Genomic DNA, 55033 nt, shown 5'->3' with positions numbered 1-55033 from the left:
GGCAGTAGCAACAGGCGTCTCAAGCTACAAAAAACCAAACCTGCAAGAAACCAACTGAAAATAACCAGAGTTTGTTGAACGTCTCCAGGTGTTAAAGAACTGGAGATTAGTTTTTTCTTCAATAGAAAAATATTTCTTGCAATCCTATTACAAAATGATAGGCTTTGAATTCTCCTCCATTATCCGATTGTAAGCATTGAATTCGACAATTGAATTAATTCTCTACTAAAATTTTAAATTTAACAAAAGAGGCCAATGATTGATCCTTAGTATGTAGAGGATAAATCCAGGAGAACCGAGAGAAGTCATTAATGAATAAAAGATAGTATCTTGCATCGATCCTTAGTATGTAGAGGATAAATCCAGGAGGACTTTTTGCATATTGACAAGCACAACATAAATTTTGTTTGGAATATTGAAAGGAGACATTACAAAACTTGAAGCATGTTTAAGAATACTATCAGCTAGATGGCCAAGGCGAGCATGCCATAGTTCGCTGCTGAGATGTGAAGGTTTGATTGTTGTCTTGACATGGCTGGAAAACGGGAACTTAGTGGTGTGTTGACATGACTGGAACAAGATAGAATTCTTGTAGGGAATCTGTATAATCCTTGTTCAGCCTAACCCCTTGGAGTAAGATTTTCTTTGTGGCCTGATCTTTGGCAAGAAAGAAACGAGGATGAAACTCAAAGAAGAAAGTATGGTTATCATGGCAGAATTTTGAGACACTGATCAAATTGGTTGCAAGATTAGGAACATGAAAGACTCTTCGTAATTAAAATGTTTTGGGAGAAGAGTGGAAGAACTTTGTACCAGTATGGAGAATTGGTAGTTGCTTACCACTCCTAATGGTCGCCTTATCACTCCCCTTGTATGGCTGGACATCTGAGAGTGCAGCAATATCTTGAGACAGGTGATCTGTTGCCCGGCATCAAAAAACCATGATTCATCATTCATGGTGGAAGGAAAGGCTAACATCCCTTGCTTGGGGTTGTTCCGATGAGTTTTGTTAATTGAAGTGAAATTTGATGGAGGATTATATCCTTGAAAGTTAATGTCGGATCGGTGATAACAGCTAATGACTGTGTGCCCAAATTTTCCCCATAATTGGCATTATGGTCGGTTAGCACTATTGTTGTGCGGGCCTGTACTTTGGGCACTGTTGGGGACTCTTCGTGAGTTATATCTGTTGTGGGCAGAGGCATATCCGATTGTGATGCTTCTTCTTATGATTTCTATGTTGTGGATGTTGCATTGCAATGTTGGCAGAGACAACACCATCTTCTGTTACTGAATTTTGTAGATTCAGCCGTTCATGAGTTAACAAAATGCTGTGGACAGTGTGGAGAAACTTCATCTTCACGAGTGGTAAGTGAAGCAACTAAAGAATTATAGTCTGCTCAAAGACCTCCAAAGAGCTGCAATATTTGATCTCTATCATTTACGGTTCTCCAATGGCAGCTAGGTTATCGACTAAATTCTTTAATTTGAGAATATGCTCCAGCATTGAAAGATATCCCTTTCTTGTTGTCTGAAATTCCAATCGCAACCGCATAACCCGGGCCTTTGACGAAGCTGAGAATAAAAAACTATAAAATCCTTTTTTTAAATAAAAATTGCAAAATTACTTTTTCAATTACAGATGTAAAATCATTTCCTAAATATAATTCTATTTTTAATAAAATTGGACTGGGAATAATTTCTTAAATATAGAAGTTGTAAAAATATTTTTTTTTACTAAAATTGGGTTGAAAATAAATTTGTAATTTTTTTAGAAAAAGCAAATAAAAATTAAAAAGAATTTTTCTTATAAATTAGATAAAATTTAAACATTCTTTTTTTTGAAAAAAAAAATGTATTCAATAAATTCTTTTAATAAAAACAAGCAAAAGTTATTTTGGAAATAAATTTGAATGTAAATAAAAATCAAATCTTTTGTGAACAAATTGAATTTTTGTGAATAAATAAATTTGATATCATTAACTTGAAATTGGTTTTAATGTGAATCAAATTCTTTTGAAATTTCTTAGAAATCTGGCAATATTTAGAAATAATCAAATTATTTATTTAAATAGTTTAATAAATTAATTTATGTATTTCCTTTACCAATGTTGTATATTATTGTATTTTATTTTCCTTCTTGTATTGTTGTATATAAATTTATCATACTTTTATTGATATCTGTGATTAATTAATCAATTGTTATAATTATCTCCACTTGTTTAGTAAAATATATTTTAGGGTTTAAAGATATGTTATTCTAAAATACATTTATAATAAGTAACTCAACCCTTGGATTTAGATTAATTTTTCACATACTTATTTTCTCTTTCCCTCATCAGTGGAGTAGAAAAGAGAAAGGAAAAAAATAGGAAAAAAATAATAATAAGGAAAAAAAATACAAATATACCCCACCACCCATCCAAAGAAAAAATAAAAGAGGAAAATAGGAAAAAAAAAAAAAAAAAACCTTCTTTAAGTATTGTATGCGTCACAAAAGGAATCCCTTGCGAGTTAATAAAGGTCGCTAGACAACAATCGCTCGAAGATAGCCTCTCCATTACAACCACAAAAAGGCCTTATCACCATCAATCCAATTATTGTTGTATATAAGTTTATCATACTTTTTTGGTATTCGTGATTAATTAATCAATTGTTGTAATTCTCTTTGCTACTTATTTAACAAAGATTTTTTTAGGATTGAACGATGTGTTCTGCTGAAGTACATTTCTAATAAGTAACTTAACCCTTGAATTTAGATTCATTTTTCACATAATTTTTTTTTCTTTCAGAAAAAAATAAAAGGAAAAAGAAAGAAAAAAAGGGGGAGAGGGGTACTACTTATTTAACAAAGATTTTTTTAGGGGTTGAACGATGTATTATTCGGAAGTACATTTCTAATAAGTAACTCAATCCTTGAATTTAAATTGATTTTCCACATAAATTTTTTTTCTTTCAGAAAAGAAAAAAAAAAAAGTGGGGGGAGGGGGGGAGGAGGGGATGGTTGGGAAATTAATCTACCCCACCACCCATCCAAAGAAAAAGAAAAAGAGGAAAGGAGGCCAAATAAATAAATAAATTCTTTAGATATCGTGTGCGTCATAAAAAGAATGCCTTACAACCATGGTGTGAATTAATAAAGGCCACTGGACAACAACTGTTAGACAACAACCTCTCTGTTGCAACCTTAAAAAGACCTTATCACCATTAATCCAATTGCCAAGTTAAGACTTTTGACCTTTTTTATTTCAATCTTTTTTTTTTGGTCTGTCCGTATAACTAATTTCGGATTCGATATCTAGAAACTTACTTACTTTTAAAATTTATTAAAGTCACTTATTTAATACAATAAAATAATTTTTTTTACATAATCATTGAAATAAAGCTCAACATTTAAATTTGAAAACCATACTCTCTTTTCAAACACAAAAGCATCTATGCAAAACAATCACAAATATAATATTTATACCATGATTTTTCTTTTCCTTTTTCCATTAATCTCATATTAAAAAAAAAAACTCAAAAATAAATAATACTAGAAAAACTTACAAAAAATGCAAAAATTGATTAAAAAAAAAGGAAGATTCTTACAATATTCTCTAAATTAAATAAATGAATTTGAAATTCCTCCCTATCCTTTTTCCTTTATCTTCCAAAACTATATGTAACTGCTTTCTAGGGGGGGTCTGGGGTAGACAGAAAAGAGAAAGCAAAAGAGAGCCCATCCAAAGAAAAAGCAAAAGAGGAAAATGGGCAAGGTACATGTGCTCCACGAGAGGAATAAATTGCAGTGATAGTGCTAGTTCATCTTGAAGAATATATTTTAGGGTTTATTTTTGGAAAATGATGAACTTAGATGGCTGATAATGATGTAGATTAAAGTATTTTTTCTTTAACAATAAATTTGTTCCTGCATGCAGCTGTGTGCAAACTAATTTTGTTAACTTTGTATATGTTAATGAATTCTTTAACTTGCACGTGTTCATAAAGGTATTTTTCGTATAATAATTACAAAAAATAATATTGTATCTCTTACTTTGTATATAATTAGCAAAAATAAATTTGTATTTATATTTTTTAACAACAAAATAAATTATAGCTACCAAATAATATAATGTTTTTATTTTTTGGTCGAACCATTAAAATTCTTTGATCATGCAAAAGATTGCCAAAAATTGAATACCTGACGAAATATTTTTTGTACTGTTTATGCAAGTTTTTGTTCAAATTAAAAATTAGCAGCCCTAACATTTTGGCCTGCGGCCTATAAATAATAGAACTTCTCCAATGGTTGAGCTGAGAGCCACTACTTCTTTCCCGTTTCTCACAGTGGAAGCAATTCTGAATTGCGAAATAATATTGGGAGTGGCTTCCCTCGGCCTCCTCATCGGAGCAAAATATAGAACGGATACTTGTCAAACAACAATGTCCGATTCCACTACTTCCAAACTTAACTTGAGTACAGAGTCCATTCAGGTTGCAGCTGAAGATGCTCGGGAAGCCCAGATCACCAAGCAGGCTGTAGCTGAAGATGCTCGGGAAGCCCAGATCACCAACCAGGCTGCAGCTGAAGATGGTAGCACATTCATGGATCCTATATTGTACGTGGCTGCAGCAGATGGTGACATCCATGTACTTGAGCAATATGGCATTCATGTCCAACTAACCCCAAAAAAGAATACAGTTCTCCATGTTGCAGCCCAATTCGGTCAAGCGGACTGCGTTAACTGGATCCTTCAGTTGCCTTCTCCTTCATCACTATTGCAAATGCCCAATGAGAAAGGTGACACTCCACTTCACCTTGCAGCCAGGGAAGGGCATTTGACAGTGGTGAAAAATCTGATTGACGCTGCCAAACAACTTCAAGAAGGAGACACAGAGAGAGGGGGTACAATAGTTTGTAAGGCCATGCTGAGGATGACAAATGAGGACAACGACACAGCCTTGCACGAGGCAGTGAGATATCATCACCCTGAGGTGGTGAAGTTATTGATTCAAGAAGACCCCGAGTTCCCCTATGGTGCTAATGCTGAAGGCAACACTCCCCTTTACATCGCTACTGATTGGGGATTCGGAGACTTGGTGCAGATGATCCTAGACAATTGCTCTTCACCAGCTCATAGTGGCATCAACGGTCGAACGGCTTTGCATGCTTCGGTAATTCTCAATCACCAAGGTACCACCATTTTTTTCTTTTCTTTTGTTGCAAGAGGAAGCTCTTTAAATTTATTTTCTTTATTTTCTTAAACCTTTTTATGTCTCTTTTTGTTCCTTATTTTATCAGCAATGACAAAGAAGATACTGGAATGGAAGCCTGCTTTAACTAAAGAATTAGATAAAAATGGGTGGTCCCCCCTTCACTTTGCTGCATATGTGGGTTGTCATCCAACAATAGTGGCGCAATTGCTAGAGAAATCTGACAGGTACGTGGCCTACCTAGGCGTCAAAGACCATGGAAACAGGACAGCTCTTCATATTGCAGCGAGCCGAGGCCATGTGGACATAGTGAAGCTGCTGGTGTCACGCTTTCCAGATTGTTGCGAGAAAGTTGATGATAAGGGCAATAATGTTCTTCACTTGATAATGCCAAAGAATGGAATATTTGCAACTTCGGGTTTGTCAAATATTCGCTGGTTGAGGGTGAGAGGACTCTTGAATGAGAAGAATGTTGAAGGAAAGACACCACTCTATCTGTTTCGCATGTCTATCAGATCGGAGACGATGTTAACGTGGATATTGGACACCTTAGTAAGATTGGTAAGGCCATCAAAAATTTCAATTTCCTATGTATCTGTTACTCCTTTGACCCCCAATTTATTTTACTACCTTTTTTTATCTTTCTTTTTTTTTTTTTTTGTTGTCTTTTTTTGCATCATAGATGATAGTGAGAAAAAAAAACGAAAGAAATGACAGACTTTTAATCTTAAAAAATATTGTTTTCCTTCTTTTACAAAAAGTGAGGATGATTATTTCATCCCTCTGAATCGAATATCTATCCATGCTCTCTTTAAATTTTTTACAGTTTCAGAGACTGGATCAGAGAGTTAGTAGACCCTCGGGTTCGCTAAAGATCAAGGAAGACAGCGATAGTAGCAATAGCAGCGATAGCAGCAATAGCAGCGATAGCAGCACTAGCAGAAATAGCAGCGAAAGCAAAGAAAGAAATGAAATGAAGAAAACAATGAAAAGCCATATGTTAGTGGCGACACTCATAGCAACCGTAACCTTCGCGGCAGGTTTCACACTGCCTGGTGGTTACATTCAGAACGAGAGCAATGACCAGGGCATGGCTGTCTTATCGCTCCCTACCAATGGCACCAAGGGCAAGGACCAATACATGGCATCTGCAGTAAGGGAAAATTTCATACTTTTTGTCATGGCAGATAGCACAGCCATGGTACTGTCTATGTGTGCTATTGGTATTTATATCCTTGCCGCAGTCCCTACGAATCACAAGAACACCCTCGTGGCATTCTTATATTACGGCTATATGCTAACCATGGCTGCGATGCTTTTAATGGTGTCTGCATTTGTTGGGGGCCTGCAAGCTGTGCTTTATTCGTCTGAATTGTTTGTTGGTATTACCACTTTCAGCCTTTATGTCTTCTTTTTGTTTTTGGCTCCATGTTTGCTTAAATTGCTAAGAGGCCCAGGGTTTTTTTTGTACCACCGATTGCAGAGGAGCCAAACATAGCCTAAATATTTCAATAAATTATAATTATATATAATTGTGTGTGGGTGTGTGTTACTTATACTAAATTCGATATGTGCACAGTTGGTTATGATTGAGTGAAATTTTTAAGCTAGTGCCTAGAGGCCTAAACAATATGCACCAATTTAAAGCCAAATTTATTCCAAGGACAAGGTAGGAAGGCTAGAGTCCATTTAGTAACTATTTTTAAAAATAGTTTCTAAGAACAATTTTAAAAGTTGTTATATGATACTTTATAAAATAAAAATATGTTTGGGAATTAGAATATTTTTAATCTAATTTTTATGTTTTTAATATGTTTCAAAATTAACTTTTATATATATATATAGTGATTTTTTTAATCATTTTCCTCATTTATATAATTATTTTTTGAAATAATCCTTAAAAAAAAAAAAAAAAAAGTGAAAACAACTAAAAGATATTTTCTAAAAATATTATATTTTTCTATTTTAAAAATAAAAACTATTTTCCACTTTTTAATTGTTAAACATATTTTCCATTTTTTTTCATTTAAGAGAATATAATATGTTTTAAAAACAATTACCAAATAAAGTTTTACAATTTCTTTTCAGTACTTTTTTAAAACAATGTTCATTAAACAGTTTTTGAAAATAAATTTCATAAACAGTTATCTTATGTTTTTTAGAACTTGCTTATTTATTTATTTATTTTATGTTTTAAAATATTTCTTAAAATAACTTTCATCTATAATATTTTATTTTCAGTTATTCTTCATATTTGTATAATTATTTTTAAAATAGCTCTAAAAGACAAGTAAAAATAACTATAAAAAAATTAACAATGTTCTAAAAAACTACCCTATTTTTTATAATAAGTTTTCAAAAAATTGTTATTTTTTATAATTATAAATTACAATTTAAGTTTTTTTTTAATATAGATATTTCTGGGGTAAATTTGAATTTCTTTATAAATATTGAAATATAATATGTTTTAAATAATGCAATACAATAAACAAAATTTTTATTTGGACATACATTTTCAAAATTGATATTTCTTATCATAGTACATTATATTTCAAAATTTTATCAAAGCACATCATATTATTGCCCAACTGCCACAAATTTTATCCGCATAAACTCTTTTATTAAATAAAACAATTTTAATATATGTATTATTATTTGTTTTATTATTTGATAGAGTTTTCCAATATTTTTGTAAGTTTTGACCAATTCTTATTTCATCAATTTTATTTTATTTTTTAAAGAATTTTCATATGATATTTCTTATGCACCTATAGAAAACAATTACCTATATTCAATTAATATCTTTTAGTTGTTTTTTATACAAAGAAAATATCTTTTAGTTGTTTTCTATACAAAGAAAACATGGCCAAGTGGTGCTCTGTGATGCTTGCTCAGTTGAGGTTTAGTGTTCAAATGCTTGCGGTGGATCCTACAAAGTAAATAGGGGAAAGGCTGGGCTGGAATTGAGAACCTGTCCGGGCTTATTGGGCATTTACTTGGGCCCCTTTGAAAGAGAGGAGGGGAAGGCTGGGCTGGAACTGAGCCATGCGGTTCATGAAGACCCGCCCGGTTCAATCGGTTCACCCTGTTTGTGGCCAGTTCAACCACCCAGAAGGAGAGGACCAAACCGGACCAGTCAAAGGTCGGCGGTTGGACCTGTCAAAGAACTTCGGTACAGGCCCTGGTAGACCTGAAATCTCACTTTGCAAAATTTGGTAAAAAAAGTAATTGTTTTTCAACGTAATGGTTGAATTTAGATTAGAATAAGATAATAACAATTTCATTAATTAAATAATTTTATATATATATATATATATATATGGATGGGGAAAGTAATTTGGCTATGCCTTACGACTAATTTTTTTTAACATAATTTATAATACAATTGTAATGTTATTAGATAATGAACCTATAAGATATATGGTCTTATTTTATAACCGTTTTAAAAAATTGTTTTTTTTTTTTTTTTCATTTTAAACCAAAAAAAGGGAGGAAAGTACATTTAATAACTAGAAAATTATTTTCTTATTTTTTGTTTTCTATTTTCTATTTTTAAAAATAAAAAAAATGATATTTTTAAATGACATTTTTAATTGTTTTCACTTATTTTTTTATGAATGTTTTAAAAAATAATTATATAAATAAATAGAATGATTAAAAATAAAGCATTAAATATAAAAAATTATTTTTTAAATATATTTAAAAACATTAAAAATAGGTTAAAAATATTTTAAACTTTCAAACAAATTTTTATTCTATAAGATATTGGACAACAATTTTCAAAAACTATTTAAAAAAATAATTTTTTAAAATTATTTTCAAAAACCGTTATAACTTATATTCTAGCCCTTTCCCAAGTTTCATACCCTTATTCTTAATTATCACCTAAATTTATTTGATGTACATTTTATTGTAGATTACTTTAAGAGATGGACATTTATGATTCCATACCTATATTTAAATTTAAAATTGGAAAAAAAAAAAAAGAATAAGAACATAAACATGAATGAAGAAAACATAAATGGAAAGAAACCAACCGTTTCAACATTTCAGTTTGCAAAATTAACACGCAAAACTCACCATTGAAGAAATCATAAAAAATATAACATATATTAATTATAAAAATTAATATTGTATTTATTATTTTTAATACAATTAGCAAAAATAAATTTGTATTTATAATTTTTAAGAACAATGAAGCTACCAAAATATATTTAATTTTTATAAAATAAAAGACATAATTAGAATAATGCTTATATATTTTTTTGGGTAAAATTCAACGAACTTCTTTGATCATACAAGGGATTCTTAAGAATTGAATATGTGACCAAATATTTCTTTGCACTGTTTATGCATATGGATCCATCCAATGAGATGGGAAATTGTCATCAGCCTAACGTTTTGGCCAGGCTATAAGAAGTATCAACCCATCCTTGGCGCAAAATACAGAACAGAGACTGCTCATCAAACAACAATGGCCGATTCCACTACTTCCAGCCTTAACTTGAGCAGAGAGTCCAATCAGGTTGGAGCTGAAGATGCTAGGGAAATCCAGATCACCAACCAGGCTGCAGCTGAAGATGGTAGCCTGACCCACATCACATTCATGGATCCTACAGTGTACGTGGCTATAGTAGACGGTGACACCCATGTTCTTGAGCAATATGATATTCATGTCCAACTAACCCCAAAAAAGAACACAGTAGGCCATGTTGCAGCCCAATTTGGTCAAACGGACTGCGTCCACTGGATTCAATTGCGTTCTCCTTCATCACTATTGCAACAGCCCAATTAGGAAATATATTTTCTAAAATTTTTAGAAAAAAATATTTTCTAATCCTAGGTTTATTTTTTATTTGTAAAAATAGGAAGAAAAATATTTGATAGTATAACAAAAAGAAAAAAAAACAATTTTTTTGGATAATTGTGCAATTTTTACATTTACTCGTGAGTATAACTTTTTATTTTAAATTTAATTTATATAAATTATTATTATTATTTTTTTTTTTAAAAAAAGAGAAATCTTTATTTCTCTAATCTTTACAAGCTATCCTTATCCATGCAAGAAAGAAAAAGAAAATCCTATTTAAATAAACAAACTATGAACTTAGATTTGAAGCAGTTACACACACTTTTACCAAAACAATTATGTTGCTTTGTTGTACCTCCATCTACTCCTTTGAACCCCTACCATAAAGTTAGTAAGATTTGAACATAGATACATCTACTATTTTTACTGAATCTTGTTTTGCTTTTGTTTTTTAAAATAAGAATTTTTTTTTTGTAATTATAACACAATTACTAAAAAGATTTTAATGATTTTTTATTGGGTTTGACGAATTTTCCAATGTTTGCACAAGAGACGATGATGTCGATTTTATAAAAGGGAATAAGATTTGAGTAAATTCTGTGTTTTAAAATTATGTTATATATATATAGGTATCTTTGACTATATATATAGGACATATAGATACAAAATATCTTTGAATGTAAACCTTAGTTAAAAGGCACTACTTATCTTCAAAAAAATAATTGTTTTGTTATGATATACTTCTACTTCCTGTTTTAATTCAAATGACACAATTTGGAGGATATTAATACTTACATCTTGATAAAGGTGGTAAGGTATTAAGATATTTCTACTATTTGGATATGCTACATACTTGGTCTTTATCAACATTAATATTTGAGATTGATTTATATTTGAAATTGCACTTACCAGTTAATTAGGTCCACTAAGGAATGTGAACCTAAGTTGAAAGGTATTACTTATCTCTAGAAAAACAATTGTTCTGTTATGATATGTTTTCACCTTTTGTTTTAATTTGAATGATAACGCTTGAAAGATATTAATACATACATCTTGATAGAGGTGGCAGGGCCTTAAGATACTTCTACCATTTTGATATGGTAGATACTCGATCTTTATCAACACTAATATTTGAGATTGATTTATGTTAGAAATTTCACTTACCAATTAGTTGGGTCCACCAAGAAAAGTGAACCTAAGTTGAAAGGGACTACTCATCTCTAGAAAAATAATTGTTTTGTTATAATATAATTTCATCTCTTGTTTTAATTGGAATGACAAAGTTTGGAGGATATTGACACATGCATCTTGATAAAGGTGGTAGAACCTTAAGATACTTCTATCATTTTGATATGGAATATATATGGTCTTTATCAAAATTAATATTTGAGATTGGTTTATTTTTAGAATTTCACTTACTAGATAGTTGGGTCTATTAAGGAATGTAAACCTAAATGGAAAGGGACGACTTATCTCCATAAAAAAAACATTTGTTTTATTTTGATATACTTCTATCTATTTTAATTTGCAAAGCTTGGAGGATATTAACACATACTCTTGATGGAGGTGGTAGAACATTAAGATACTTCTACTATTTTGATATGATAGATACTCGGTCTTTATCAACATTAATATTTGAGATTGATTTATGTTTGAAATTCCACTTACTAACTAGTTGGACCCACTAAGGAATGTGAACCTAAGTTGAAAGAGACTACTTATCTCTGAAAAAACAATTGTTCTATTATGATGTACTTCCACCTCTTTTTTTAATTCAAATGACAAAACTTTGAGGACATTAACACATACATCTTGATAGAAGCGGTAGGGCTTTAAGATACTTCTACCATTTTGATATGGTAGATACTTGGTCTTTATTGACATTAATATTTTAGATTAATTTATGTTTGGAACTCCACTTATTAGCTAGTTGGGTTCAATAAGGAATGTGAACTTAAGTTGAAAGAGAACTCTTTTCCAAAAAAATAATTGTTTTGTTATAATATACTTTCACATCTTGTTTTAATTTGAATGACAACACTTGGAGGATATTAACACATACATCTTGATAAAGGTGGTAGGGGCTTTAAGATACTTCTACCATTTTGATATGGTAGATATTTGGTCTTTATCAACATTAATATTTGAGATTGATTTTTATTTGAAATTCCACTTACTAGTTAGCTGGTCCACTAAGGAATGGATGAAAATAAAGTTAATTAGCTAATTGAAATATGAGAGAAAAATGGACCAATTACGACTTAAGAAATGAATTATAATCAGTGGTATGAACCAAATAAGCCTATCAAATAAAAAGGAGGAAGAAAACACTAAAAGAGAAAAAGAGGAAGAAATATGTATTTATAATTTCCTTGATACTAGATTTTTACCAAAAATGGGAAGAAATATGTATCCATAATTCTATTTTTACTATTTTTAAAAGTACGTAAATAAAATTTTAATTACATTTTTTAATTTTTAAAAATATTAATATATTTCTTAGTTAAATCTAATTTTATTTTAAAAAAAATAAAATAAAAATTGATAATTATATAATATTAAAAAGTAAAAAATTAATGATTTAATTTTTTTTTAATGGGTTTTGACCACTTTGTAATCTTTACATGAAAGATACCAAGTTTCTTGATTTGGTTATAAAAAATAATAAATATGCATGAATTGTGAGTTTTAAAATTACTTCAAATAATAAATATGCATGAATTTATTTCCCAACAAATTGATATTTAAAGCATCAAAAAAAGAAAAAAAAGAAAAAAAAGAAAAAAAAAAAAAAGGTGGCAAGTGGGATGTATTTGGTCCTCTGGATTCTTTAGGTGCATTCTCCTTCATCACTATTGTAACAACCCAATTAGAAACTATATTTTCTAAAATTTTTGGAAAATATAATTTGTAATCCTAAGTTTATTTTCTCTTTTTTAAAAACAGGAAAAAAGATATTTGATAAAAAAAAAAACATTTTTCTGGATAAATTTTCAATTTTCACATTTAAGGTATCAATATTGTTGAATTTGACAAAAGGAATAAAATAATGGGTGACTTGTGAGTATATATAACCTTTTATTTTAAATCCAACATATATTAAAAAAAAAAACTTTATTTTCCTAAATCTTTACAAGCTATTCTTATCCATGATATATATATATATAAAAGAAAATCCTATTTAGACAGGGAACTTTGAAAATATGGATATAACTTTGAAAGAGCCATGCACTTCTACCAAAACAATTATGTTGCTCTACTATACTTTTATCTACTCCTTTTAACTCTTATGATGAAGTTAATAGGGTTTGAACATAGATATATCTATCACTTTCGTTGAAATGATCGTGTATTGATCTTCATTAGGATTTTTACATTAATTTCACTTTTATTTCATAGATTCCTCATACATAATAACATGTTTTGTACCCTATATCAAAATATGGAGAGTAATTATTGGAAGTTGGCATAGGGCTAGTTTAAAGGGGACACATGCATATATAGTAGAATATGTAAGCTAAAAGCATAAAATTATTTTTAACAATTACTCGATTGATTAATTTCACATATATATTTTTTATTTTATTTCTTGAATAGAGTTAAAAGACTGTTTGGGGGTGTCAGTAATTTGAAGAAAATTTTAGAGTTTCAAAAATGAAAAAAATAATTCACCTTAACATTGTAAGGTTTTCTATCAAGGAAGACTCAAATTTTGCCTATGAAGGGGAATTAATATAAAAGACAACACTCCTCTAAAATCATACCAGAATATACATCATCTCAAAGTGTCTTATGAATCTTATGGTGCATCCAATAATTAATCAACTGCAACAAAGTATTTGAGAGACTTGTTCTTTAATACAAATCTTGAGTTGGACATGGACACGGGTGAATAGAAATAGTTAGTAATGACTTCAAGATACATTTCTAATAAAATAATATCGTCTTGGAATGTTTTGTGGGGGGCTACGCACAAAACTAGAATATATTTCGACTGTGGTGATATCCTTAGGTTGCATCTAGACATATTTTTGTTTTTTATTATTTTTAAAAGTAAAAAATACAAATAATGTTTTAATTATATATATTTCAAAAAATTTAAAATATTAAATATCTTTAAAAAAAAGAAAATCCTTTTTCACTTTTTTTTTTTTCAAAAATAGAAAAAAAATATTTTGTAATTAATTATATCACAATTAGTAGAATAGGTTTCCATGATTTTTCCAATGTTTGCAGAAGAGATATTGATGTTTTGATTAGATAAAAAAAAAAGGAGAGTAAATTTTGAGTTTTAAAATTACATTAAATAAATTTAAGAATGAAAAAAAAATTGATACCTTTACTTTTGAAATTTTTACTACATAGATATATATATATATATATATATATATATATATATATATATATATATATATATTACTAACAAAATATATAACAATCAAAATTGTAGATAAAATATCTTTGAATATGACATAAGTATACAAAATATATATGATTGTGAATGTAAGTTGAAAGGGACTATAGAAAAACAATTGTTGTGTTATGATATTCTTCCACTTATTGTTTTAATTCGTATGATAAAAGCTTGAAGGATATTAATATATACATCTTGACAAAGGTGGTAGGGTCTTAAGATACTTCTACTACTTTGATATGATATATTCCTAGTCTTTATCAACATTAATATTTGATATTGATTTATATTTGAAATGCCACAGGTTGAGTCCTTATGACGAAAATCAAGTTAATTAGTTAATCCAAATATGAGAGAAAAGTGGACCATTTACTATGTAAGAAATAAATAATAATTAATGAAATCCATTGAATAGACCAATCAAATAGAAAAGAGGAAAATACAAAAAACGAAAATGATGAGAAGAAATATGTATTCATATATCAGTTTATACTATTTTTAAAAGTAGAATATATAAATAAAATTTTAATTACATTTTTTAACTTAAAGAAATATTTAATATCTTCCTTAATTCTAGTTTTATTTTTGTTTTAAAAATATAAAAATAGAAAAATATATTGATGATTATAAATAATAAAAAGAAAAAAATTTAATGATTTTTCATTATTAGTTTTGACCACTTTCTAATCTTTATATGTGAGACATCAAGTTTCTTGATTTCTTTTGTATCTATCAATTAACTAAATAAATGTTAAAGTCTCTCTTATTGTTTATTAGAGATCATAGGCAAACATGTTTAGAGGTGTCTAAGGGTTATTCTCATACCTTCCACATAGGTAATTTGACCCCTAAATTCGGGGTCCATTCTTAGTTCATAGACGTCTAAGAAAGAAGTGCAATTAAAATTTGCAAAATCTCAAAATCAAACTGTGGATATTTTAACCAACCCTCTCAAGTTTGAAGATTTTTTAGGGCTGAGGATGTTACTTGCGGTCACAAATCAAGTTTAAGGGGCTTGTTGGAAAGTAAACTTGAATTAGCTAGAAACTTTCTAAATATTAAAATTAAATTTAGTTTCCTAAAAAGTTAGAGGAGAATATTATATTTTGAGTAGTTTTTCTAGTTAGTAGTTTCTATTTTTGAGTTGTAAAGTCTAGGAGGTTTCTATATGTTAGAATTATGAGTTTCTATTAGTGTGAGTAGTTATAAATAGGAGATTACGTAATGTGTGATAAAAAGAGAGAGTGATTGAAGATAATAAATTTTTAATCTTCCCAAATTTATCTTCCTTTGTAATTGTGTGTTTTTCTTGCTATCAACCCATTACTCCAACCAAATTGGTATTAATGCTTTCGCATATCTAAAATGGTGACTTGGTGCAAAAGATCATAGATGAGTCTCACACTTTACCAACTCACAATGGCATTATGAGCAGAACGACTTTGCATGCTGTTGCTATTCGAAATAACAAAGGTAGTGTGATGATTCCTTGAACCAAGATTCCTATGTGGTTAATTCACTAGTCATGTAATCTGTTATATAGATAATGATCACCATTTATGTGTGTGTGGGTGTGTGTACGCCAGGTTCATGACTTGGTATGTATTGTCACCCCATTGCATTATGAGCTTAAGTTTTTGGGTAAAAACCATAGCTTATATATAATGATGTCAAACCTTGATTTAGTAACGAGATTTCATGATCTTTACCAAAAGGGAGAAATAAATACATAAAGGAAGAAATATGTATTCATATATATATATATATATATATATATATATATATATATATATATATATATATATATATTTGACACAGGTGATCTTTACCAAAAATATTTTTGGTGATATCCTTCGAGGAAGACATATTCAAAACATTTTTCTTCACCAAGGAATAGATGGAAATAAAGTTAATTAGCTAGTCTGAATATGAGAGAAAAATGAACCAATTACTACTTAAAAAATAAATAATAATTAGTAATGGACTAATTCAGAGCATTTTTTGGTGACATCCTTGGAGGAGGACATATTCAAAGCATTTTTCTTCACTAAGAAATGGATGGAAATCAAGTTAATTAGCTAGTTGGAATACGAGAGAAAAATAGACTAATTATGACTTAAAAAACAAATAATAGTTAGTGGTGTCTTCCAAATATGCCAATCAAATATAAAATTAAGAGGAAGAAAATACGAAACCAGGGAAATTAAGATTCGAATCAGGTTGGAGCTGAAGATGCTAGGGAAATCGAGATCACCAACCTGGCTGCAGCTGAAGATGGTAGCCTGACCAAGATCACAATCATGGATCCTAAATTGTACGTGGCTGCAGCAGATGGTGACACCCATGTCCTTAACGCTCGTAAAGATGACATTCAAGTCAAACTAACCCCAAAGAAGAACACAGTCCTCCATGTTGCAGCCCAGTTCGGTCAAGCGGAATGCGTTAAGTGGATCCTTGGGTTGGGTTCTCCATCATCACTATTGCAACAGCCCAATGAGAAAGGTGACACACCACTTCACCTTGCAGCCAGGGAAGGGCACTCGACAGTGGTGAAAAATCTGATTGACGCTGCCAAAAAACTAGGAGAAGGAGACACAGAAAGAGGGGCTTTAGCAGATTGTACGGTAATGCTGAGGATGATAAATAACCACAAAGACACAGCCTTGCACGAGGCAGTGAGAAATCATCACCCTGAGGTGGTGAAGTTACTGATTCAGGAAGATCCCGACTTTGCCTATGGTGCTAATGCTGAAGGCAATACTCCTCTTTACATCGCTGTTGAGTGGGGATTCGGAGACTTGGTGCAGATGATCCTAGACTAGTGCTCTTCACCAGCTCATAGTGGCATCAAGGGTCGAACGGCTTTGCATGCTGCAGTAATTCTCAATGACAAAGGTACGTAGTGGAGGATGCACCATTTTTATTTAATGCTCGAATCACATTACAAGAGGAGACTTAATTTATTTTCTTAATTTTCTTAAATCATTTTTTTTTTCTCTCATTTGTTGATTTTATCAGCAATGACAAAGAAGATACTGGAATGGAAACCTGCTTTAACTAAAGAATTGGATAAAAATGGGTGGTCTCCCCTTCACTTTGCTGCATATGTGGGTTGTCATCCAAAAATGGTGAGGCAATTGCTAGAGGAATGTGACAGCAGAGTTGTCCACCTAGGCGTCAAAGACCATGGAAACAAGACAGTTCTTCACATTGCAGCAAGCCGAGGCCATGCAGGCGTAGTGAAAGAGCTGGCGTCACACTTTCCAGATTTTTGCGAGAAAGTTGATGATGAGGGCAATAATGTTCTTCATTTTATAATGCCAAATAAAATATTTATAACTTCGGGTTTGTCAAATATTCCCCCGTTAAGGATGAGAGGACTCATGAACGAGAAGAATGCTGAAGGAAAGACGCCCCTCTACCTGTTTCACAATTCTCCCTTGTCTAAAGATGTCGACTACTTCCCACCTCCGGAGAGGATGTTCACGTGGATATTGGACACCTTCGTCAAAATTTTCGATTTCCTATGTACCTGTTACCCATTTGACATCCAAAAATACAGAATTTTTTTAATTAATTTTAATTATATAGATATTACAACTGACAAAACATCCTTCATATGCTTTTATTAAAAAAAATATTTTTATGTGAGAGGAGAACAAAAAAAATGCAGTTTCTGGTAATTTTATGTTAGCAAATATATTATTTTTCTTCTTTTACAAGAATTAGGATGATTGTTTCACCCCTTTAAATCAAATATCTATCCATGATTCTGTAAAATTTTTACAATTTCAGAGACGGAGTCCAAGTTTCAGAGTTGGGATCAGACCCTTGGGTTCGCTAGAGGTCAAGAAAGACATGGATAGCAGCGAATGCAAAGGAAGCGAAGAAATATCTGAAAGCAAAGAAAGTGAAGAAAGTAAAGAAATATCTGAAATTAAGAAAACAATGAAAAGCCATATGATAGTGGCGGCACTCATAGCAACTGTAACCTTCACGGCAGGTTTCACACTTTCTGGTGGTTACATTCCGGACAAGGGCGTTACCCAGGGCATGGCAGTCTTATCGCTCCCAACAGATGGCACCCTGGGCAAGGACGGAGACATGGCAAGTGCAGCAACGGAAAATTTCAGAAATTTTGTCATGGAAGATAGCATAGCCATGGTACTTTCTATGTGTGCAATTGGTATTTACTTCCTTGCCTCTTTCCCCATAGAAAATAAGAAGACCGTCCACGCATACTTATTGTACGGCTATGTTCTCACCTTGGCTGCGATGGCTGTAATGGTGACAGCATTCGTTGACGGGCTGCAAGCTGTGCTACATCCTTCTTCATCGCTTGAAGTTACCGTACGGCTATGTTCTCACCTTGGCTGCGATGGCTGTAATGGTGACAGCATTCGTTAACGGGCTGCAAGCTGTGCTACATCCTTCTTCATCGCTTGAAGTTACCACCAAATACATGATTGTAGTCTTCTTGCTTTTCCTTTTTGTTCCAGCTTTTCCTTTATTGGTAACCATCAGTCGGGATTTTGCATGGAAAAAATTTGTGAGTCTTTGATCCAAATTTACCCTTTCCTGTTTTTTCTTCTTTTACTTACACTAATTGTAGAACACCGTGAAGAGGTGTGTATATGGATGATGTTTGAATCATACTGCTTTCACAATTAAATTTCCTTCTACTAGAATATTTTTTTACTGTGGTGATATCCTAGGTTGCATTTAAATATATTTTTATTTTTTATTATTTTTAAAGGTAAAATACAAATAATGTTTTAGTTATATATATTTTAAAATTTTAAAAATATCAGATATCTTTTTAATGATTTTTTAATAGGTTTCCACAATTTCTCCAATGTTTTCACAAGAGACATTGATGATATTAATTCTATAAAAAAGAATAAGATATGAGTGAATTGTAAGTTTTGAAATTATGTTAAATAAATTTAGGAATGAAAAATAATGATACCTTTACTTTTTAAATTTTAAAAGGTTGTTGATTCATCTGCAATGATAATGTAGTCCCACTGGACTATCCAAGTAAGGCCAAATTTACTAAAAAAGAATAATAAAGGGAAAAAAACTGAATATATATATATATATATATATATATATATAGCAAACAAAATTGAATGTGAATGGAAGTTGAAAGGAATACTTATCTCCACAAAAATAATTGTTGTATTATAATATACTTTCACTTGGTGTTTTAAATCCTATGACAAAGCTTAGAGGATATTAATTAGTCTTTATCCTATGACAAATGTTGTAGCATCTTGACAAAGGTGGTAAGGTTTTAAGATATGTTTGTTACTTTGATGTGGTAGATAACTAGTCTTTACCAACATTAATATTTGATATTGATGTCGTAGATAATCAGTCTTTATCAACATTAATATTTGATATTGATTTATATTTGAAATGCCACTAGTTGGGTCCTTATGATGGAAATCAAGTTAATTAGCTAATTTAAATATGAGAGAAAAGTGGACCAATTACTATTTAAGAAACAAATAATAATTAGTGAAATTCATTTAATAGACCAATCAAATGGAAAAGAAGAAGAAAATACCAAAAAGGAAAAAGGAGAATAAATATATATATTCATACATCGGTTTACATTATTTTTAGAATTAGAATGTATAAATAAATTTTTCATCATGTTTGTTAATTTTAAAAAATATTTAATATCTTCCTTAATTCTAGTTTTATTTTTGTTTTTAAAAATAGAAAATATATTGATGATTAATATGCAATAATAAAAGGAAATTTATTAATGATTTTCCAATGATCGATTTCCACAACTTTCCAATCTCCATATGTGAGACATTAGGTTTCTTGATTTCTTTTGTATCCACTAATTAATTAATTATATGGGTTTAGAGGTGTGCTAAAACTCATCCCCATACCTTCTCGATATGTATCTTGACCCTCAAATCCATTTTTGGTTAATGGACTATTCTTTTTCAAATAAGGAGGTATACACGATTTTTTTTTCTTATTTTGTTTTACTTTTTTAAAAAATTAAGAAAATAAATGACAATTCCAAAACTCAAATAAAACGAGTCTTTAAAAACGTAAAACGTTTTTCATAAATTCTAAGTTTTGCACGATATATTGTCGACTAACAACTTAGGACACGCAAAAAAAACTGTTGGCAAGAGTATCTGATCAAAACATTGTATAAAATTACGGGTAAAAGTATTTGATCATTAGTATGGTTAGACAATTGTAATTCTCCTAGCAATAGTTGTAACCGTTTTTCTTATAAATATTAAAGGTTTAGTAGTAGGTTGGAGTATGTTTAACAATAATTTTATTAATGGTAAAAAATCACTTCTCCTATCATTGCATGCAACACTAATATTGGATTCCTTCCCAATTTTATTTTCCCCTCTACTATTATTTTTTACCCAGGGAAGAAAACCTAATTAATGACCCATTTAAAACTAGTTTTCTATTTTTTAACATACAAAATATATTTCTAACTTAGAAAATATGTTTTAACAATTCTTTCTTTCTTTCTTTTTTATTGAAAATGATTTTTTAAAAATTTGTTATAAAATAAGTTATTTTTCAAAATGAATTTAAAGTGTTTCTAGATATTTTTAATTTTTTTTTGGTCAAGTATTATAATAAACAATTAAAAATATGAAGAATACTTTATAAATTATTGTATTATATGAGAATAAATTAGGAAAACTTTTTTTCAATTGATAATTGTTTTTAAAAATTATTTTGAAAGACTATTTTTTCGAGAAATAATTTCAAGACGAGTCTAAGTGATTTGTTATTAAGAAGAAAAACATTTTTCAATTTCCAAGACACCTTTTGATTTGGTAGATACCTAGTCTTTTTCCACATTAATGAGATTGATTAATGTTACAAATATCACTTACTAGTTAATTGGGTCCACTAAGGATTGTGAACCTAAGTTGAAAGGAGTTGTGATAACCAAACACACCCTAAACAAACCTCCTAACCACCTTTCTCACAGTTGGAACTGAGCAACTGTGTAACAGATTGCAATTGTGTAACAAATCAAAACCACCTCATGTAGCTGTATATAAATACGTTTGTAATCTTGATTCTGATCTCAATGGAAAATAGTTGAGTTCATTCTCTTCTTCTACACATTTCTTCAAAGGTTATCATGGTATCAGAGCCTGTCTTGTTTTCTTGATTTTCTTTCACGATGCCTTCTTCTACTCAATCGTCTGACCTTCAGCTGCCATCTTCAACACCCAACCTAGTCTCTCTACAATCCCTCAATCATGCCCTTCCTATCAAGCTTGACCGTAACAACTACGTGCTCTGGAAGATTCAAATGGAAAATGTATTTTTTGCCAATGGCTTTGAAGAGTTCATCGAAGGAACCAAGCCATGCCCATCCAAGGAATTACCCATGGGAGAAATCAACCCTGAATTTGTGCAGTGGAGGCGTTTCGATTGAATGGTTCTTAGTTGGTTGTATTCCACTCTTACACCAAGCATCATGAGCCAAATCGTTGGGCACCAAACATCCCATGATGCTTGGATGGCTCTACAAAGGATATTTTCTACTTCAAACAAAGCCCGTATTATTCAGCTTCGCCTTGAGTTCCAAACAGCCAAGAAAGGAGTTGATTCTATGCTAGAATACATCCTCTGCATTAAGACCATTTCTGACAATCTTGCTGCTATAGGGGAGCCTATTAAGGACAGAGATCATATCCTTCAGCTTCTTGGTGGCTTGGGACCTGAATACAATTCAATTGTGGCTTCCTTGATAGCCCGAGAGGACGATTTTTCTCTCCACTCTGTGCACAACATTCTTCTTACACATGAGCAGAGGCTAAATCATCAACATACACCACCCACTAACCTGCATTTTGTTGCCCACATGGTCGCCATACCTAACTTAGTCCCACCTCAAAACTTTGGCAATTCTCATTCCCGACACCACCCTAGACCTCCTCATCAAATAAGAAACCAACATCAAACACCAAGAAACCAACACCAAAGACCACCAGCTCCTAACAGAAATCCTAACACACCATATGCTCATCCCAGACCTCCTCATCTGCCTACTCGCCCACAATGCCAATTATGTGGCAAATTTGGACATACAATTTGGACATACTGCTATGAAGTGTTATCACCGTTTTGACATCACCTACCAAGACAACAATGGTGCCTCATCTTCAAAGGATTCTTCTCGGTTCCAGGCCATGCTTACTACTACACCAGAACATCAAGATTCCTGGTTCTTTGACACCGGAGCTACCCACCACCTTACCCATTCTGCTCAGACCCTCTCCCTTGTGTAACCATATTCCGGTGCTGACCAAGTCACCATTGGTGATGGTCAATCTTTACCTATTCACAACACAGGTAACAAACTCTTTTCTTTTCCTTCCAAGGTTTTCTATTTAAGTCAAGTTCTTCATGTCCCTCAACTCTCCACAAACCTCATTAGTGTTTCAAAATTTTGCACTGATAATGCTGTCTTTTTTTAGTTTCATTCAACATATTTCTTTGTCAAAGATCAGGTCACCAAGAAGACATTACTCCAAGGCTACCTTAAAGATGGACTATATGAGTTTCCTTCATCCTCTTCCACTCATGCTTTTCTATCTACAAGCTCAGATCTTGCTGGTGCACTTTGGCATTCTCGACTTGGCCATCCTGCAGCTCCCATTCTTTCTAAGGCTTTAGCCTCTTGTATTCCTCCTGTCTCTTTTCAGCTTAATAAAATGCCTCTGTGTACAATTTGTCATTTGGCTAAATCTCATACTTTACCTTTTTCGTTATCTTCTTCTCATGCAACTCAACCCTTAGCTCTTATTCACACGGACTTATGGGGTCCTGCCCCTCATCCCTTAACAACAGGTGCTCGGTATTTCTTAATTTTCATTGATGATTATTCTAGGTATACCTTGATTTATTTTCTCTCAACCAAGGACCAAGCCCTACCCACTTTCATTAATTTTCATAAAATGGTTGAAAACCAGCTAACTACATCCATCAAATGCATTCAGTCTAACAATGGTGGGGAATTCCTAGCTTTCAAACCTTACCTTGAAGCTCATGGTATTGTTCATCAATTTTCCTGCCCACATACACCCTAGCAAAACGGTTAGGCAGAAAGAAAAATACGCCACCTTGTTGAAGCCGGTCTAGTTCTTCTCACACAAGGCTCCTTACCTCCCAAATATTGGTCCTATGCTTTTCAAACAACAATATATCTCATCAATATCCTACCAGCTAAACTCCTTAATTTTCAGTCCCATTTTCAAGTTCTTTTCCATAAAATTCCCAATTATCGTCACCTCAAGGTCTTCAGATGTTTATGGTTTCCCTCCTTATGCCCTTACACTCAGCACAAACTCTCCTCTAGGTCCACTGCCTGTGTGTTCCTTGGTTATGCATCAGCTCATAAGGGATACATATGCTTTGATGTCTCCTTTGGCCGTGTCTACATCTCCAGAAGTGTCATCTTTCATGAAACCTCATTCCCTTTCCAAACGTCACTTCCTAGTTCTTCTTCAGTTTCTCAATCTAGTTTCTCTACTTCTGCTTTAATTTCTCTGCCCAACCCATCTACACCTCCTTCCATTTCTCAGCCCAATTCATCTACACCTGCTTTATTTCCTCAGCCCAGCTCATCTACACCTTCTTCACCTCCCACTTGCAACCCCACTACCAACACTACTTTGCTCATCTCAAGGAAAACAATTGTTCTATTATGATATACTTCTACCTCCTGTTTTAATTAGAATGACAAAGTTTGGAAGATATTGGCACATACATCTTTATAAAGGTGGTAGGATCTTAAGATACTTTTACCATTTTGATATGATATATATCTAGTCTCTATCAACATTAATATTTGAGATTGATTTATGTTTGGAATTTCATTTAGTAGATAGTTGGGTCCACTAAGGAATGTGAACCTAAGTGGAAAGGGACTACTCATCTCTAGAAAAACACTTGTTCTGTTTTGATATACTTCCACCTCCTATTTTAATTCGAAAAATTTGAAGAATATTAACACATACATCTTGATATAGGTGGTAGGGACTTAAGACACTTTTACCATTTTGATATTATAGATAATCAATCTTTATTAACATTAATATTTGAGATTGATTTATGTTTGGAATTCCACTTACTAGCTAGTTGGGTTCATTGTGAGATGGATAGAAATCATGTTAATTAGCTAATTGAAATATGAGAAAGAAAAAAAAAGACCAATTACGAATTAAGAAATAAATTATAATTAATGACATTCACCAAATAGGCTAATCAAATAGAAACGATGAACGAAACACTAAAAAGGAAAAAGAGGAAGAAATATGTATTCATAAGTTTCTTGATACTAGTAATTTTTACCAAAAATGAGAAAATATGTATTTATAATTCCATTTTTACTATTTTTAGAAGTACAAGGTATAAATAAATTTTTAATTACGTTTTTTAACTTTTAAAAATATTAATATCTTCCTTATTTAGTTCTAGTTTTATTTTTGTTTTTAAAAATAGATAAATATATTGGTGATTATATATATAAAAATAAAAAACATTTTTTTTTTGGATAGTTTTTCAATTTTCACATTTAAGACATCAATATTGCTAAATTTGAAAAAAATTATAAGAAAACGGGTGACTTGGGAGTATAACTTTTTTTTAAAAAATGTAATTTATACATACATATATATATATATATATATATATATATATATATATATATATACATTAAAAATTTTAGGAAAAAAAATCTTTATTTCCTTAAATCGTTACAAGCTGTTCATCAATGCTAGAAAGAGAGAAAATCCTATTTGGATAGACAAATATGAAAATATGGACATAACTTTGAAGGAGACACTTGCTTCTACCAAAACAATTATGTTGCTTTGTTGTGCTTGCATCTACTCCTTTTAACTCCTAAGATAAAGCTAGTAGGGTTTGAACATGGATACATTTATCACTTTCAATGAAAAGGTTGTGTGTTGATCATAGTTAGGATTTTTACATTAATTTTACTTTCATTTCATAGATTAAAGCCTCGTACATAATAACATATTTAATTTATTGTACTCTATATCAAAATGGAGAGTAATTATTGGAAGTTGGCATAGGTCTAGTTTGAAGGGCACACATGCATATATAGTAGAATATATAAGCTAAAAAAATAAAATTATTTTTAACAATTACTAAGGTTGATTAGTTTCACATATTTTCTTATTTCTTGAATAGAGTCAAAAGGTTGCTTTTGGGGGTGTCAGTAATTTGAAGAAAACTGTAGAGTTTCAAAAAATGAAAATAAATAAATAAATCACCTCAATGTTGTAAGGTTTTCTATTGAGGAAGATTCAAAGTTGGCCCATGGAGGGGAGAGGGGAGCTAATATTAAGGACAACCTTCCTCTATAATCACACAAGAATTTACATCATCTCAAAGTGTTTTATGAATCTTATGGTGCATCCAATGATTTATCAACTAATGTGTTTAAGATTTGTTCATAAATACAAATTCTGAGTTGGATATGGACATGCGTAAATAGTGATAGTCAGCACTGACTTTAAGATATATTTCCAATAAAATAATATCATCCTGGGATGTTTTGCGGGGGACAACATACAAAATTTCCTTCGTACTAGTCCTCTTACTGGAATATTCTTCAATTGTGGTGCGATCCTTAGGTCGCATTTAGATATATTTTTGTTTTTTAATATTTTTAAAAATAAAAATACAAATAATGTTTTAGTTATATATATTTTAAAATTTTTAAAAAATTAAATATGTTTTTTTAATTTGTTTTCACTTCTATTTTCAAAAATAGGAAAAGAAATATTTTGTAATTATATTACAATGAGTAGAATTTTTTTTTTTAATGATTTTTTAATAGGTTTCCTTTATACAACATACATTAATGATTTTGATTTGATAAAAAAAAAAAGAAAGAAAAAAAAGAAAAAGAAAAAGAAATAGAAATGTGTGAATTTTGAGGTTTAAAATTATTAAATAAATTTAGGAAGGAAAAACATATAGATACCTTTACTTCGGAAATTATTACTTTTGAAGTTTTAAAAGTTTTTCAGCTGTGGTGATATCCTTGGGTTGCATTTAGATATATTTTTGTTTTTTTTTTTTTTTAAAGTAAAAAAAACAAATAATGTTTTAGTTACATATATTTTAAAATTTTAAAAATATTCAATATCTTTTTTAATTCTAGTTAAAAAAAATAATGATTTTTTAATAGATTTCCTTTACACGAGGCATTGATGATTTTGATATATATATATATATGAGTGAATTTTGAGTTTTAAAATCATATTAACTAAATTTTGAGTTTCAAAACCCTTACTTTTGAAATTTTAAATATTTTAGATATCCTTAGGTTTCATTTAGTATATTTTTGTTTTTTATTTTTATTTTTAAAAGTAAAAATAAAAATAATGTTTAAGTTATATATATTTAAAAAATTTTAAAATATTAAATATCTTTTTTAATTCTATTTTCAAAAATAGGAAAAAAATATTTGTAATTATATCACAATTAGTAGAAATTTTTTAATGATTTTTTAATAGATTTCCTTTACACAAGAGACATTGATGATTTTGAAATGATAAAAAGACAAAAAAAAAAAGGAAAAAAATATTAGTGAATTTTGAGTTTTAAAATTACATTAAATAAATTTAGGAATAAAAGCAAATTGATACCTTTACTTTTGAAATTTTTACTTTTCCAATTTTAAATATTTTTCGACTGTAGTGAGATCCTTAGGTTTCATTTAGTATATTTTTGTTTTTTTATTTTTTTTATTTTTAAAAGTAAAAATAAAAATAATGTTTTAGTTATATCTATTTTAAAATTTTAAAAACATTAAATGTCTTTTTTTTAATTATATTTTCAAAAATAGGAAAAAAAATATTTTGTAATTATTTCTACAATTAGTAGAAATTTTTTAATAGGTTTCCTTAGACGAGACATTAAAGATTTTGATTTGATAATATATATATATAATTTTGAGTTCTAAAATTAAACTAAATAAATTTAGGAATGAAAAGCAAATTGATACCTTTACTTGTGAAATTCTTACTCTCAAAATTATCAAAAAATTATAACTAATATTATACATAAAATATCTTTGAATATAGACATAAGCCATACAAAATATCTTTGGTTATCAACCAAAGTTGAAAGGGACTACTCATCTCCAAAAAGAAACAATTGTTGTCAGAAAAACAATTGTTGTATTATGATATATCTCCACTTATTGTTTTAATTCATATCATAAAACTTCAAGGATATTAACCATATATCTTGACAAAGGTTATAAGGCCAACACATATATCTTGAGAAATGTGATAGGGCGTTAAGATACTTGTACCACATTCATAGCTAGGATAGATACCCGGTCTTTATCAACATTAATATTTCATATTGATTTATATTAATCGAAATGCCACTAGTTGGGTCCTTACGATGAAAATCAAGTTAATTAGCTAATCCAAATATGATATATATATATATATATATATATCAAAAAAAAAAAATTACAACCAATATTGTACATAAAATATCTTTGAATATAGACATAAGTTATACAAAATATCTATAATTATGAACCTAAGTTAAAACGGACTACTCATCTTCAAAAATAGTATTGTTATGTTATGATATATTTCCACTTCTAGTTTTAATTCATACGATAAAGTTTCGAGGATATTAACATTTACATTGACAAAGGTGATAGGATCAACACATACATTTTGAGAAATGTGATAGAGCCTTGAGAAACTTCTACCACTTTGATATAGTAGATACCAAGTCTTTATCAATATTAATATCTGATATTGATTTATATTTGAAATGTCATTAGTTGGGTCCAAAAGATGGAAATCAAATTAATTAGCTAATCCAAATATGAGAAAAAAGTGGACCAATTATATATATATATAACCAAAAAAAATTACAACCAATATTGTAAATAAAACATCTTTGAATATAAACATAAGCTATACAAAATATCTATGATTGTGAGCCTAAGTTGGAAGGACCACTCATCTCTAAAAAAACAATTGTTGTGTTATGATATTTCCACTTATTGTTTTAATTTGTGTGATAAAAATTCAAGGATATTAATACATACATCTTGACAAAAGTAGTAGGGCTAACACATATATCTTGACAGAGGTGGTAGGGCCTTAATATACTTCTACCATTTTGATATGGTAGATACCTAGTCTTTATCAACATTAGTATTTGATATTGATTTATATTTGAAATGCTACATAAGAAATAAATAATAATTAGCGACATTCACCAAATAGGCCAATCAAATGGAAAAGAGGAAAACAATACCAAAAAAGAAAAATGGGAAGAAATATGTATTCATAATTTCTTTGATACCAGTTGTCTTTACCAAAAAGGAGAAACAATATGTATTCATACTGCTATTTTTAAGACTTTTAGATGTAGAAGGTAATTACATTTTTTTCTGTCAAAAAAATCTAATATCTTTCTTAATTTTAGTTTTATTTTTGTTTTTAAAAATAGAAGAATATATTTATGATTATATAACAATAAAAAGAAAAAAAAAAATCAATGATTCTTTTCATGAGTTTTGACTACTTTCTAATCTTTACATGTGAGACACCAAGTTTCTCACTTTTTTTTTATTTAATTTTTACTATTGTATTAAAATACAATAATAAAAATATATTACTTATGAAATTACAACCAAACATTATCTTATCTATAGAAAGAAAGAGAAAATTGTATATGGTCAAATAACTCTCATCTTCATGAACTTTTTTATAAAATATCTATGAATGTGAACATAGGCTACATAAAATATCTCTAAATATGGACAAAATTTGAAAGCAACTCCTCAAATGCCATTGAAAGAGACAACCATGTTATCCTTAAATGCCATTGGCTTTTTTCTAACCTTGATAAAATAAAAATAAAAAATAAAATAAAAAAGAGTAGAAAAAAAAAACATTCAATAAAGTTTTTTATATGTTTTTTTTTAAAATTTAATTTTTCAAAACAAACACTCAAATTGAAAAACATTTTTCACAACCCCATCAATATCAACTCTAAAAGGACATAAAAAAGAAAAGAAAAGAAAAGAAAAAGGAAATGAGGAAACTATTGAGAAGATTTATATATGTGTGTGAGCATGATCATGGACATGAGCTTAAAGGGAACTTTTGATAAGGATTTAGAAAAATGGAAAAGATATAGTGTATTGCTTTAGGACCAAACATGGATCAACCAATTTCCAACCAAAGTGTAGAACCGCAGAACCTTAACTTAGACTCCTCAAGCCACATTGAGATGTTGGACCGAGTTACAACTGATGATGGTAGCCAAATGGAGATCGTTCATATGGATGATGATCTATACAAGGCGGTATATGAAGGCGATACTGATACCCTCAAGACCAAGTACTCAGATGCTCAACTTCAACCCCAATGAACCCCAAAATATAACACTGTCCTCCATATTGCAGCCCAATATGGTAAAGTGGACAGTGTTAGGTGGATCCTTGGGTTGCCTTTATGTTCGTCTCTGTTGCAGCTACCAAATCTAAGAGGCAACACTCCCTTTCACCTTGCAGCCAGGGAAGGCGATATTGATGTTGTGGTAGCCTTTTTCGATGCTACAAATGCATGTTCTAAAAAGATGGAGAGTGGGATTGGAACAGATAAAGTGATGCTAAGGACCAATAAAGAGGAAGACACAACATTCCACGAGGCATTGTGGTATAATCACCCTGATATAGTGGAGTTATTGTTGGAGTTTAAGGGTATGGAAACAAAAGACTAGCCCAAAAGACACAAACAAAGAACAGAATGAATAAAAAGAAAAACTTATCGGTTGAGGCGTGACAAACATTGTCCTTGAAATAGATCCACCTTCCTCGAAGACGAACTCGGTGCACTTGGGTGCATTCTGTAAGCGAGATGTGTACAACTTGGGTTTTTGAATAAATTCCTCCAAATAGATGTAGGAAAATACTCCCTGAAAAACTCTTTGAAATATCCTCTGAAAAATTGGTATTAAAGTATAGAGAGGGGTGACTTGCTTTTATAGGCCACTAACACAATCCCAATGGGAATCTACTTATAATTAGAAGATGACATAAAGTGGAAGGTGATTCTACTTATAAAAGGAATGAGACTCCACTAGCATAATCCCAATAGGACTATTCCCAAAAATATAACACTAATAGAATAAAAAATATATATAATAAAATAAAAAATAATTCTCAATAGGACATTTCCCAAAAATATAAGACTCATAGAATAAAATAAAATAAATTAAAAATAATTCCCAAAAATAGAAATAGAAATTATTTACACTCTTCCTATAATCCCCCATAGAGTGTAAACGTAATTTTTTTTTTTTTTTTGGAGGAAAAAGAATCCAATTCATCAATACTGGTGCCCAAAGGCTATGAACCAGTCTTAGGACAAATAAGTATTGAATCACAAAACATGGTGAAAATAAATTTCTATGAACCAGTGTTTCTTTATGTAACTTAAGGGACTTTTATCCACATTGGTTTTCTCAACTACACTACAAGCTGTACAAAACAGGTTGGTACAAATAGGTCATGCGCCCTACCTGGATATTCATGAGAGCTCTAGAGAACCTGCCTAAGTTCTCATAGGAAGCAGCCCCACCTTCACTCTCATATAGGTGAATCCATCAAGTATGTTCTGCATTTAAACATACCATCCATAAGGAATATGTTATCCATTAAGAGTAAACACTAAACCTTAGTCAATGCAGAATACGCTCTATCTACACCATAGGGATGGAATCTCATACAATTAGAGTTGATAGAGCACATCAAGTCAACAAGTGATTTGTTATTACCCATATGAACCTATTCATGGAATTTCCATTCTAATAGGTTGGGTTACCACCACTCTTGACTCCTGTAATAGGCATAAGCCCCATCCCCCTCGATGTTTCTTCCACTAGTTTCTTATTTAGTGGTTTGGTCAAAGGATCGGCCAAATTCAACTCTGACCTCATAAATTCTAGGGATATAACCCCTGTTTCAAGCAGTTGCCGCACAATATTGTGCCTTAGGCGTATATGTCTGTTCTTCCCATTAAATATTTTACTCTTAGCCTTAGTAATTGCAGCTTGGCTATCACAATGCATAGACACGTCTCATCCATAAAGGGATATTTGCTAAGAGGTTTCTAAGCCAATCAGCCTCAGAACTTGCCTTTTCTAAGGAAATAAACTTAGTCTCCATAGTAGCCCGAGTAATGCAAGTTTTCTTGGCAGACTTCCAAGAAACTGCACTCCCACCAAGGATGAAAACATATCCACTAGTGGATTTCATCTTATCTGAATTCGAGATCCAATTTGCATCACTAAATCCTTCAAGGACACTTGGAAATCCACTAAAGCACAAACCATAGTTAATGATGCCTCTCAAATACTTGAGGACTCTACGAACAATAGTCCAATGGTCCTGATTAGGACTTTGGGTGTACCGACTCAATCTACCTACTGCATAAGCAATGTCAGGTCTGGTACAATTCATTAAGTACATTAGGCTCCCTACGATCTGAGCATACTCTATTTGGGCAACACTATGTTCTCTATTTTTCTTTAGCTGTGAGTTGGGATCATAAGGAGTTGACACTTGTTTACAATCAAAGTGTTCAAACTTCCTTAGGATCTTTTCAACATAGTGCTCTTGAGAAAGTTTAAGCTCATTAGGTGATTTAATTATTTTAATTCCTAGAATCACCTCTGCCTCTCCTAAGTCTTTTATATCAAACTTAGAACCTAGGAACTTCTTGGTCTCACACACAACCTCTAGGCTAGTTCCAAAGATCAACATGTCATCAACATAAAGGCAGATGACTAAACATGTGTTATTCTCATACTTGCTGTGGATACATTTATCAACATCATTCATGGAATGTCCATTAGTTACTAACACATGATCAAACTTGTTGTGCCACTGTTTGGGAGCCTTTTTTTTACTCATATAGTGATTTAACCAATTTACACACCTTTTTCTCCTTCCATGGAACTACACAACCCTCAGGTTGATCCATATAAATTTTCTCTTCCAAATCCCCATTCAAGAATGCAGTCTTGACATCCATTTGGTGTATCACCAAATTATGAATGGAAGCTAGAGCAATCAATACTTTAATTGATGATATTCTAGTCATAGGGGCAAATTGTCAAAGTAATCTACATCCTTCCTTTGTTTAAAGCCTTTGGCTACTAAACAAGTTTTATACTTCTCTATGGACCCATCTTGTTTTAACTTTCTTTTAAAGATTCACTTACAAACAATACTCTTTGCACCAGGAGGTAAATCTACTAACTCTCATGTATGGTTATACATTATTGATTCGATTTCATTGTTAATGGCCTCCTTCCAAAATGGTGCATCAGGAGAAGTTATAGCTTCTTTGTAGGATTTAGGGTCATCATCTATTAGGAAGGTGTAGAAACCATCTCCAAGATTTGTTTTTTTCCTATCTCACTATCTCACTTTAGATTTAGGATTTTTCAGATGCACCCACATCCTTCAGTGTGCACTTTAGATTACCCTGAGTGTTGAGAGATAAGAAAGCTTTCACCATTAAGAAACCCTCTGGGAACGCGAGAAAGTGCATGTGTGAAGGTGATGACCACTTTGCATGGAAGCACCCCATCTCCTTGGAGGTGTGTAGAGGGTTGAGTACCGCCAGAGGGTACGATCGCTTCTTCTAGGGATCCTTTAAACCACTCATTTTATCTTATAGAGCCGCCTCAACCTTGTAGGTTACCCTAGACCCAATTAAGATTTTACTCCTACACATGGGTGCATCTGTGGGCCTTCAGGGCTGCCTTGGTCACAATTGGGTTTAGTTATCCTCTTCATGGTCTTCTTTTGGTGTGCTTAGAGATTGGTATATATTTGAGTTTCGTTAAGCCACCTTTCTGCATTATGATTAGTGTGTTTCCATCTCTTCTGAGTTTCCTTCATGTCATTTCTCTTTCCATGCTTGTATACATTATAGAAGTGTTATTCGTTTTGGTTTCGATTCAACTTCTTAGATCAAAGTTGGAGATAGATTGATTAAGGTTTCAAAGTAGTCAGGTATGGATTCTCAGCATGATATAGTTGATCGACTTACTGTCACCATGACTCTATTTAGGAGGCATTAGTAGGTTTGAGCCAGAGGATTGATGGAGAGTGAGATAGATAGCATCCAGTACAGGATGAGATGTTGTGTGATTCATTGCCTCCCACCCCCACCATCCAGTTAGCCAGTGAACATTGTTGAGGGTGACATCATACATATGATGAGTTTAATGGATATTGGGTCAAAGTTTATCATATGAGAGTTCTTATATAGGATGCTAGTTTTTCTATAAGATAAGAGATTTGGTTGACATGGTTTTCTTCATGACAAGCATGAGATGGACGTATTGGAGAATAGTTGGATGGTTAGCATAGATTAGATAGAAATAGTTCACTCTCTTTATATGCTTGAGATTTTCATTATTGAGAGTTTAGGAGAGATTTAGTTTATTTATGTTAGGGCATTTCGCTTATGTTGATGATATGTTTGAGGACGATGTTAGCCTAGTTATGGTCATGGAAATCCATCTATTCCAGGAGACCCTAAGGACTTACTTGGAATACACCACTTGTCATTAGAGAGTTGGCCATGGAGAGGAAATATGATTGACATATCTAGATAGAAATCAATTCTCAGACCCTACCAATGTGGATCAGTTGAAGAAGTATTACATTTGAGACCATGGTCGCATGATGGGTGGCCATCATTTTGGTTAACCTTGCACTTTATCACCTCTATATATATATATATTAGACCATTGCTAGCCCATTAAGCTTCACGTGGTACATTAAAGCCTTTTTTTTCTTTCTTATAGCCTTGATTACCATTTCTACACTCGGGTTTGAGGCCCTTTAATGTATATGCATGCTTTGCTAGGAAAGTCTCATGAGCTTTAAACTCATAGGCCTATCTTCTCATTCTTGTTACCATCTCTTTATCACCCCGATTGTTCTATTTTACTATCAGTCCATTTTCATTCTCTTTCTTACTTTTATTATTATTTGCTTCATCTTATCTCTCCTCTTCCCTAGGTTGATGATTCTTCACATCTTGGTGCAAAAAGGGCAGTCATATCACTCTATTCAACTCATCATTTGGCATTGATTCAGAGATTTTAGTTTGAGAGGTTGTCTCATGGGATGAGGTTCATGTATTCTTTAGTGATTTGAGAGAGTCCATTCATTCCTTATATCTTTCCCATTGGAGTTCGATTTATTGATGATTAGAGCATGTGCACAAAAAAAAAAGTTAAAAAAAGTAATAAATAAATAAACGCAATGATATGTTTATGTATGGTAGTTTGCTCCATTAGCACTTTTGTCACCTTTTGAGGTCTGTTTATTGGGTATATTTGTCATTATGGGTTCTTGTGAGTTTTTTATATGATTTTCCACTCTTTGAGCCACTCTTGTTATGCATTAGGAGTGTCAAGGGTTCATGTGAGAGTTCTATGAGATCCTATGCTTCTTGGATCATGGTTGATATGTATTAGGTATGAAAGATGAGTGACCTTTTACTAAGGTCTCCGAAGCATTGTCTTATCCATCATTCCATCATTGGTGATATGACTTTCCTTTATTGTACTGATATGGGCTGATCATCATTCATTCCACTTTATCATTGCCTTATTTTGTATCCTATCACCTCTTTCCAGATCTTCGTTCCACCTTTTATCCATTTCCTACATATTGATGCACATTTTCTGATTTGATAACTTCTTCACATCATTCACATGTTTCATAGATGGTTTGACCACTTATCCTTTCTCTTGCTTCACCATCGACATTTCCTTTGGTTACCTTCAGGTCCATGGATCATGAGATTTTTCTATGCATTACATCTTGTACACAAGGGTATGGGTTTGATCATTAGGTATTTGAGCATAGTTTCCCTTCATTTCTTTCACTCTATCGCTCTGGCCTATGTTACGTCTTGTGTCTTAAGACCACCTTGAGGCCATGAGATCAAATGCTATCTTTGACAGCCTCTACTTAGGTTGGTGTTTGGGATTTGGTTGACATATAGACGTTGTCCTATTTCTTCTTTTGGGAGATGCTTCTTTGATGCTTAGAGATGATTTAGTGATGGATGCGAACGATTGCTTCATTTTATGGATGATATTTGATGCTATCTGTCTTTTCATTATACTGTGCATCAACTGTCATACAGGGGCATATTCCCCTTTCATTTGGTTGAGATGAGCCCCTAGTGGAACACTTTCTTTGAGTCTGGGCATTTTCACCGATCAGAGATCCCTAGTAGAGTAGAGATGATATCAATTATAATGGAGCATTGTTGAGCTCATTGACGGTTTTCATGATTTTAGGTTCCATTTATGGTGTATTTTTGAGATGGATTAGTGGATTATTGTTGAGCTGGAGATAGTTGATTGATGATGTTGGATTCATCTTTTTGCTGAGCATCAGATATCCACACTAAGGCATATTTCCCCTTTGCTCTGAGATCCTTAGTCGTGGTTGGGTTGTGTGGCTATCCTTGATCTCGATCATTGAGATGTTCGGTTAATGTTATCAGGTGATTGATTGACATTGACAGATGTTTAGTTGATGATGCAATGTTCTTTATTGTGTACCAGATATCCATATTGGGGCATATTCCCCTCTCCTTTATGAGATTGTGTTCGGGCAGCAGTGCATAGATGGATGATCATTATTGGTTGTTTACTTCATGACTTCGACATCAAATACTATACTGGGGCATATTGCTCTCCTTGATGAGATTTTGTTTGCGTGGTGGTAAGATGATGGATGATTGATGTTGGTTTTTTATCTCATGACTTTGACATTAGATCTTATATTGGGGCATATTTCCCCATCTTCTTTGAGTATCCTTGAGATTGGGACGACAACCAGTTTGGTTTTAGATTGAGTACTAGTATGGGACTTCCAACAATTGACTGTATCAGGACCTTCCTACATGGATTTGTTGAGATAGGCATGGATCGCATCAAGTTTCATTCGAAGAGCATAGGTGTATCCTTTAGCCAAATGCTCATGAGATAGATTGCTTTCGTCATTGATTACTTTGTGGATTGGGTTATCCAGACAAGCAGTATTATTTTGTACACTTTGAGATATGCTTTTGGATGAGTTGCGATACACACTTCAAGATTTCGAGAGGTTTGTCGCCAGAGTAGCTTGTGAGACATAGAGAGTTCTTTCAGTTCAGATTTTTCAGAGGTTTGTCATGACGTATCGGTTTTTGACTCATTAATTTTAGCAGATGGTTGGCTTATTAGTAGTTTCAGAAGTGTGAGCACCTTGGATACTAGTACATATTTCCTTTCCTAAACCTAGTAGTCCAACCCTTGGCATTTTGAGCATACGACTTTGAGCCCATTGGCTTCCCATCCATTTTTGAGTTGGTCTTCTTTATCTTTTCCATTTAGAGCCCAAAGCTCTTGGCCCAAAGTTGTTTTTACCATTTATTACCTAGAGTCATTTCATTTTAATTTAGAGCCCGAAGCTCTTGACCCAGATTCGATTTTTCATTTATGACCTATAGTCATTTCTTTTCCGCTCTCGACCCAGAGTCTTTTTTCATTTATGAACCATAGTAATTTCTTTTTCATTTAAAGCCCGAAGCTCTCGACCCAAAGTTGATTTTTCATTTATGACCTAGAGTCATTTCTTTTCCATTTAGAGCTCAGAGCTCTTGACCTAAAGTCATTTTTATTTTCATTTAAAGTTCGAAGCTATTGACCCAGAGTCGTTTTTCATTTATGACCCAAAGTCATTCATTTTCTATTTAGAGCCTAGAGTTCTCAACCCATAGTCTTTTTTCATTTATGACCCAGAGTAATTTCTTTTCCATTTAGAGTCCAAAGCTCTCAACCTAGAGTCGTTTTTCATTTATGACCCAATTATTTTTTTTCATTTAGAGCCCACAGCTCTCGACCTAAAGTTGTTTTTCATTTATGACCCAAAGTCATTTCTTTTTCATTTAGAGCCTAGAGTTCTCGACCTAAAGTCGTTTTTCATTTATGACCTAGAGTCATTTCTTTTTCATTTAGAGTCGTTTTTCATTTACGATCCAAAGTCATTTCTTTTTCATTTAGAGCCTAGAGCTCTCGACCCAAAGTCGATTTTCATTTATGACCCAGAGTCATTTCTTTTCCATTTAGAGCCCAGAGCTCTCGACCCAAATTCATTTTTCCATTTATGACCAAGAGTCATTTCTTTTTCATTTAGAGCCCAGAGCTCTCGACCCAGATTCGTTTTTCATTTATAACCCAGAGTCATTTTTCATTTATGACCCAGAGTCATTTCTTTTCCATTTAGAGCACAGAGCTCTCGACCTAGAGTCAATTTTCATTCATGACTCGGAGTCATTTCTTTTCCATTTACAGCCTAGAGCTCTCGACCTAGAGTCGAATTTTCATTTATGACCAATAGTGATTTCTCTTCCATTTAGAGCCTAGAGCTCTCGACCCAAAGTCGATTTTTTTTCTTCATTTATGATCCAGAGTCATTTCTTGTCCATTTAGAGCCTAAAGCTCTCAACCCAGAGTCGATTTTCATTTATGACCCAGAGTCATTTCTTTTCCATTTAGAGCCCAGAGCTCTCGACCTAGAGTCGTTTTTCATTTATGACCCAAAGTCATTTCTTTTCCATTTAAAGCACGGAGCTCTCGACCCAGAGTTGATTTTCATTTATGACTCAAAGTAATTTCTTTTCCATTTATAGCCTAGAGCTCTCGACCCATAGTCGATTTTTATTTTTTTTTCATTTATGACCCAGAGTCATTTCTTTTCCATTTAGAGCCCAAAGCTGTCGACCTAGAGTAGATTTTTCATTTATGACCCAGAGTCATTTCTTTTCCATTTAGAGCATAGAGCTCTCGACCTAGAGTCGATTTTCATTTATGACCCAGAGTCATTTCTTTTCCATTTAGAGCCAGAGCTCTCAACCTAGAGTCAATTTTTCATTTATGACCCAGAGTCATTTCTTTTCCATTTAGAGTTCAAAGCTCTCGACCCAGAGTCGTTTTTCATTTATGACCCAAAGTCATTTCTTTTTTCATTTAGAGAGCCTAGAGCTAACAACCAAGTGTCGTTTTTCTCATTTATGACCTAGATTCATTTCTTTTCCATTTGGACCCCAAAGCTCACGACTTAGAGTTGTTTTTGTCATCTATGACCCAGAGTCATTATTTTCCACGTAGAGCCTTGAGTTCACGACATAGAGTTGTTCCATCTTTGTGATTGCGACCCCATGTTCTGAGCTTACTCTCGTCATGTGCTAGGACAAAATCTCTAGTCCTTTTCTTTTAGTTTTTTGGTATAGTTCGTTTTGTTCAGTTCATTATTCGTATTTTTACTCACATTCCCTACACTCGTGATCTTTACCGAAGAGGGGCATATTGGTAGACCCTCCATTTTGTTCTCCTAGCACATATCCTATTAGGTATTTGTTCGATACTTTACAGCAATTTCCTGGTGGCCCATTGCTACTCGTGTAGCCTATATTTTCTAAGCCACCTTAGAAACTTTGGTTGAGGGGTTTACCTAACCCCATTGTGACTTTTGGCAGCCCTATTTAGACTTGGGCACCATAGGCCCATTTAGGCACCCTAGGCCTACTTTGGCACCACTCTAGGTTCACTTAGGCACCCTAGGCCCATTTTCAAGCAATTCTCAAATATAGCTGGAATCAAATGACTAAGAGGTTCTGTTTCTCATTTAAATTAAATTTATTTAAAAAATAAATAAGGAAAAAGTACAAGATCATTGTAATATGCCAGAACAGGAAAGGAATCATAAAATTCATTGAACCCACCATAGTACACAGTATTGCCAATTGCGACATAGTTTTTCCTCAGTTCATGATTGGATCACCTGCTCCAGCATGTACTTATCACTCCCTCGTGATTTGATTGGATGAATTTCAAAACAACTATAAAACTTCGTCCTTTTCCCTAAAGCGGACGGTATTTTATTGGTTTGTGAGTTCCAAAGCATCACAGTCGGCCTAGCAAAGAGCGTCGACTTGTCCCTGTTATCCATGTTGGCCAGAGGGTCGCGGAATGCCAAGAAACTAACCATAGTTAGTTTAAAATATTTAATTGTTGTTAGAAAATGTTCAATTTACCTTATGCTTTATCAACTCTAAAATCATTGAATTTGATGCACCTATCATAGTAAGAAATTGAACCAAATTGTCAACCTAAAACTAACGTATTAGATTATAATGTTTATAAGAATCATATATCGAGCTTGACAAAGAACCTTGTCATGGGTTATAATTGTTTACATTAAGATTATAATGTTTTATTCTCTAATCATGTGTACTTCTTACACTCAAGACCTTATTAAGAAGATGACAATTTGAACTAATAAAAGCTAATGAGGAATGAGATTCACAATGTTAGGATAAAGTGTTTAAAAGAAGTGACATAATGTAACAATTTGAATCAAGAGAAAATTATTGTCTTTTATCAATCTTATTTAAATATCACACCACATTTAATTTAATGCATATTTACATATAACAAAATAGAAACTCTGAATGATAAAATATAGAAAAATCATGAACTTAAACGTTGAACTTGGCGCACCAGAGCAAATACGACTAAAATCAAAACGCAGAAGAAGATGATATAAACAGGAAAGGTCATCAACTCATGCCAATCTGTGTTGTACATGCTGCTCACGAATGCTACTATCAATGCTCCTATACCAAACTGGGTGAACCAATAGGCGAACTTTAGTGATGATGTGAGCTGCGCCTTTTTGTGATTCAATGCACCATAAAAAGGAGACAATATAGCAATCACAGACGACAATAGGGCTATGAAATCAAACACAACAAATATCTTCTCTTAAAAGGGGCATGCCGTCACTATTATTATACCCGCCGGGCAATGTAAAACCTGCTACAAAAGCTACAGTGGCTGCGAGTGTGGCAACTAGCAAATGGCTATCACTTGCTTTCTTTAAGAAAGATACATCTAAACCTTTATCATGTTTGCTTTCGTTGTTATCCTCGTTTTTGTTGTCCTGGTCTTTGCTCATAGTGTTCTACCACAACAAGGGCCCGGCTCTAGCTTTGGCCCGTTTCAGGTGCCGTACAATTCTAGGCTGAAATTCAATCAGTCAAATCATTTTAGAGAAAATATATAGAGGATACACTATTAAAGATTTTACTTTTACATATTCCATGTCAGTTGAAGTAGTTTGGCTTCAATGCGCCTCATAATGTACTGTTGGAAGCATTTACTTAATATTTTTATTTACAGTGCCTGCTTTTCAGATTCTCCTAGTCTTTACAAGATAGTGGAGTTTGTTGCATATTCCTACTTTTATGGTTTATCCGTTGCTTATTTGCTCTCTATAAAGAGCATCTAGTTGTAAAGCAAATGTGTAGTAGAACGTGATAAAAAGGCTAGTTCAATTTCAGTAAAATATTTTTATCTCTTACTTGTCTTTTTTATTGAATGCTAAACATGTACCACCATTTCACTTGGCTTAGTAATATAATTAATGGTTTTACCATTCTAAATATCAATATAGTATAGTGCTAATTATATTATAACCCAACATATATACTCTGCATACTTGTATGTGCACCAATTCCTAGCTATTTAGGAAATTAACCAAGAGTTAGACAACCTTACCTTTCGTCCAAATAAATCCTTGGCCGATGAAATTATGTCTAAAGCAGTCAAGTTTTGGTTGTTAAGTGCCATCTTATCTACTTTCTTGTTCTTTAGGTAAGCTAGACGATATTTCAGTTGGGAATGGGCAAACAGATGGAGAGGTGTTTGTCCTTCAACATTCTTCCCATTTATAAGTGCTCTCACATTCAAGGAGGGAATCTTTAACAAGCCATGAATGACTTCTTTTTGCATCATGAATAAATGAAGAGCATTATTTCCCTTAACATCCACTTGCTCACAACAATCTGGATATGACACCAACAGTCTCATGACAGACCTGTTTCCATGGGTGGCCGCAATAAGAAGAGTTGTCTTGTTGTCATCGTTTTTGACCGGTAGGTAGACTACAAACTCTTCAGATTTATCAAGTAATTGTCTTGCTATTGAAACATAACCGAAGTATGCAGCGTAGTGAAGTGGAGACCAACCATTTTCATCCACTTCTTTGGTTAGCTCTGACTTCCATGTCAGGAGTCTTTTTACCATTTCTGATCGAGGAAAAGAAAAAAGAAATTAGAAGAGTTTTAGAAATTAAGAAACAAGTGTCCTTTAGTAAATCTTGTTCTTAATTTTCTCCCTGGTTTCAACCGTCATTTGATCATGCATGCCAACTTCAAAGGAACTAGATCAACTACTTGGAATACAACATCTAAATTATTCAAACAATTCATCCAAACAACTGAAACAATCAACCATCGAGCATATATACTCAAACAAATATATCAAAATATTTTTTGTGAAAGATCAAAAGTTTAATTTGAAGGAATGGTAGATTCGATCAGGAGAGAAGGGCTTCAAAAGAGAATGGTAAAGATGTCATTTATTATTATTCTTTTGACTTGGTTAACCCCATTGTTTAGCTAGGTTAAAACTTGTTATTCAACACTCTATATGTTATACTTGTAATGTTAATAAGTCTGTCACATAGGAATATTGTAGATTGAGGAAAAGAATATGCTTACTTAAGTCATGGCAAACCACAGCTGCATGCAAAGCTGTTCTCCTCATGGGGCCAGTGTGAGCCGGTAGATTGAGAGTAGTATTCTCTATGATTATGTTCACCAAGTCTCTAAACCCTCTCTCAGCAACCATGTATAGGGGAGTCCCACCAGAAATGTTAGCATCATATGTAAGCCCAGGATCTTCCTTGATCAACAACTTCACCACCTCGGGATGATGATACCGGACGACCTCATGCAAGGATGTGTCATCCTCCTTGTTGACCATCCCCATCATGGGATTATCTGGTTCAATCCCACTCTCAGCATCTCTTTCGGAAACTGTTTTTGCAAAAACACGGATAAGAGCCTTCACGACCTCTACATGCCCTTCTCTCGCTGCAAGGTGGAGGGGGGAGTCCCCATTCATATTGGGGCACTGCAGTAGGGACGAACTCGCAAAGAGGTGCTCAATGATGCATAAAGCACAGTTCAGTTGACCGAATTGGGCTGCAATGTGGAGGACAATGTTCTCATTGGGTGTTAATTGGTATTGAAGGCCAGCGATAGGCCTTTCCTCGAGGACATTGGTGTGGCCTTCTGCAGCAGCCTTGTAAATTACAGGATCCATGAATTTGACATTCTCCTGGTTCCATCTAGAAAATGATTTAGGCTTCTACAATTCTATACCATGGCTGGAAGTGGAAGTGGAACTGGAACTGGAAGGATCCATTAGTGTGCTTAAGCCCTACAGCCTCTCTGCTTGGATCAAATCTTTCACAATACCACAATCCACCGCCTCTTAGCATTATATTACAGCAGCAAAAGGAACGGGTCCAAATGCACCCACAAAAGATGTGGTCCCAAATAGTCGAGTGGGAAAAAAAAAATCATGATATTTTGCAGCACAAAGTTGTACATCGGCACGTGACCGAGCATCTTTTTTTTTTTTTAATCAGATTTTAAATTTAAAATTTTTTAGTTATATCATAGGATGAACAAACATGTTCTATTTAATAGTAATTTATCTTTAACATTTTGACTTGACAGAAATAAAATTATATTTGAATTTGTTTTTTATGGAAAAAAATAAGAAGAAAAAAAAATGAGAATTACATCACTATAATTTGAGTACATCCCAACTAGGTTGGCACCCACCCAACTATCAATCATATGCACTACTCAACCTTTAAAAATTAGCTACATTTAATAGATTTAAAAGAAACGACCAACATTTCAATTATCATATAATTCTTCAACTTAGAGGATTCTGAAAAGAGAAATTAGAGAGAATTGTAAACAATATAAAGAGAGAGAGAATAGAGAATTGTGCGAGAAAGAATTAAAATGAAGGGTATTTATAGAGAATTATTGCTAAGTCATTTACTTATTTATCCCTAAAACTAGTCGTTATATAATTGTTGAGAGAGGTATTATAGATATTTGACATCAAAATATTAATAGTGAGTGATTTATTTATTTATCCTTTAAACTAACCGTTATATAGTTGTTGGGAGGGGTAATATAGACATTTGACATGAAAAAAGTAAAAATGGTCATTGATTTACTTTTTTACCCCTCAAACTAGTCGTTATATAGTTATTGAGAGGGGTATTATAAACATTTGACATGTAATAAAAATGAAAAAGTAAAAAGTAAAAAGTGAAATTTAAAAGGGCTAAGTGGATTAGCACAATGGGCCGACAAGCTGTTTCCTTAAGCCCAACATGATCCACTACAGTATTGGGTCGTGCTAGCCTGACCTGGTCTTTTGGGGTGCTAGGCCACGAGCCAAAATGGATGGTCCGACCCATTGGACACCTCTAGGACGTGCGTTCATGCAAACTATGATCATAATAGATTCTTAAGTGAAACTTGATATAGGTTTTTCAAGAGCCAAGACATGTTAGTTGAATACATAATATGAGGATTTGTAACTTAAAGATAGTAGAGGTAGTCTTGAAAGGCTGATAGTTCTTAGCTTGTTAGACTATAGACATCTGTTCAGTGGGAGACTGAATGCAATAGATAATAGGCTACAGACTCAAACACTTAGTGTATCGTTGTTATTTGCAAAAAGTACTAGAGTGCAGTTGATTTTGTATAATGGGATGTTGAATCAATTTTAGAATTGGATTTTGAGGGAGCCAGTATTGTCCTATCAATAGTCCCCACTCAAGCTCATATACTTTGTTGACACAATTTATGAGGACTAGATTGATTCTATGTTCACTTTTGTGCATAAGATTATTTTGGTAATTACGTAAAGTTACATAATGGTAAGTGAACAAGGAATCTGGATTGGGCTAATGGATTAATTAGTATGTCCTATTGGGTTAATTAATTAATTTGGACCCATTTTGGGTTAGATTAAGTGACCCAAACCTTTAGTGGGCTCAAGTCACTTAAGCCCAATGAGGAACCTTATAAAGCCTATTCTTAGCGTATATTATCCATACTGATCAATACAATCAAAACATCTTTGTGTGATGAGAATTCACACTTATGTCTCAATCTAGCTTTTAATTTTGTTGTTACAATATTAACCCTATTGTTAAATGTGAGTTTTTTTTTTTGTTAAGAATTTTTTTTTTCTTTTCTTAGAAATGGATGGAAAACATATGATCAACACACAAAAATTTGGACATATTCTAACGTATTATATACAATTTCATGCTAAAGTGTACACACTTTTCACATGAGTTTTTTCATCAATTGCACATAAAATTTTAAAAGAAGAACCAATTTGACATATAAGAATTGGCTAGGGATGATATCCCTTCATTTTTATTTTTTATTTTTATAAAGAAAAGCAAGAGAGTTTAGGGACTAAATTTAAACTTGATCTCAAAATTACTTTAAACATTACTATGCCAAGTTGTGTAACTATTTTCCACCCATTTCCTTATCCCATCATGAAAAAGGCTTGTCCAAATGTTTATGCTAAATGGACAATTACTTCACTTCACCCCACACAAAAAAAAGAGAAAGAAAAAGAGAAAATTAAGTAAATAGACAACAGACAAAAGGAAAATGGACAAACAACTTTCCTTGGTGCCAAACAACTGTCCTTGGTACCAATGCTTTACAAATAAAAAATTCTTACAATCATGGAGATGGTTAACCTTAAGGTTTTCTCTATAGTCGTTAGCATGTGAGATTGTTTGGGCCTTTTGTTTGATTTGGTTAACCCCCTTTTTGCTTTAATAATTGATTTGGTTAATCACATCAGGATATTGACATGCCATTTTCAATATCTATGAGAAGTTCTTTTGATAATTGATTTGCAACAACCCTCAAATTCTAGCAGACATATATGTGATATCATACCGATTCACTAGAGTGAAAAGATTGAGTTAACATGAGAAGAGATAACCAACAGAGAAAATTATTGACTTTTATCGATCTTATTTAAATATCACACAACCTTTAATTTAATGCATATTTACATATAACAAAATTGAAAATCTGAATGATAAACTATAGAAAAATCAATTACTTAAATATAAAAACAAAATCTCACTCAAACTAAAAATATTTTATTAATTTTAAAGAAGTTACCAAAATCAGACGTACTTTCCAACATAATCTTGCTTGGGCATTCTTAACGGTGAATTCCACGCCGTGCCACAATGAATAAGCTGAAAACCCAAACACAGACCAATATGATAAAAGCTGGAAAGGTCATCCCTAAGTGACGTGGTTGTATGGTGTACATGTTGCTCACGAATGCTAGTATCATTGCTCCTATACCTACTTTGGTGAACCAATAGGCGAGCCTTAGTGATGATGCGAGCTGCGCCTTTTTGTGATTCAGTGCACCATAAAAATGAGACAATATAGCGGTCACAGACGACATCAGGGCTACGAAATCAAATATAACAAATGCTCGAAAAGCTAGCTTTTTTCTTAACATGGGCGTGCCGTCACTATTATTATACCCGCCGGGCAGTGTAAAACCTGCTGCGAAGGATACAGTGGCTACGAGTGTGGCCACTAGCATATGGCTATCACTTGCTTTCTTTAAGAAAGATACATCTAAACCTTTCTTACGTTTGCTTTCGCTCATAGTCTTCTGCCGCAACAAAGGCCCAACTCTAGCTTTGGCCCGTTTCATGTGCCGTACAATACCAGCCTGAAATTCAATCAGTCGAATCATTTTAGAGAAAATATACGGAGGATACAATATTAACGGTTTTCTTGAAGAGGTGATATCTCCGGAACATTAATTATTATTATTATATATATATATTTGTTAGGAAATCGTCTTTTTAAGAGATGATTTTAGTATGTAAATTTTTTTAAAAATAAAGTTTAGAAATCGGATCTTCAAAAAATGATTTTATATATATAAATCGTTTTCCAAATGGACAACTTTAAAAGGAAATAATGTTTTTGCTCTTACTTGGCAAAAACTACGGTAGATTTGGAATTATTTTTTTCACAACGGTAGTTTAGAAATTATTTCTTAAAACTACCGTACTCTTATCAAAATCCGGTGTTTGTTGCATATTCTTACTTTTATATATTTATCCATTGCTTATTTGCTCTATATGAAGAGCATCTAGTTATAAAGCAAATGTGCAGCAGAAAGTGATAAAAAGGCTAGTTCAATTTCAGTCAAATATTTTTGTCTCGTACTATTATCTATTTTGTTGAACACTAAACATGTACCACCATTTCGCTTGGCTTAATTATCTAATTAAGGGTTTTACCATTCTAAATATCAATATAGTATACTACTAATTATATTATAATCCAACATATATACTTTGCATACTTGTATGTGCACCAATTCCTAGCTATTTGGGAAATTAACCGAGAGTTAAACAGGCATACCTTTCGTCCAAATAAATCCTCGGTCGATGAAATTATGTCTAAAGCAGTCAAGTTTTGGTTGTTAAGTGCCATCTTATCTACTTTCTTGTTCCTTATGTAATCTGAACGAAATCTCAGCTGGGAATCAGCAAGCAGATGCAGAGGCGTTTGTCCTTCAACATTCTTCTCATTTATAAGTGCTCCCAAATTCATCCAGGGAATCTTTATCAAGCGTTTGAAAAATCTTCTTTGCATCATGATTAAGTGAAGAACATTATTTCCATTAATATCGACTTGCTCACAACAATCTGGATAGCGTGACACCAGCAGTTTTGCTGTGCGCTTCCTTCCACGGGTGGCTGCAATATGAAGAGCTGTTTTGTTGCCATAGTTTTTTACCCTTAGGTAGACTACAGACTTGTCAGATTAATCAAGTAATTGCGCCACTATTGAAACATAACCCGAGTATGCAGCGCAGTGGAGTGGAGACCACCCATTTTCATCTACTTCTTTGGTTAGATCTGGCTTCCACTTCAGAATTTCTTCTACCATTTCTGTTCAACACATACATATATAAAATGAAACGAGAAAAGTTACAAGAGTTTAAGAAATTATGAAACAAGTTTTCTTTATTAAATCCTGTTCTTAATTTTCTCCATGTTCCAACGGTCAAATTTTATTATGCATGTCACCTTAAAGGAACTCGACTACTTGAAATGTAACATTTTAATTTTTATTCAAACAGTTCATCCAAGCAACTGAAACAATCAACCGTCGAGCATATATACTCAAACAAATACATCAAAATATTTTTTGAGAAAGATTAAAATTTTAATTTGAAGACAGTAGATTCCATCGATCTGGAGAGAAGGGTTTGAAGAGAGAATGGCAAAGATGTCATTTATTATTATTCTTTTGACTTGGTTAACCCCATTGTTTAGCTAGGTTCAAAATTGTTCTTCAACACTATATGTTATACTTGTAATGTTAATAAGTTAATCACATACGAATATTGTAGATTGATGAAAAGAATATGCGTACTTGGGTCATGGCAAACCACAGCTGCATGCAAAGCTGTTCTCCTCATGGGGCCAGTGTGAGCCGGTGGAATGAGAGTAGTATTCTCTATGATTATTTTCACCAAGTCTCTAAACCCTCTCTCAGCAGCCATGTACAGAGGAGTCCCGCCGGAAAAGTTAGCACCATATGTAAACTCGGGATCTTTCTCGATCAACAACTTCACCACTTCAGGATGATGATACCGGACTGCCTCATGCAAGGCTGTGTCATTCTCATTGTTAGTCATCCTCAGCATGGCCTTATCTGCTCCAATTCCACTCTCAGTATCTCTTTCGGAAACTGTTTTTGCAGCACGGATAAGAGCCTTCACGACCTCTACATGCCCTTCTCTTGCTGCAAGGTGGAGGGGAGAGTCCCCTTTCAGATTGGGGCACTGCAGTGGGGACGAATCTGTAGAGTAGTGCTGAATGATCCATACAACGCAGTTCAGTTGACCGAATTGGGCTGCAATGTGAAGGACAGTGTTGTGATTGGGTGTTAATTGGAATTGAAGGTCAGCGCTAGGCATTCTCTCGAGGATATCGGTGTCGCCTTCTGCAGCAGCCACGTAAATTTCAGGATCCATGCATGTGACATTCAACTGGTTCCCACTAGAAACTGAGTTAAGGTTCTGTAATTCTAACGCATGGCTGGAGGTGGATGGATCCATTGGTGTGCTTAAGCTGATCTACAGCCGTCGTCTTCACCGCCTCTGAGGCCTGGGCATTGTATATATTGCTACAGCTAAGGGAACAGGTGCAAACGCCTTTAGCAGGTTGCTATTGGCTCGCACCAAAGGAAGTGGTGGCCATACAAGTTCTTTACTTCTAATTCAGGTGACGTTCTTTTTTGTCTTAAAATCGATATTTATAAAATTAATTATTGCATTTATTTTTATTTTATTTAAGTAAGATAAAAATATTTTAAAAATTAATAATTTTGAAGAGAAGACAGTTTAGCCAAACCACCAAATCTTATTTTAGGAGATGCTTGGCAATTCTATTAGCTATGAAGATGACTTAAGAATTTATTATGTAAAGTATTTTGTTGGTAAAAATGTTCTGACAATTAAGCTGGTTCCACCTGAAAAAAGAAAAAAGAAAAAAAGAAAAAAGAAGATGAAAATAAAAACCATATATTTTGTCATAAGGAAAAAAGAAAAAGAAAAAAGAAAAAGAAAAAGAAAAAGAATGTCTTGACACTGCTTCTATAGACCAAATAAAGTCATTCAGTTGGTCTCCACCAACAAAAATATTTTTGAAAAAAAAATACTTTTGTTTTCAAATATGATAATTATGAAACTATTTCTAAATCTATAATTATTTTTTAAAATATTAATTTTTAAGTTATCTTTTGTATAAAATAACTTGGAATTATTTAAAAAAAAATTAATTTCAAAATTCAATTGAAGCTGCTTTAAACAATTTCTTATTAGATTTCTCTTCATTGTTGTAGATTCGAAAATGTTTTTTAATTTTTCACATTTTAAAGAAAATTTTAGATACAATTTTGTTGAGAAATAGAAGAAAAAATTGAAAGAAAATAGAACCTATTTCAGATATATTGGATTTTTTAAAGACAAATTTCTAAATTGATAGTAAATTTATTTTTCATCTAAATTGTACAAAATCGAAGTAAGTGATTATCCAAAATTTTCAAAAAATGAATATGAGTTTATTTTGTATTAAGAAATCAACTTTGTTTATGGTAACAAAGTTAAAGGTCAAAAAGAGAAAAAACAAAAAACAAAAAGGAAAAGCAAGTGATAAAAAGTTGGCTTATGTGATTAAGAAAAAATTGGTGATAATTTAAGAGCATACGGTCTTAATCTTAAAAGCAAATTATTTTTAGACTTAATTAAAAAAAGTATTTAAATTAATTATACCAAAAAATAATTCAGTCAAAATTTTTTATGCAATATAGATAAAAAAAAAAAATATAACACCATAAGATATACCAATACAAAAAACAATACACCTTGAACTTAAGCCTATAATTGAAACTATGTTTGGTTCAAGGAGAGTAACTAGAAAAGAAAAAAAATGTCTTTAAAAAAAAAATAGTTTCTCATGTTTGATTTTATTATAAAAATTATGGAAGAAAATCAAATATAATTAAAATTAATTAAAAATTCACACAATTTTAAATAATTTAATATTTAAATAGAAGAAGAAAAATAAATGAAATGAGATATTTGAAGTAACGTATAAAAATAATTTATTAATTTTAAATCTATTTTTATTTTTTTCACTTTTCCTTTCTTTTTATTTTTTTTCTTTAAAATTTTTCAACAACTATATATATATATAAAGCAAGTGCTTAGAGGCTTAAACAATATGCTCTGCTTTAACACTGAATTTATTTCAAAGATAAGGAGGGAAGGCTTAGACTTTGTTCAAAAACTACTTTTGAAAATAGTCCTAAAAAAATAGTTTTTGAGGACAATTTTTAAAAGTTATTGTCTAATATTTTGTAAAACAAAAGTTTGTTTAAGAATTAAAATGCTTTTAACCTGGTTTCTATATTTTTAAATATGTTTTAAAAATGACTTTTATATATAGTGATTTATTTTTAATCATTTTCTATATCTGTATAATTAATTTTTAAAACAGTTTAAAAAATAAATAAAAATAATTAATAGATGCTATATGAAAACACTTTGTTTTATATTTTATAAACAAAAAAATTATTTTTTTTTCTAGTTGTCAAACATGTTTTCTTGTTTTTCGTTTTTAGAGAATAGAAAATTGTTTTCGAAAACCATTACCATACAAAGCCATAAGATCTCCTTGGGTACTTCTTTAAAACAACTTTTATTAAATAGTTTTTGAAAAAGATTTCATAAACAATTGTTTTAGAACTTGTTTTCTATGTTTTTAAAATATTTCTTAAAATAACTTTTATATGCAATATTTTATTTTTAATTATTCTTCATATTTGTATAACTATTTTTAAAATAGCTCCAAAACATGGAAATAACTAAAAATAATTAGTTCATGTTCTAAAAAAAGTAACCTATTTTTTAAAAACAAGTTTTCATAAAATTGTTATTTTTTAAAATTATAAATTACATTTTTTTTAATATAAATATTTTTGGGTTAAAATTGAATTTCTTTATAAATGTAATATGTTATAAATATTGAAATATAATATGTTTTAAATAGTGGAATACAATAAAATAAAATATTTATCTTGACATACATTTTCAAAATTCATATTTCTTGTAAAAGTACATTATGTTTCAAAATTTATATTTTTTTTTATCAAAGCACACTATATTATTACCCAACTGCCACAAATTATATATATATATATATATATATATATATATATATATATATATATATATATATATATATATAAACTCTTTTATTAAATAAAGCCATTTCAATTTATGTATGATCGTTTGTACTATCATTTCATTGAGTTTTTCCAATATTTTTATAAGTTTTAATCAATTTTTGTTTCACCAATTTTTTTTTCCAGACTTTTCATATGACATTTCTTATATTTTTGTAGAATACAATTACCTGTATTCTATTAGTTTCCTATATTTTTATCCTTGATTGGTGGTACTTTTTCAATCATCTAGGTCTCTGTCCGAATCACTATATTTAACAAGATTAACGCTATTAGATAGTGAACAATATGAATCATAATCAAGCGTACTTTTATTGCTATAAAGAATTTTTTTGATGCTCTTTGTGGTGAAAGTATATATATATATACACACCAAAAAATCTTAGGCTGTTAAATATGTTTTGTGAGTGTGGGTTAGTGAAAAATGGTATAAACAAATGAGACTGAGGTATAAAGGTACAAACATATGGAACTAGGGTACAAATAATGAAACTTAAAAATATGTATGTGACACTATATGATTTGTGATACAAACAAATGAGATTAAGGTACAAAGAAGCAAACATATGAGAGTAGGGTACAAATATTGAAATTTAAAAATATATACATGGCATCATATGATTCATGATGCCTTTTCTATAGATATAAAAAGAAGTACGTTTCTATATTATATTTAGATAAAAAAAGGACACATTACACTTATGATGTAACGATCACTCCCCATTGTTTATATATCGTTCGCTCTGAGTTTAAAGGATCCTCATGACTTCAAAATTCTCTACAAAATTAAAAGGAATCTATATTTATTAGTGTCAAAGACTTTTTTCTCTATCTGAAGTGAGATATTATAATCATTCTCCATACAGACACAACGTGCCAAATAAATATACACCCCTCAAGGGGCCAAACAAACCCTCACATTGGGGTCAGAGATTAATTTTAATATTATTTGTAATGATCCACCCCCAACGTGAAGATATTATCCATTTTTGGCCTAAGAAGACTTTTATAACTTTAAAACGCATTTATAAAGTTAGGAGTCTATATTTATGTAATGTTAGAAACTTTTCCCCCCATCTAATATGAGATATCACATATGGATGTAACTAGTCCTAAAGTTGTCTGGACCAACAAGTTCATATCCACATGCAAGCATAAAAAATTTACAAGTTCAGATACAGATTTAATCTGGCCCTTGATATGTAAACCTCATGGACACATGTTCTCAAGATCTAAACCTACCAATCTGTCGGACAAACGAACAAGTAATGGCTTCTATTTCCAGTACCAGATTCCAGGAGTTCCAATGTTCCATCTTTTAACAAATGGAGCAGACAACTGATTCTTGTTGTTGAGTCATTCAATGATCTCAGTCTCAATAATCAAAAAGTGGTGATGAGAGCAGCATATTAGAGAAGGAAATGAAAAAGAAAAAGAATCTCCTTACTTTTGTGGTGTATTTATGAAGTTAATTAAGACTATGTTTGATTCATAGAAAGTTAATTTGAAGGAAAATGTGAGGGAAAAAAATAGAAAGGAAAAGTGGAAGAAAAGAAAAAATGAAAAAAAATAAAAAATAACTTTAAAATTAATAAATTATTTTTATATATTTCTTTAATTTTTTTTTACGGATTTAACTCTTTTATATATAGATTAAATCATTTTAAAAAAATATATTTTTAATAATTTTAATTATATTTAACTTTTTTAACATTTTTTATAATAAAACCAAATATGAGAAAATCCTTTTTTTTTTTAACAGTTTTTCCCCTACAGCTTTCCAGGAACCAAACATAGCTTAAATATATCTCTATAATCAAATAAAAAGTCAATAATCAAACAAAATAAATAAATCTTAAACCCTAAACCACAATATTACCACATGAATTCCTACTAGATATAATACTCTGTTCGGCTTTTGAGGAAATGCCGTGCCCAACATCGAAAAGTATAGAAAATAACACATTCATTAAACCTAATACAACTATTCAGCTCCTTGCAAGTAGCATTCACATAATCACAATTATAGCTATGGAACTGTTAATTAATCCAATGAACTGAATTATTATAGCTAGTGAACTATTAATTAATCCAATCAATTACTGGAAAAATCATGAGATTGCAACTGAACTATTATAAACTATCTTGAAGATTCTAAGTATTTGATAGGTCAATTGTGAGGGGAAGTTTTTTGTCATGTGATCACTTATGTGAATGTGAAATAATTTAAAGCTATTAAACTTTAAATTTATCTTTGTTAACTTCTACATTATGTTTGGTTTCTGAAAGTACCTAGAAAATGATTTGGGAGAAAAAAAGGAAAAGGAAAAGGAAAAGAAAAAATAAAAAGAAAAGAAAAGAAAGAAAAATTTTAAAAGATTTTCTTCTTTTTTTTTAAATAAAATGTTTGGAAAATTTGGTTAAATAATATTTCTCATAATTTGATTTTCTTTTCTTCACTTTTATATACAATAAAATAAGATTCTTTTTTTTTTTTTTTTTCTGTTACCTTATGCTTTCATTCTATTTTCCTTTTTCCTTTTTCAAGCTAAACATTCCTATTCAATTTATTTTTCACTACTTTTTTTTTTGTTGCATTGGAAAAAGATGAAGCCACTTTAACTTGATGTACTATATATCACCATAAGATGGAAAACTGATTTGATGAAATTTGAATCAAGGAATGGAAAATACTAAAAATTGTCTTAAATTCTTTTTTAGTATATATTGCTTTAATAAAGATTAATAATGTATAAAATATTTTATATATTCATATTTATTTATAAAAAATATGTTTTATTATAGAAATATGTTTCCTTATAGATTAAGTTAATGTGGTAGAAATATTTCATAAATATTTTAGGTCTTGCCTTATGAGACTATAAGAAAAGGTAGGAGATATGGGATGGAACAAAGCTCAAACTTTAAGGCAAATCGGAAAATAGGAAATATTTTAGTGCTCAAGATTTGGATGTGTTTTCTCTTTCAACTGAGTTCTTTACAGTGCAGTGAAGAATCTACTAACTTACCTTGGATGTGGATGTGGATGTGGTTAAACATATCCGTTAATCTTGTTGGACATATTATATTTGATTAATATTTTGGACCAGGAGATCATGGACAAAAATGAATTTGGAAGCTTTTCCATCATGGACCCCTCAAGAAGTCAAGAAAAGAGGAAACAAAAAACAAAAAGAAGAAGCCAACAAGCACCAATTCTCTCCGTACAAAATATGTATCTTTCAAAATGGAGACCAATGTTTTATACAAACTATCTTTAATCATCTAAACTAGTATTCTATACAAAATATCTTCGGATCATGGTGATATTTGAACATATTTGGAGAATTTTCCTTGAATTTCTATTTTCATTAATCAGCTCAGAGTTCGTATTACTTTTGGAAGATGGCTTTAGATCAATAAGCCTATTGCAAATAGTATTTGAAATCATTGTGTAAAATTATGGGTAAAAGCACCATAAAAATTAATGTCTAAAGTTATATAGTAGTGGTTAATTTGGAGTATTTTTTAACAATAGTTTCGTTCGAAATCACTTTTGTTGTAGTGGCATAGAACCCTAATATCTTTTATGTCTCCACATCCATTTGGAATGTCAATGGAGCTGAGATTTTTAGGGTATTCGCCTCA

The 55033-nt window shown here is 31.8% G+C and overlaps 4 protein-coding genes across 4 annotated transcripts; 2 read left to right on the top strand and 2 right to left on the bottom strand.

Moving 5' to 3' along the window:
- Window positions 1-4287: 4287 nt before the first annotated feature.
- On the top strand, window positions 4288-6694 carry LOC117915285 (ankyrin repeat-containing protein At5g02620-like). Its single transcript, XM_034830838.1, has 3 exons — window positions 4288-5176; window positions 5285-5757; window positions 6023-6694. The coding sequence occupies exons 1-3, from the start codon at window positions 4288-4290 to the stop codon at window positions 6692-6694; spliced, it is 2034 nt and encodes a 677-aa protein (XP_034686729.1).
- Window positions 6695-17440: 10746 nt separating this feature from the next.
- Window positions 17441-18981, top strand: LOC117915284 (ankyrin repeat-containing protein ITN1-like). The gene is made up of 3 exons (XM_034830837.1): window positions 17441-17926; window positions 18216-18765; window positions 18869-18981. The coding sequence occupies exons 1-3, from the start codon at window positions 17441-17443 to the stop codon at window positions 18979-18981; spliced, it is 1149 nt and encodes a 382-aa protein (XP_034686728.1).
- Window positions 18982-40369: 21388 nt separating this feature from the next.
- LOC117915132 (ankyrin repeat-containing protein DDB_G0279043-like) lies at window positions 40370-42327 on the bottom strand. Its single transcript, XM_034830709.1, has 3 exons — window positions 42173-42327; window positions 41169-41698; window positions 40370-40632 (listed from the first exon to the last, which is right to left on the bottom strand). Exons 1-3 carry the CDS (start codon window positions 42300-42302, stop codon window positions 40573-40575), a joined length of 720 nt encoding a protein of 239 aa, XP_034686600.1. The 5' UTR covers window positions 42303-42327; the 3' UTR covers window positions 40370-40572.
- Window positions 42328-45714: 3387 nt separating this feature from the next.
- On the bottom strand, window positions 45715-47179 carry LOC117915283 (protein ACCELERATED CELL DEATH 6-like). Its single transcript, XM_034830836.1, has 3 exons — window positions 46988-47179; window positions 45906-46283; window positions 45715-45789 (listed from the first exon to the last, which is right to left on the bottom strand). The coding sequence occupies exons 1-3, from the start codon at window positions 47177-47179 to the stop codon at window positions 45715-45717; spliced, it is 645 nt and encodes a 214-aa protein (XP_034686727.1).
- Between the last annotated feature and the right edge of the window lie 7854 nt (window positions 47180-55033).

The sequence above is a fragment of the Vitis riparia genome, chromosome 5, assembly GCF_004353265.1.
Source record: "Vitis riparia cultivar Riparia Gloire de Montpellier isolate 1030 chromosome 5, EGFV_Vit.rip_1.0, whole genome shotgun sequence".
In the NCBI taxonomy this organism is placed as follows: domain Eukaryota; kingdom Viridiplantae; phylum Streptophyta; class Magnoliopsida; order Vitales; family Vitaceae; genus Vitis; species Vitis riparia.
Note: the sequence above shows the minus strand (reverse complement) of the source record. Positions and strands in the feature narration are given on the sequence as shown.

Coding starts and splice junctions, on each gene's coding strand:
- LOC117915283 (XM_034830836.1), bottom strand. CDS start 47,179: ATGAATTTGGGAGCACTTATAAATGAGAAGAATGTTGAAGGACAAACG. Junction 46,284..46,987: donor AGGATTTATTTGGACGAAAG/GTATGCCTGTTT, acceptor ATTGAATTTCAG/GCTGGTATTGTACGGCACAT. Junction 45,790..45,905: donor TCGCCTATTGGTTCACCAAA/GTAGGTATAGGA, acceptor TTGGGTTTTCAG/CTTATTCATTGTGGCACGGC.
- LOC117915284 (XM_034830837.1), top strand. CDS start 17,441: ATGACAAAGAAGATACTGGAATGGAAACCTGCTTTAACTAAAGAATTG. Junction 17,927..18,215: donor CGTGGATATTGGACACCTTC/GTCAAAATTTTC, acceptor TTACAATTTCAG/AGACGGAGTCCAAGTTTCAG. Junction 18,766..18,868: donor TCCTTCTTCATCGCTTGAAG/TTACCGTACGGC, acceptor CATCGCTTGAAG/TTACCACCAAATACATGATT.
- LOC117915285 (XM_034830838.1), top strand. CDS start 4,288: ATGGTTGAGCTGAGAGCCACTACTTCTTTCCCGTTTCTCACAGTGGAA. Junction 5,177..5,284: donor GGTAATTCTCAATCACCAAG/GTACCACCATTT, acceptor TTATTTTATCAG/CAATGACAAAGAAGATACTG. Junction 5,758..6,022: donor TGGACACCTTAGTAAGATTG/GTAAGGCCATCA, acceptor AATTTTTTACAG/TTTCAGAGACTGGATCAGAG.
- LOC117915132 (XM_034830709.1), bottom strand. CDS start 42,302: ATGGTTGCTGAGAGAGGGTTTAGAGACTTGGTGAACATAATCATAGAG. Junction 41,699..42,172: donor TGTGGTTTGCCATGACTTAA/GTAAGCATATTC, acceptor TTCCTCGATCAG/AAATGGTAAAAAGACTCCTG. Junction 40,633..41,168: donor AGGATTTATTTGGACGAAAG/GTAAGGTTGTCT, acceptor ATTGAATTTCAG/CCTAGAATTGTACGGCACCT.